Source organism: Barbus barbus, assembly GCF_936440315.1.
Source record: "Barbus barbus genome assembly, chromosome: 32".
Taxonomy (NCBI): domain Eukaryota; kingdom Metazoa; phylum Chordata; class Actinopteri; order Cypriniformes; family Cyprinidae; genus Barbus; species Barbus barbus.
Genome location: NC_136760.1, coordinates 4,235,512 through 4,307,230, shown reverse-complemented (window position 1 = coordinate 4,307,230; position 71,719 = coordinate 4,235,512). Strand labels below are relative to the sequence as shown.

General features: G+C 36.3%; 5 protein-coding genes and 1 pseudogene across 10 annotated transcripts in view; 3 read left to right on the top strand and 3 right to left on the bottom strand.

Annotated features, from left to right (window-relative positions):
- The window catches only part of LOC306852535 (histone acetyltransferase KAT7-like), a 15,452-nt gene extending 9,199 nt beyond the window's left edge, over positions 1-6,253 (bottom strand). Inside the window, exons 1-6 of the mRNA XM_079389440.1 lie at positions 6,053-6,253; positions 5,505-5,652; positions 3,993-4,238; positions 3,720-3,802; positions 1,966-2,049; positions 1,571-1,669 (exon numbers count right to left, since the gene is read on the bottom strand). Coding sequence (XP_079245566.1) covers positions 1,571-1,669; positions 1,966-2,049; positions 3,720-3,802; positions 3,993-4,238; positions 5,505-5,652; positions 6,053-6,067 — 675 coding nt within the window. The 5' untranslated portion in view covers positions 6,068-6,253. The remainder of the gene's footprint in view (positions 1-1,570; positions 1,670-1,965; positions 2,050-3,719; positions 3,803-3,992; positions 4,239-5,504; positions 5,653-6,052) is intronic.
- Positions 6,254-6,900: 647 nt separating this feature from the next.
- LOC306852533 (putative protein PTGES3L) lies at positions 6,901-8,908 on the top strand. Of its 2 annotated transcripts, XM_079389437.1 has the most exons (8): positions 6,901-7,030; positions 7,189-7,250; positions 7,425-7,538; positions 7,621-7,687; positions 7,959-8,057; positions 8,197-8,286; positions 8,420-8,479; positions 8,551-8,908. In XM_079389437.1, the coding sequence occupies exons 1-8, from the start codon at positions 7,007-7,009 to the stop codon at positions 8,557-8,559; spliced, it is 525 nt and encodes a 174-aa protein (XP_079245563.1). In that variant the 5' UTR covers positions 6,901-7,006; the 3' UTR covers positions 8,560-8,908. The 2 variants fall into 2 exon arrangements, with proteins under 2 accessions (XP_079245563.1, XP_079245564.1); XM_079389438.1 differs by lacking the exon at positions 6,901-7,030 and having other exon boundaries at positions 7,085-7,250; positions 8,536-8,908.
- A 7,898-nt stretch (positions 8,909-16,806) lies between these two features.
- LOC306852041 (glucose-6-phosphatase catalytic subunit 1-like) lies at positions 16,807-22,422 on the bottom strand. The gene is made up of 5 exons (XM_079388634.1): positions 22,044-22,422; positions 21,110-21,219; positions 20,242-20,347; positions 20,050-20,165; positions 16,807-18,795 (listed from the first exon to the last, which is right to left on the bottom strand). The coding sequence occupies exons 1-5, from the start codon at positions 22,259-22,261 to the stop codon at positions 18,284-18,286; spliced, it is 1,062 nt and encodes a 353-aa protein (XP_079244760.1). The 5' UTR covers positions 22,262-22,422; the 3' UTR covers positions 16,807-18,283.
- A 3,807-nt stretch (positions 22,423-26,229) lies between these two features.
- On the top strand, positions 26,230-28,902 carry LOC306852396 (glucose-6-phosphatase catalytic subunit 1-like). The gene is made up of 5 exons (XM_079389159.1): positions 26,230-26,494; positions 26,578-26,687; positions 26,790-26,898; positions 27,006-27,121; positions 27,953-28,902. Exons 1-5 carry the CDS (start codon positions 26,265-26,267, stop codon positions 28,453-28,455), a joined length of 1,068 nt encoding a protein of 355 aa, XP_079245285.1. The 5' UTR covers positions 26,230-26,264; the 3' UTR covers positions 28,456-28,902.
- A 1,396-nt stretch (positions 28,903-30,298) lies between these two features.
- LOC306852342 (alanyl-tRNA editing protein Aarsd1-like) lies at positions 30,299-35,647 on the bottom strand (annotated as a pseudogene). Its single transcript has 12 exons — positions 35,609-35,647; positions 35,213-35,341; positions 35,061-35,093; positions 35,011-35,017; positions 34,231-34,288; positions 33,984-34,140; positions 31,279-31,395; positions 31,029-31,159; positions 30,891-30,957; positions 30,719-30,797; positions 30,494-30,548; positions 30,299-30,397 (listed from the first exon to the last, which is right to left on the bottom strand). The product of its transcript is annotated as an alanyl-tRNA editing protein Aarsd1-like (transcript).
- An 827-nt stretch (positions 35,648-36,474) lies between these two features.
- LOC306852633 (phosphatidylcholine:ceramide cholinephosphotransferase 1-like) lies at positions 36,475-70,625 on the top strand. Of its 4 annotated transcripts, none has more exons than XM_079389627.1 (6): positions 36,475-36,766; positions 62,077-62,876; positions 64,317-64,434; positions 67,659-67,812; positions 68,558-68,724; positions 68,815-70,625. In XM_079389627.1, exons 2-6 carry the CDS (start codon positions 62,263-62,265, stop codon positions 68,986-68,988), a joined length of 1,227 nt encoding a protein of 408 aa, XP_079245753.1. In that variant the 5' UTR covers positions 36,475-36,766; positions 62,077-62,262; the 3' UTR covers positions 68,989-70,625. The 4 variants fall into 4 exon arrangements, with proteins under 4 accessions (XP_079245753.1, XP_079245754.1, XP_079245755.1 ...); XM_079389628.1 differs by lacking the exon at positions 36,475-36,766 and adding an exon at positions 60,589-61,105; XM_079389629.1 differs by lacking the exon at positions 36,475-36,766 and adding an exon at positions 60,753-61,101.
- Positions 70,626-71,719: the final 1,094 nt, after the last annotated feature.

Here is a 71,719-nt window from a genome sequence, read left to right as displayed (position 1 = left end):
ATGATGAAGCAATAATAATTGGCTGGAATAAAATATCAAAGTAACTGCATGGTTTTATTGAACAACGCTGTTAAAATACATAATGTAATACGCCTATACATAATAAGAAAATAAACCGACTGTACATTATTTATAACAACAAATACCTGCAGAGCGCCAACGACCTGGTGACATTTCACTTTCACAGCATGATCAAAAGATGTTTAAATCAATTTAATTTTAATATTTGGCCACATGCAAAATCAAATATTTATTTTGAAATCGTGATGTACAATAAATGGCATATTAAGAAATAGGCTGATGTATCCTCCTGTGTTGGCAAAGGTTTATATATCAATTACATTACAAATCTAGCGAGTAGGGGTGTAAAGGTACACGCGTGTATCGAACGGTTCACAGGCAAGTTCCAAATGGAAGTGATCATCCTTATCCCCTTGGAGTGGGGACTTTGGATTGAGCAGGGCACGTGCGTGCCGTTATTTAGTCGTTTGGAGTGCACTTGGTAAAGGGAGCGATGTTCCCGTGACAACGCAGAACTTGCTGACGGACACAGCATAAAAAAAATACACACTTTAAAAAGTTTTATATATATTATTTTTATAAATTATATAGCATATTTTAAAAATGTTTTTAAAATATAAAATGCATGTTTATTTGCAACAGTTATGCTAACAACAAAAATACATTTATGACATTAAAACAGCGACATCTGCTGACAGACACCATTCTGCGCTGTCACGGGAACATCCCAGCTGAAGAGAAGGAAATTATTTCTCTCCCTTTGCCAAGTGCATTCCAAACGACTAAATATTGGCACGCACGTGCCCTGCTCACTCCAAAGTCCCCACTCCAAGGGGATAGGGATGATCACTTCCATTTGGAACTTGCCCGTGAATCGTTCGATACACGTACAGTTACACCCCTAAAAGCGAGATAATGCACTGTCTCTGATGAACGTTAAGCAATTCAATTCACAGCATATGGAGAGGAAGAGTTTAGCCCCTTTCACACATACAGTCTTTACTGGTAAATTACCGATAAGTTACCATTAAGAGATCATGTGTAAACAGGACCTTTTCAAAAATCCCGGATCATTTTTTTCTGGCAATCATAGCCTTCTTAAGGAGATGACATGATTACTCTGAGCTGTTTACAAAGCTCTGATGCTTTTTAAGTAGTTTTTCTATGTAAATATGTGTGCCTCACTGCTTTCATTCAGTCGCGCTTCTCCGTTCATCAGGGCTGCGACTCTGATAATTATGCGCGTCTCATGTTTATAAGAGCAAAAAATTCTGATTGGCTAGTTATGTTAGTTTGATTGAGTGAAAGCTGTGCTCCTCTCATACCATTGCTAGACGAACTCACGGATTCGAAAGTGATAAACAAGTTTTTTTTTTTTTTTTTTTTTTAAATGTAGGATTACTTTTTTCCGCAGCCAAACGCTGCACGCCGGAGGTCCGGCATGGTGCCAGAGAACTTTAAGCCCTGCATTCATAAAAAGACAGATAACCATTTTTATAATTAAAATATAGATAGATATTTTAACATATTACTGAGAGGACACTATTACCATGTACTTTTCTTTGTGGTCTTTCGTCAGGCCAGAATCCCTCCTCTTCCTCATCTCCATGACCTTCTCTTTATATCGAACTTGTCTTTGAGTTGGTGCCTGTGAAAGACCAATGCAAATTAATATATCACCACACTTCTACTAAAAGGTACACTGCGTTTCTTCCAGATAAATCTCTTCATGGATGACATGAGTCATAATCTCACTGTGGTTACCACAGAATTTATGGCTCACAAACAATCACAACACATTTTAAAGATAGACACCACGCTGCTAACGTTAGGCCTTCACATAAGTGTGTCTTTTTGGGACAATATCATGCATGCACTTAAGAGGCATTAACACACTTGTGTAATGTTTGTTTAGTGTTGAGCGAACATCTGTTTGGCGAGCACCTGATGTCGAGTAGCATGTCTGTTCTCCTCATTTTGGCCCTGACTGCGCTCTTCCTCTTGTTTCTCACGCTCGATGGCTTTCACCTGATAGGAATGACAAGCACACAAAGATAAAAAACAGAGAATGTGCTAAACAATATTGAAAAGGGCAAACGACACGTCCATGCTAATTCATAACTGCAATTTAGTGGCTGACTAAAATGATGTTTTTAACTGTCAAAAGATCATACCACGCAAGAAACTTTCAAAACAAAAATAATAGAAAATAAAGTAGACAAGCAAAGTATACTTTAGGGCTGCAACTAACGATTATTTTGATAATCAATTAGTTGGCCGGTTATTCTTTCGATTAATCGGGTAAATTATTTTTTATTTTATTGACAAAAAAACACTATTCCACATTCTGTCCAATGTCCTTCAAACATGTGCCAACTGAATGCTATGAAAACAAACAGTGCTTAATTTATTAGACCACCTGTCATAATAAAGAGAAAACAAATTTTAGGAATCTGCCAAAAAATCTAAAAATGTTAGTCATTTACTGGGCAAATAACAAACTGAAACAACTAAATGGTATTAATTCACACAATAACAAAAATGTCCTCCTATGCCTTGCAACAGCTTGCATTCTTGCTGGCATTGTTTATGTACTTTTTGACAGTAATTGGGTATCTGAAAAAAAAAAACACTATAAAGTGCTCTGCCTTTCTTTCATAGATAACAGCAATAATGATATTATAGCATTAGAAATAGCCTACTACTGTTACTAAAGACCTTACGCATATTGGAGGACTAACCAATACAGAAAGCTAAAAAAATTACTTTGGTAATTTAGTTTAGAGCAGCAGTGGCACAAACCTTACATAATTTGTTAAAAACCTTACATAAATTTGTTAAGCATTGTATATAGTGAATCTATTTTAAATATTAAAATAATAATAAAGATAATAAAGACGAATAAAAACACAAACTCACTGTGTTAACCAACAGGTGAGGAATGTTCTGCAGGGAGACATGTTCACTTTGATCACAGTCACATCTTACTGTCATTTCTTTATCCGGTAGCCTAATAAGGCGGCTATGAAGCATCTGATATTTATATTCAGAATTACATGCAGTTATCACTTCAAAGTTCCTACTCTCATAAAATACTCGCACTGCATGTTCACTTTTAAACCTTAATTTAACTTTCAACAATAGATATTTCAGCACAATGGATATTTTTGAGCTGAATAGCTTATTAATTATCTCCCTCTCTCCGTTCCGTCTGTCTGACGCATGTGCTGGTGCTCATTCGGTATTTTAAGCTTAACACAGACCGTCAGGACGGACCTTTATGCAAAAATGGAAATGCTCGAATGAATTTGTGACATTTAAAGATAAGGATATGACCGTAAACTGAAAGTTTCTGCGCTGAGGACGCACACGCATCTGTCAAAGCGCCTGACAGGGCAAGCCATTACTCTTATGCATTAACTTAAAGTTTAAAATAAAGAATTCTCATGTTTTGGGTAGCTTGGATCACGTACTTCTCCTGCAGCATCTGTTTCCTCCACTATTTTTAAATGCATTTTGTCCATAGAAATGCGTTATTCAGTGCTGTAATTTGACACAACCGACTGAAGTTGGATAAGCACTGTGGGCAGACCTGACTAATCGATAATGAGAATCGTTGCCGATGATTTTCATTATCGATAATAATCGATTTTATCAATTAGTTGTTGCAGCCCTAGTATACTTTGGGCTTAAAGCACCTTGCACTCGTCTGCTGAAAGGTTATGGTAGAGCGGGCATCCTGATATGGAGAAATGCCGCTCGTGTTTCCCTGTTAAATGTCCTGTACAAAAGAAAGACAGAAAAGTATACAGATTTTAGCTTTAAACCTGACTATAAACGATCCATTCAAATTTGAAACATTTCATAAAACTGTGAATATTGTTTTTTCCAATTAAGCCCTTGTTAAACCATTAGCACTGAATTTTATTATTAAGCAGATGCAAAAGGAAATGAATCTGAAGAGCAATTACCTAGAGAATTGCACCCAGGTGTGGGGCACTTCATATTGAAGTTGTAGCTCTCGTGAAAGCGGCGGCGTTTTGGACGATGAGAGGGATCGCTGCTAGAGTCTTTCTGGTCTTTAGTCACGCTCTCATCGTGGGATGCATTGGGGCTGGATATGTCGATGTCAGATTCGGATGAGGGGGCATTTCCTGTGGGTGTCCTGGGGGGAGACTCGTCTCTCTCGGCTGCTTGTTTCACATCCTGTGGAGCATCTAGGTGAAGAACAGAAACAACACCTTATAAACCCGCGTAAAGGTTGGTGTCAAACAGAAAAGCATAAAAGCTTGGCAGTAGGGATTTTAATACAAACAGGCCACGTACACACTACAATTTTCAGGAGTGACAACCGCATTTAAATGTGGGAGTGAGTCCCGTAAATTATCGTTCCATGTGTGTGCAGAACAACATTCTGTCTCTTGCAGGAGTGACTAAAGTTTAGCCGTTTGTTATGTGCCATTTTTTGACTAAAGACTCTTTTTGTCCGTCGATTTTTACTAAACTACCGCTGATATTTTGTTGCATCTCACATACAGACGAAGACACATTTCTGATGCATGTTCAAATACGTCATTAACAACTAGTTGTTCAGTTCTGTACACACTGCGCAGAAATTCTGTAAATGTAGTTGTCACTACCTGTATTTTAGTGAATTATGTGTGTACAGAACGCGATTAAGGAGTAAAAGGTGAACTGACAACCGAATTTAGCTGCAGTGTGTACGTGGCCACAGTAACTTTCATGAATAATACAGCACAAATACATCACAGTAATATGTTAAAGAATATATGTGACCTTGAAGAATATAGTCTCAAGCCAGTTAACACTTAGTTTCTGCTTTTTTCTTCCTTTATTTTCATCTTTAATGATTTAAGTTTACTTGCTGCTCTCAAAATATGGTCCATTTTTTGAGGTTCATTTGATTTGTTTTACATTCTAAAAGAAAGCTTACTGCAATTTACATTGTGAAGTTCATATTTATTTTATATATAATTTGTTTTGAAAATGTACAGGATATATTCATGTTTATTTTTATAACCTCCAACTTTTTGAATAAATTACAGGAAATAAAATTAGGATTATTTTCTGAATAAGAGAAGTTTTCTTGATGCCTCCGATTTTGTTGTTGTTGTCTGTTTACAAAATATACAGAATACATTCATGTTTATTAGTTCAGCCTCCATTTTTTTGGAACGACTCACTAGAAATAAAATTTGAATTTAATTTCTGATTAAAGAATCAAAAATAATTGTTAGGCTGCAGTAACACTAGTAAACTTTTTCAGGCATAAAATGTCATATAGTAAACAATGTGATTTTTTAAGGTGTGTTACTTTAACACATACCTTTATCCAAAGCACATCGAAGTGAACAGTTCTGAAGTGTTTTGCACAACTGGCACTCTGAAGAAAATCATAAAGCCTCAAATCTATCTACTGACCAACTGTATGAGGTGCCAGTATATTAGCTGTGTGTTTCTACCTTGAGAGCTCTGGCTCAGGCGCAGTGATGCTCGGGTCATACGGGTGTTATTGCGCTGATTGGCTTCACTATGGGAGCTGTCGGTCTTCTCGTGATCTCCAGAGTCATCAGAATCAGCAGTCCCGTCTGAACTACTGCCTGCTGTTCTCTGCAAACAGGGTGTAAACAGTTCTATCACTAAACAAGTCAGACTAAATATAGCAATTAAAGATGCCAACAACATAAATATGGTCAAAAACATACATCTAGCGTAAAAAGCAAACAGAAACATTTCACTATTATACAATCTGGGTTTTGTTTGTATACATCCTCACCTAATGCCAAACCGCTAAGTTAACTAACGTTAGCTTATCAGCTTAAAACAAACCGTTTCAGAGCCACTTCGGTGGTTTTCGATTCTCATGTGATAATATGTTAGCTGATAATAAATAATTGTAATATTTTCAAAGAAATTAAACTATTTTTGTCCAAACATGTACATAAACACTGAGCTAGCAGTTAGCCCGCGCTGAGGCGACTGCTGACCTAATTCTCGCATTTTCTCTCACCTTCCTCCGCGGCATGTTCTCTTCGATGAATCCAACCGCTGTCCTTTTCACAAATTTGTCAAAGAGATTTGTTTGTTTTCTGCTATCTGATATAATACAGCAGCTGTGTGTTCATAAGTTTCTGTGTTTGTGTTTTCGCCGATTGTTCACTCTCTCGCGACTCGCGAGTCGCGCCACACCGAACCAAAGCGGAAGTGACGTAAGGACGAAAAATGTTGGGCTTGTTCTGAGTAATACTCATACAAACGATGACTTTCTGCTTTATAACATCCTTGTTTTGGGATTTTATGTACACAAAGTATTTCAGAGTATTTTTTCATTTGTTTGTTCAAAGATATATTGTAGTTGCCAATTTGTGAGGACAAAAACCTTTTGAATAGATATTATGCGAAAATGTGTTTTAAACATTTCAATGTTTTATATGATTAATTTATTATACTAGCTCGATAATTTTGCACAAGTTAAAATTACTGATGTTTGTTTTCAAATAATGTATTTTTTAAAGATTACTTCTCATGTTTACATATGTTCTCATGAAATAAATCCTTTATTTAAATGTTTGAAGATTATTATTATTAATGTCATGCATGAAGCTGGGTTCAGTAAAATCAGCTCTATGGGAAACACCAGAATCCTTCAAGATTACACATCCTCAAAAAAAAAAAAAAAAAGGTTAGTGTGTTAAGAATAAACTTATATGCAAAGAAATAAATGACTTTATGGTAATTTCAGATTTTCAGCTTCATCTGTAAGAGCTGTATAAATCTGTGAAATTTATCAAACTGAAATGTGTTTTTTTTAAGCTCAAGTAAACATTTCGTTGAGGTTTGCATCTGTTTCTCTGGCAGATTCTCACCCCTCCTCCTCAGGCAGGAGGCGTGAAAGGGAATATCATGGTCCGGGTGAGGGTAGAAACTACAGCGATTTTCCTGAATGTTCCACCACCGCCTTTAAATGGGAAGAGCAGCGGGTGAAGTGGTATGTTCCTCTCCAGCAGCTGATACCATCCATCCTAAAAATAGAGCCAACCTCTCAGACAGCCACAGACATACACTGAGCTCTCTCCAGCCAGTTCCGTCTTCTCTAAAAGTAAAGAAAACCACGTAATCTATTAACCATTTAAAACATTTACACAGGGAACTACAAGAACAACTCTACGAGAAATCAAAATGCCAAAGATTGTGAGACCAGAGAATTGGTAGGTGTGAGCATGAGGGCTTGTTTGAAATGGTAGATGCCTTTGAACAGCACATGTCAATTTTGCAATGAACAACTGCACTTAGACTAAAGATTAATTTTATTTACATTTGAGCAGACAGTTTGTAACGTAATGAGACATATGTTGTCTAAACTGGTTCTTTCATTTGTTTAGTCAACCAGCCAGAACACTGTGGTACGACCGGAAAAAGTATGTGACTATCAACTTTGTGGTTCAAAACCCAAAAGATGTTCAAGTAGATATTCAGGACGCAAAAATAATTTTAAGGTAAGAAGATTATTTCAAAAATGTATTATATCAAATATATTTCATTATTTTTGTGTAATCCCTTGTAATCCCTATTTTTCAGCTGTAAAGACATAGATGACAACAATATCTACAATGAGATTGAATTTTACGACCGAGTATTTAAATCTGTAAGTATTTAACCGTTCAGTGTGTGATTTGAACCCTGAAGCTTGTAGTGTGTGTGCATATGTAATTTTGATAGCACATACATACACTTTTAAACCTATTATTGTGTTTTATTGGAGGTAACCAACAGAAGAAATATTAAAGTCTTATTTTGTTGTGATGATATCATGATTCATGAAATATGTAAATGATGCTAAATGCCTAGACATTTCATTAATGTGACAAAGTTTTCCGTGGCTGTCTTAAACAAATTTGTGAATAATGCTCTATTAGGATTCAAGGGAGAAAGTCTTTGACCGAACAGTTAATGTCTTGATAAGGAAAGTGAAGGAACATGTGGCATGGCCTCGACTCCAGAAAGATCTTGCAAAGGTATCTATCCATCTATCCATCTATCCATCTATCTATCTATCTATCTATCTATCTATCTATCTATCTATCTATCTATCTATCTATCTATCTATCTATCTATCTATCTATCGTGCTCTGGTCATTTTTCTTGTCTTTTCAGCCCGCGTGGCTGTTAGTAGACTTTGATAACTGGAGGGACTGGGAACATGAAGAGGAAGAGGGCATGGCAGAATATGAACAGTATGTGGATGTAAGTCACTTCATCTGTTTGAAGTGGGTGATGCAACACCTGTTATCATTTCCTGCAGTGGCACAGGATGTCGTGGCATGTTGAGATCAGAAATATTTTTTCTGCAAAATGTAATAACTCTTTTGAAATGCAGATGCTTAACGAAATGAAGAACAAAGGAGAGCCTCCTGTCATGGATGACCTGGATGATCTTGTAAGTTCCTGAAACAGTATTACATGGTTATGCAGTCTTTAGTTATTTCATTTCAGTTTTCTTCTTTGCAGAGCGACTGAGTGAGCACCAAAGCCCAAGATGAGCCATTGCAGTTTTCTAAAATATTATATGTGTAGTAAAAGCCATGCCCTGATAAATGTGCAATAGACCGCCACTGATATTGTGGGCTAGACTTATATGTATGACATGGATGTAATATGTCTTTTTTAACCTTTATTTTTTCTTTATTTGATTTGAAATCTTTTTTAATTTATTTTGATTTTATTTCCTAAATCATCCTTGCTTTGTCAGAAACAAAATTAGATGTGTATTTTCTATTTGTGATTTTAAAAATGCAACTAAAGAAATAATGTTTTTCATATGCTGTATATGTATGTGTTTTCTACATAAAAGAGTTTGAAATCTGTGATACAATGGTTCAAATGTGTTTGTTTATTTAAGGTTCATACAATGCTTATCCAAAGAAGTAACTGGACCTGTAAGACACATTTAAAAATAGTTTTAAAAACAAAATTATAAAATGTTATATTTATCAAATTGTTATTATCATTATCTTGTAAAATATGTAAAAAGGAATAGTTCACCCCAAAATCAATTTTGTTTTAGAAAATTGCTCACCTTCAGGGTATCCAAGACGTAAAGTTGGTTTCTTGCATCAGAACAAATTTTGAGAGATTTTTTTAGGCTCTCATTTTGACGGCACCCATTCACTGCAGATAGGAAGTCTACACTTCTCCAAATCTGTTCTGATGAAGAAACAAACTCATCTACACCTTTGATCGCCTGAGGGTAAGAACCCCCCTCTTGCAAGCACAGCAGGTCTGTGAGCACAAGCGTTCATCACTGTTACGCATGGACAATTCTTGCTCAACTCTTTTTATGCAGCAGGCTTGTGCCATCTTCCTTCAACTACGTCAGCTGGCAAAGGTGACCCCCTTGACTTAGGCCAAGTGGACCTGTAAGGCTGTGTGTGTGTGTTTGTGTAAAAGCCTTTGCAATTTTATTACAGATCACTCATGGAACGGAGCGTAAAACAGGTCAAGCAGTCATTAACCTTACCTCTTTTTAACTGACTCTTGGTATCTTTGTACATGCAGAAGTCCATTGGCCAAATCTTGTTTATCAGTGTGTACAAAGAGTAAGAGACCCACTCAAGACTCTGTACTACAGTGATAAAAACCGATAAGGAGGGAATGATTGCTGAGGTGGAAGCAAAATATCATATGATTACAGTGCGAGTGTATAATGATTTCTTGCAGCATTTTTAAATTCTGCCATCATTTACTCATCTTCACATCATTCCAAACCTGAATGACTTTCTTTCTTCTATGGAAAACAAAAGAACATATTTGGAAGAATATGCTGGTTGTGCTTTTAAATATATTTACATTTACAGTACAACGAATGGGGAATGAAGCTTTTAAGGACGCAAACCCACCATAAAAGAATCATTAAAGCAGCAAATCCAACTTTTGCACTATATTCCAATTCGTCTGAAGTCAAACAAGATCTTTGTGTGAGGAATAGACACATTTTTCTAAAGTTATTATTCACTAAAATGTAGATGTCCACCATAGTTCTCCTCAGCACATTAATGAGTGTTGGTGAGGAAGAATCAGTTGATCAAGAAAAGAAAGAAATGTGCTTAATTGTTTTAAATGTGCACTTGTAGTGTACTTTAAATCTTAAAAGTATATTTTTAAATGTACTGTACTTGCAGATTATATAACAAAATGAAAGGCAACTTAAGTGTACTTCAAGCAAATACACTTGTTTCTTATGAAAAGACAATGCAGAAAAGCTGAGCGGATGTGGCGGAAGACGAAACTCGAAATTCACTATAGCATCTATAAAAACAGCCTTCATGCTTTCAATGCGGAACTAGCCATAGCTAGACAGACCTGCTTCTCAAACCTTATAAATAGTAACTTAAACAACACTCACACTCTTTTTGCTACTGTTGAGAGACTAACAAACCCCCCAAATCAGATTCCCAGTGAAATGCTTTCCAACAGCAAGAGTTTGCTTCCTTCTTTTCTGAAAAGATCAGTAATATCAGAAAGGCGATTGGCACATCTTCCAGTTATGCAGAGGTCACACAGGTTCGACCGCAATTTCAAAAAGAAGTAAATATGTCTGTTTTTGAAGCAATTGATAGCAAAATATTGGAAGGAATAGTACAGCACCTTAAATCGTCAACCTGCTAACGCCTCACTTCTTTCTGGGAAAAAAGAAACTTTTCCGTTGTTAAGCCCCTTCTGAAAAAGAGCAATCTTGATAACACCATATTGAGCAAGTATAGACCAATATTAAATCTTCCTTTCATAAGTAAGATTATTGAAAAGGTAGTTTTTAATCAGCTGAACAACTACTTAAAGTCAAATGGATACCTGGACAATTTTCAATCTGGTTTCCGAGCGCATCACAGCACAGAGACAGCACTCATTAAGATAATAAATGATATTCGCTTTCATTCTGATTCTGGCAAAATATCAGTGATGGTACTACTAGATCTTAGTGCTGCATTTGACAGTCGATCATAACATACTTCGAGAGAGACTGGAAAACTGGGTCAGGCTTTTTGGGATGGTACTCAAATGGTTCAGATCATACTTAGAAGGGAGAGGTTATTATGTGAGTATAGGAGAGCATAAGTCTAAGTGGACGGCCATGACATGTGGAGTCCCACAAGGCGCAATTCTTGCACCGCTCTTGTTTAGCTTGTATATGCTCCCACTAAGTCAGATAATGATGAAGAACCAAATTGCCTATCACAGCTATGCTGATGATACCCAGATTTACCTAGCCTTATCTCCAAATGACTACAGCCCCATTGACTCCCTCTGCCAATGCACTGATGAAATTAACAGTTGGATGTGCAAAACTTTCTTCAGTTAAACAAGGAGAAAACTGAAGTCATTGCATTTGGAAACAAAGATGAAGTTCTCAAGGTGAATGCATACCTTGACTCTAGGGGTCAAACAACTAAAAATCAAGTCAGAAATCTTGGGGTGATTCTGGAGACAGACCTTAGTTTCAGTAGTCATGTCAAAGCAGTAACTAAATCAGCATACTATCATCTCAAAAACATTGCAAGAATTAGATGTTTGTTTCCAGTGAAGATTTGGAGAAACTTGTTCATGCCTTTATCACCAGCAGGGTGGACTATTGTATTGATCTCCTCACAGGCCTTCCAAATAAGACCATTAGACAGCTGCAGCTCATCCAGAACGCTGCTGCCAGGATTCTGACTTGAACCAGAAAATCTGAGCATATCACACCAGTCCTCAGGTCCTTACACTGGCTTCCAGTTACATTTAGGATTGATTTTAAAGTTCTTTTACTCGTTTATAAATCACTAAATGGCCTGGAACCCAAATACATTGCAGATATGCACACTGAATATAAACAGACCAGTCAGATCATTAGGATCAATTCAGTTAGAAATACCAAGGGTTCACACAAAACAAGGGGAGTCCGCTTTTAGCTATCATGTTGGAACAGTTGGAACAATTATTATGCACAGTTGGATCCAGCTTTCAGAAGAGATCAGATGTGCTAAAACATTAGCCACATTTAAATCCAGACTCAAAACTCATCTGTTTAGCTGCACATTTGTTGAATGAGCACTGTGCTATGTCCGAACTGATTGCACTGTACTTTCATTTTATATCATTTTCCTTGTTTTTATTGCTGTGATAATCATTTTGTATTCTTAACTGTTTTAAATGAATTTTAATTCAATTTTATATGATTTTAAAAGTTTAAACTGAAGGCTAAAGTAAGTGCTGTGATGGTAAAGAGGATGTGGGCAAAGAAAGACAAGTGTGTTTGTTAATCAGTTCAAAGTAGGACCTCTGACTTCTATTTGTTTGGTCTCTGGTTAGGGACTGTCTGTAAGCGGAGGGAGTGCGGGAGGGGGAGAGCGATGGACTCACTCAGGCATGAGTGAGGGACACCAACAGAAGAAAACTGGTGTCATAATTTAGGTACACCTGTAAGTTTAAAGGTGTACAAGTGCACATCTATAGATTGAGAGCCCTAGAGGCAATTAGTGCATTTGAAGGTATAAATACAGAGAGAATGTGAGACACTAGAAGAGATGTTCTGGTCGTGAATCGCTCTACCAACTCTAAATTCCTAGCATTACAGACAGGGGCACACCCCGAATTTTAGCGAATAGGTCAGATATGATGGTCAAAGTAAGTAGGGGGTGAATTAGTGGAATAGTTAGGTGTTTTGGAAGGGTTTTTTCCGCTCGTGCGGAAGAGTTTGAACAAAGCTTGAGAATATTTGTTTTTAAGTTTCTTGTTTTTATTATTATTATTAAATTTTTTTACTCTTTTTTTCAACTCATTTTTATTGCTGTGATCAATATTATTATTATTTTTTTATTACTATTTTACTTTCTTTCATGTAAAGCACTTTGAATTACCATTGTGTATGAAATGTGGTATATAAATAAACTTGCCTTGCCTTGCCACAGATGCTTTAAAAATGTGTAATAATATAAAATCAAAAGAACAGTACTTATCAAAAATTTGGAAACATTATGATATTTAATGTTTTAATTAAGTTGCTCACCAAGGCTGCATTTATTTGATCAAAAATACAGTAAAAATAGTAATATTATGAAATATTATTAAAGTTTGAAAGAACTATTTTCTATTTGAATATATTTTAAAATGTAATTTATTCCTGTGATGCAAAGCTGAATTTCTGCATCATTACTCCAGTCTTCAGTGTCCCATGATCCTTCAGAAATCATTCTAATATGCTGATCTGCTGTTTGATTATTACTGATGCTCAGTTATTAATAACAGTTCTTATTATCAATGTTAAAAACAGGTTTTGCTCCTTAATATTTTGTAGAAATACTAAAGCTGTTATTTGCTATTTATTCAAAAATTCTAAACTGCAACGTGATCATTAGAAATGTGCAATTACAAATATATTAAAATACATGACTGACATTAAAGCATATAGTTTAACATAACATTGGGCAGTAGAATTTTACCATATTTCAAAAGCAATAGGTGTAATTATGAAATTAAATATAAAGAAGCAATTCAGAAAAGCACTTTAAAGTTTGACTAATTGCATTTAATATAAATTTTAACTTTCATTGAATTGTAAATACCACGAAACCATTACATTCAGTTCACACTTAAGCATATTTCTTTAAAGTATATTATTTTGTCTTAGTATGCTAATGTATACTTCTTTTTCACTATAGGGTGCATGGAAGTACCTCTCACCACCTGACAGCAGAAATAAAGTTTTACAGGTTTAGCATGACATGAGATTGAAAACAATGCAAGATTTTTTGCAATAACTACTACTACAAATCTTTTCTTTGCTTGAACACAGATAAACACAAAGTTATTGTCTTCAATTCCTCTGAACATATGGCAAGTAATCAACACAACCTCAAGACCCTAAATTCCTTGAATCTGGGTTTGGTGTTTGATTACTCCTTGAAATTTGATAAATTAGGTTCTAACTTCCTCCATCTTCATTCTCTTTCTAAAATCAAGTCATTTCTCTCTAAAAGCTCTCTAGAGGTTGCTATCCATGACTTTGTTACGTCTCGGCTGGATTACTGCAACTCCCTCTATTTTGGTATATCAAAGTCTCAAATCTCTCGGTTATGCAGCAGCTAGGTTCTTGAATGGGTGTAAAAATTTTGATCATGTTACTCCCCTCTTGAGATCATGCATTGGCTGCCAATTCACTATCGAATTGAGTTTATAATCTTGCTACTTGTCAACAATCAAGCTCCTCCCTATTTATCTAATTTACTCCACTCCTACAGTCCGGCGAGGGGACTAAGATCGGAGGGCAAATTTCTCCTCCAGATCCCTAGAACCCGCTTAAAGGGGACCTATAATGCCCCTTTTTCCTTTTTACAAGATGTAAAATAAGTCTCTGATGACCCCAGAAAGTATATGTGAACTTTTAGTTCAATATACCCCACAGATAAATTTTTATAGCTTGTTAAAATTGCCACTTTTAGGGAATAAGCCCAAACGTGCTGATTTGGAGTAGGTTGCATTAATGCAAATGAGCTGGTGCTCCCAGAGAAGGGGGCGGAGCTTCAAGAGCTCAAGCTCTGGCATTAGCAGTGCTAGCCTTTGCAAATAAACATTCCACTATTAATACTGTAACAGGGCAAACGAGACGTGAAGATCCATTTGCAAGCTTTAGTCCAAGACGTGGTCAAAAACACAGGCAGGGTCAAAACATCAGCAAACAGGTAATCAGTGCCTTCAGCTGTGTGTGTGCAATCAGTGCAATGGATCATGGGAACTGTAGTCCGGAGTGACATGCAAAAGTCTGTGTCGTGTGAGAGTCAACGAGAAGACGACATCTGGTGGTGAGCAGACGGATGGCTACAGACTGGATTCGTGACAAGCCTGTTATCTTTACAGAAAACATACTCGGTATCAAAGTCAGTCATCTGATTATACTGTGCATAATAAATTTGTGTTTATGAATTACACAGACGGGAGCATGGTGGAATAAAAATAACAACATAGCTGTCGTTATAACAACATAACGACAACTTCAAGCAATCAACTCACATTGCTTTCATATGCAACTTTTAACTACCACATTTCTATTCACGATCATTCTGGTAGCACTTGAAGGCAGCATCAGTGAAAACAGGCAGAGACAAATGGTAGCTTTAGCAATTAGCCTTACAGAGTGCCAAGAAGTTCTTTCAGAAAGGCAATTTGGAAAAATAACGCATGATACTTACTTTGTCTGGAGCTGACGTTCGCGCACAAAGCGTTGGTATTGATTCATAAACATTTAGAGGACGTTACCGATTTTTTTCGGGATATTTCCTTCGAAAATTTAATTTAACCACAGTGTCCTCGGCTCAGATGAGGGGATTATGGCGACTCCTATGTTCATTAGTGCATCCCAAAACACAAGACTTGTAAAGCCTCTTTGGCACTGACATTGTATATATCTCCAGTAATGGCGGACCGCAGCTTCTCACTCAGGGCTGTGCTAATAGGGCAGAGAGTGTCACAAATGGGTGGGACTTTTTCCCCTCGGTGACGTGAACAGAGGGAGAATCTAAAACAGCACGTTTAGAGAGACTGTTCATGATTTATTGGTTTTATAAAAAAATGAGTTGGTGGATTTTTAACATTATAGGCTGGTTGTTTTCACACACTGTGGCCACACAACTGTGTTCAAACACCTTATAAAAGTGATTTTTGCATAATAGGTCCCCTTTAAAGACCAGGAGATCCAGAGCCTTTGAAGTGGCTGGTCCCACCCTCTGGAACAATTTACCAGTTCAGATTAGAACGGCTTTATCTGACTTCAAGTCATATCTTAAAACCCATCTCTTCTCTTTGGCGTTTGGAGACGTGCGGCTCTTGCATGGTTTTAATTTGTGTACTGATTTTTCTCTTTTTGTTGTATTTTACTATTTGTTGTGCAGCACTTTGATCGGCCTAGTTCCATGTTTAAACGTGCTTTAGAAATAAAACTGAACGTGAACTTCAACTACTCTTTTTTACCAGCCAGTGGCCAATGGAATAGCAACCGATGCATTGTTTGGGACAGGCACAGAAGAGTGCTGTGTGGCACACGTCCAACCTGTAACCTTCAGTAAGGAGTGAACATTGATAAGGATGTTTGTGCAGTCTATGATATAACGGGCCTGACATATTCTCCAGGCCACAAACCGCATAAACAAAATGTTCTGAACTTTGGCCTACTACGCCCGTCACAAACCCTTACAGAAGAGCAAAATTCAAGCATGCGTAAAAGAGGTTAGAGAAAAGTAGGCAACGCAAGTTAATATTTAAAAGCATTCCTCAGAAGAGAGAATTAATCAATATGGATGTTTTTCAGAAAAAAAGTCTGTTCATGATAATTTTTTTTTATTATTATGAACGTAAACATTTTAATGCAAAGAAAACCTTTTGTGTTCTAAATAAACATAATTTTCTAAAACCCACTTTTTAAAACAATGCACTTGAATTTTTTTCACACACTGAGAAAAAAATAGTACTTTGAAACACTTTCATTCAAAAATTAAATTGCACAAATAATTACAAAGACACTGTAAGCAACAGTTTGACTTAAATATTAATTCTTTAAAGACTTAAATAGTACTTTCTTGTAAAATATAGTCTAGTAACCTTTTATTTATACATTTGATTTTACAGTGCACTAATGTAGGAAGCCACTGCACCTGGACTCACTGGAACTGGAAAAAATTAACAGAGGTATTTGCGATAAGTTGGAAATGTATGAGTGAAACAGAAACAAACACGGTCTCCACACTGTAAAAATTTATTATTTCATTATGCAAAATCATGTGCAGTTAAAGTAGTCAGTCAGTGAATCTGAAAGATATGCATGCATTCATTTAGATTGGTAACAGATAACACAAAAATATAGACACAATATTCCATAATTAAAGTCATAAAAAGATATCCTATGTTTAGTAATGCATGTAGGCACTTATAATCTAAATATATAAAGTAATACAATTGAAACATATTGGATATATATCCATCAAATGCAAATACATTTTCTAAGAAAAACTGAATGTTGCAATAATGAACCAAAATTGCCAGGATATATATTTTATGGGTAGTTTTTTAAAAAAATCGTTTGTGTTTCTGATTTTAAAATATCCATTTGTAAGAAATAGAGCTAATCTAATGTGAAAGTTTTTGGTAGGATGTTAATGTAGAGCTCCAAACAGATGAATGGTGCTATAAATTTTACATAAGCTATACGTTTTGAGCTGAATGATTCCTATAATAGCCGGCATATGAACAATGCACAGAAGACAGCCATATGTACAGAGCATGACTGAGGGACCTTTGAACAGAAGATGTGAATGAATGTTAGTTAGTGAATGGACCAGCCGCCTTTAAAACCATTCATAGATAACAAGATATGCTGGGAGGCGCCGTAATCTGAAGATTGCCAACAACGAGCTCAACTAATCTTGAAAAGATCTGTTAAAGAGATGCTTACAGCCACATAAATTCATCATAGTCAGGATATATAACATCTTGAAACTTTCACAATTGATTTGTGTCTCATAATGTAGACCAATGTTCAAATGTTTCTAAAAGACATACTGTGTGTGTGTGTGTGTGGGGGGGGGGGGGTAATAATAATAATAAGAAGAAGAAGAATAACAACAAGAACTCAGTAAAAGGATGACATTCTTAATGAAAGTCATTTTTTTCTCAAAATATTGTATTTAATTTTTTTTTTTTTTTTTATTATTTTAACAAAAGCTTTACTTCTTATCAATATTTGAAAATAATTTGTCTGCAATGACTGTGTCAAGGTCAATAGGCCTCATCAAATATTAGATAATTACCAGAAAAGTACCTTTTATGTAAAGGCAAACTAGAAATTACTTGATGGTTATACTACACAATTTTTTACAGTCATTAGAAAGTAAAAAAAAAAAAAAAAAAAAAAAACGTTTTCTTAAAGGTACCATTTTCTTGAAAATGTTATAAAAATAGTTTTTTCTAAACCAACATGAATACAAAGTACATTTTAAAGAACTGCATTTCTATTTTCTTTCTCTCTATCTCTTTTAAATGGTTTTCGCAATGCAGAGAATTTAAAAAAAAGGTATACAGCAAACTAAAAGTTCAAAACTGTTTAAACGATTTGAGTTTTGTAGCCACTCATCCTGTACATACCATCTGAGGTATTTTATAAAGAGTGCACTGCAAAAATGTTTGCTGAAGCACTGCATTTAACTTGAAAATCATTGCACTACATGCTCTTTTCATGCTTGTTTTTTGATGAAATCCAACATAGGACTGCAGGAACGAGTGCAGTGGGAAGCACCAAAGCCACAGCGCTCTTGCAGAATGACAGAGAGTAGAAAAATAGCTGGTTACTTGAGGAAAACGTCATTTTGTCCAGAAGCTGCAGCAACACCAGTGACACACCAATACATCCTGTCCTGAAAGAAACGCTGCTGTGTTTCCTGCCTGCTGTTTCGCTGTAGCCTGACAAGTGAAGGCCAAGTCCCAGACCAAAAAGTGTGCCCATGTTCCTCAGCAGGCTGGCGAAAGGGGTGCTATCTAAAAGGACCCAGTCTGGATTGATGCACCATTTCTGGGCCTTCGCCAATGTCCACAGCAGATCCACACCCACGGCTTTCAGAAGCACATAAAAACCCACCGCGAAGAAGAGCAGGAACAGAGTCACGCTGATGTATTTCCTCAGACCGGCGCTGTAGATCCACTGCACTCTGGAGAATATTTCTGCTACAATTATACCTGGAAATAAAAGACCACCAGCTATGAGAGCGTCTGGATGCAACATGAAGCAATAATGCACTATCAAGTGAACATTGTAATGCTTTTTTTTTTTTTTTTCCAGGATCTATTAATTCAGAAATACATCAAAACGCAAGTCATACATAAAATGGCTTGAATACACCTCTTATCCACTGTAAAATTATTTTTTTTGTAAGTTTATAGTACTGTTTAACAAGAAACAGTACTATTTCAGTCTTTCTACATCAATTTAATTAATGTTACTTGCTGTTTTGGTAATTATTTATAAAATTTTCTAGCAGTTTCTGAGTAAAAATTTTTAAGTAAATCATAAACCAAATCTTTATCTGATTAGCATGTTTTTCATTTTTTTATTAAAATTCAAAAATTACCCCCCCCCCCCCAAAAAAAAGCTAAAAATACTATATTATCATTATAGAAAATTAAAAAATGAAAATTATTTTAATAAACAAAATGCTTCATTCCATAATAATATTTAAGAAAATAAAATTTAAGACAGGTTCAGGGCAGAGTTATTGTTAAGTAAAAAAACACGAATAAACTATTAATAACTAATTATTTAATTTGAGCTAATAAACATGATCTAAAATAAACATTAAAAACTTCTTTTATTTCAGCTGGTTAACAAAGTAACATTTCTCATTTCAATTGAGTTTATCTTGATTTAATGAAATAACTACAATTTAAATGAAAAAATAAAAATAAAAACTAAATAAAAAAAATGAATTCAAACAAAATGAAAAAAAAAAAAAAAACAAGAAAGAACATTATTTGAAATATTTAGATACTAGAATAACACTGATACTGGTTGTAAAATGTCATGTGGTGCAACTCCCAAAAATATAACAATCCACATATTTTTATGAAGAGAACACATACAGTAACTTTTTATTTACTTTAAAAATGTACTTTATTTTAAAAAAGTGTTATAACCATTTTTGAAAATAATGATTGAGATGTGTACACTCGCATGTACTCAATTAGTTTTTTTCTTGATGGTTACACCACATGACATTTTTACATTAGAATTGTCTAAGAAACCTTTCTTGAGAATGGTATATTTGGTACAAGTTTTTCTAAGCCAATATGAATACAACGAGTAGCTACATTTCTAAGAATTAGATTCGATTTTTGATAGATTATTATTCCCTTTTCTATATGGTGGATATGCCACTGACCCACACACACCCACACACACACACACACACACACAAAGTAGATACCCTAACCCACCTGAAATAACTCCACTGATAACTTGGTGTGGGAAATGGGCTGCGAGATAGACTCTAGATATGCACACCAGTAACTCCACCAAACCCAAAAGCATCCAGAGCATCAGCTGCAAAAATCTGCAAGCAGAAATGACTGTCAGGTGTGTGATATTAAAGAATTAAGCCTATAAAGGCACAGATGTCTCAGACTGACCTATACTGTAAAGGAGGTAGTTTTCTTGCAGCAACAATGGAAAGCACTGCTGTAACCATCACATACCCAACACCCGCAGAACCCATGGCGTGACCCGACGGGCTTCCTGGAAGACGAAAACCAAGCAAGCAGTGTGGTGAAAACAGGGCAAAGTTTAACATTACATTACATTACAAAAAATATCAAATCATTGATTGTGTGGGAAAGCAAATGTTGTTTGATTAGAGATACATCTGTTCAGAAGCTTAAACTGGTCTGCTGGTTTCTCAGGTTGGTTTAGAGGAGTTTTGGACACCAGCTAAATCCAGCTTAAACAAGATAAGACCAACAAAACACCAGCAGCCATTAAGATAAAATATCAGTTCAGGACAGGTCATTTATGGGCCTTTTTAATTGATCCAGGGTGCTAATTCAGGTCAAGAATGAATGGATACTCGCCAGCATGTGTAATATTAATAGCAATACGTATGACATCATTCAGATACGGCCCTTGAACTGACACACTACGATAACCAGAAGCAGATCCGCTTCCACACGAAAGATTAGAACAGCAACCTTGCTTAAACTGCATAACCACCGGTTTACAGAGAAGCAGATTTTATTAGGAGATAATTCATACACAGCATAGTCAAAGTGATTAGACGGGGATGTGATGTACAGTCAGTTAGGAAGAGGAGGGGCCACTTATTGAGCAATAATGACCAGTTCAATGTATATAATTCTGATTATTAAATGACTACTTACCAAAATAAATAAATAACCACACAAGCATGAAATAAAGATTTAAGTTTAAATCATTTTATTATGTCAGACTGACCAATCAAAATCAAGTATTTCAGATAGCCTTGTAATAAATACTGTAATATACCTGGCCCAGTTTCACATGTGATGGAGAATTGCTGCAGTTCAGGACGTTTTACAGGGCCATAAAACGTAGTCTCAAGCACCCACCAGTACGGCCTCTCACCGAAGAGCACCCTATATATCATCAAATAATATGGAAATGCATTATTATGAAATGCATAATACATTTCAATTATTCATTTAATTGCAGCGAGAGAATAGCGACACAAAGAATTCATTTAAATAATATTTATTTGTAATAATAATAATTTTTTTACCTTGAAAGATCCATTTTACAGCGTAATAAATTGGTGCATTATTAGAAATGTTCTAAATTAAATTATTAAGATATTTCTATTCATTTTAAACATTAATATATAAATTATTATTAAATAAATATGATTTAATTCATTAGAAATCATTAAAGTGTGTTTTATGTTTGCCTTGTGGAATATTTAATTGATAATATTTCCGAAAACTCAGCAATTCATTACACTGTGAAACATCATTTTTCAAAAAAATTATTTTGATACACAGAAACAGATTACTTGATCTCAAAAATCATTTTTACAGTGTGATAAATTGGTGCACTATAGAAATTGGTTATTGAAAATAACCAATTACAAAATGAGTTGTTTCTATTCATATTAAACATATTAATATTTAAGTCATTTATTAAACAAATATTATTTAAAGAAAATATTAAATTGTGTTCTGTTTTCTTTGAGCTGCAATATTTAATTGATAACATTTCTGATAATGCACCAATTTACTACACTATAAAATGTTCTTTTGGAAGTTATTTCAGTCTTTCGAATCTCATGTTTTAATCCATGTGTTACTTAATATTAGTTGTGAAGTTCACTACAATTTCAAAGTCAGTGTATCGACCAGCATAATCTTGACATGTTTACTTCTAGCTCAGGGATTAACAATACACAAACCAATGAGCATCTCACCACTTCAGCACAAGGTTTAGCCAGTCTCCGACCACAGCCACCCAGATGAGTTTGACACCCACGTCTCTGCGCAGATGAAACCAAATGGGGAAAAACACAAAGAAGGTGGTGTGGAGATCCGCCACCGAGGAGACCCACTGAAACAGGTTCTCAGAGTCCCGGTACTCTGTCTGCAGAGAGACAGCTAGGTTCACCCCCCAGCTGTGGAGCAGGTCCATCTCTGCAGTCTGAGATCGGGACGGTCACCCTGGTAAAGCAGAGATCAGGCACAAGGCACAGGCATGGGGATCAAACTGCAGATACGCAGGCAGCTTGCCAGGCTTCGTCCAGCCGTCGGACCCGTTTTCTGTTCTAGTTGGACTTTATTCAAGGCTAGATGGATTGGTTTTGTTTGCATGCTGACTGGAAAACTCAGAGGCCCTTGATTTCAGGACCTTTCACCCGTGATGACGCTGATGGGACACATACTGATAAAATGCTGAGTGGACACACTGATTAGTTTTGTCTTTGGTTTCATGGAGTGTGATGTCACTGCGAGCACGTTTTGGAATGACGCATTTAATGTAAATGATCTAGTTTTAATGGTTCTGTGTGGCTGGTGATCATGGGAAAAAAGAATGAACCAGATTCATTGATCCATTCGTGTTCTGACTTGCGACAATTTGTTTTGGTGTACTTCATGGTATTCTGTCTTACAAAAAGATTTTTAAGTTCATTGGGTTTTTTTTTTCTGCATACTTTTAAAAATAGCACGTATTATTGAAATCATATACTTGTGCACAAATTGAATGCAATGTTATTTGGACGCTTTCTTGCAATGTATTTACAATTAAATGGAAATGTATTATAGTTTACATTTATTTCAGATGCAATTAGTTGAATTTAAGAGTGCTTTAGTAACTTGAAGCACCACAAAAAAAATGTATAGAAAAACTTTTAATTTGACATCATTACATAGAGCACTTTTTAAGTCTATTTAAGTTTGTTAAGAAATATTCTTTAAGTGGCTGTTAATATTATATTTCATTAATATTATATTATCTACAAGTATATTTTTTGGTAACACTTTAACTTAAGGTGTCCTTGTTACATGTACGTAATATTAAAATAACAATAAATGATTCATAATTACATGCAAGCAACCCTAAACCAAACCCTAATCCTAACCCTAACCATATAGTAAGTACGTGTAGTTAATGTGTACACTTGTGTATTTGTATAATTAAACTGTAACAAGGACACCTTAAAATAATGTGTAACCCATTTTTTTAAATAGACTTTTAATATTTTAGGTACACTATACGTTCTCATTCAGTACAATTAAGCACACTTCTTTTTCACAAGGGTTTAAATTTGGAGTAGTGTACTGAGGTTCTGGGGCCCCACAAGCCCTAGAGGGCCCCACTCTTGGACGAATAAACAAACACTACAAGTATCAGCTAGAACTGACTAACAAACCTGCATTGTTTACAGTTTAGCTTGTCATTTAAGCATCACTGATCAATGTAATGATTAATTCACTGATGTAACACACATGTAAACAAACCAATTCAATATAAATCAGCAAGTGCCTATGTAAGCAGTCAAAAGAATGCCTGTCTGAGAGCAACAGGTTCCCATACTGATACTATTATCTTCTGAATAGGATTTTTGCCCTAGTTTTTTAAAAAGTCAGAAATGACGTAGGTCTATAGATTAATTACAACACACGTTTGTTTTGGCAAAAAAGAGACACAAATACACAAAAAAATAAATCAATAAACAAAGAAATATATCAACAAAATACATAGGCAAGTAAACAAATAGCTTGTTTTCCAATGGGACAAATCGAAAAGTATTTAAATTTGTAATACTGTTTGTATGTTGATTAAAAAAATGACTTAAGTATAACATTACAGTAAAAAAAAAAAAATATATATAAAATAAAAAAAATATATATATATATATTGAATATGCAGGGAAATTATAGCATAATGCATATTTTAGGATTAATATTCTTTATGTAATAAATTGTTATTTTATTTATAAGAATCACTCATTTCCTAATATTTTACAATTCATGCACATTTAGATTTAGATGAAATATATTAACAGGTATACTTACATATCTTATTATTAGTAAAAAAATAATAATAATGATATTCAATAGTACACACACACATACACACACACACACACAATATTCTTTATGTAGCAAATGAATGTTACTTATTTGCAAGAATCACTCATAACAAAAAACTGAAAAAAATTATATTATTAGATATTTTTATATATTTTATTATTAGTAAATATATTTTATATATTTTTGTTTTAATGTTTAATAGCGCGCACACACACACACACACTCTATTTCTAAATATATCTTAAATACTTATATATATATATATATATATATAAACATACACACACACACAAATATATATATATATAGTGCCGTGAAAAGGTTTTTGCCCCCTTTTTTCAATTTTTGCATATTTGTCACACTTAGAAGATTCATAAAATCAAACAAACTTTAATATTACACAAAGATAATGCAAGTAAATACAAAATGCATCATTTAAATGATGATTTCTTTTATTAAGGGAAAAAAAGCTGTCCAAAACTACCTGGCCCTACATGAAATATTCATTGCCCGCTCCTGTTAAATTATGAAAGAACTGTGATTAACCAATAACCACATTATTTTAGAATGCTGAGTTAAATTTCACTAGCCAAACCCAAGCCTGATTACTGCCAGACCTGTTGAATCAAGAAATCACTTAAATAGAACCTGTCTGACACAGTAAAGCATGCTTAAAGAGCAACACAACATGTCATGATCTAAAGAAATTCAAGAACAGATGAGAAACAAAATAGTTGACATGTATCAGTCTGAAAAGGGTTATACAGCCATTTCTAAAGCTTTGGGACTCCAGCGATCCACGGTCAAAGCCATTATCCATTATATGGAGAAAACTTGGAACAGTGGTGAACCTTCCCAGGAGTGGCCGGCCGACCAAAATTACTCCAAGAGCGCAATGACGACTCATCCAGGAGGTCATAAAAGAACCCAGAACAACATCTAAAGAACTGCAGGCCTCACTTGCCTCAGTTAAGGTCAGTGTTCATGATTCAACAATAAGAAAGAGACTGGGCAAAAATGGCATCCATGGGAGAGTTCCAAGGCAAAAGCCACTGCTGACCAAAAAGAACACAAAGGCTCGTCTCATATTCGGCAAAAAATATCTTGATTATCGAATATTCTGTGGACTGATGAGACAAAAGTTTAACTTGTTGGAAGGTGCGTGTCCCGTTACATCTGGCGTAAAACCAACACAGCATTTCATAAAAAGAACATCATACCAACAGTCAAACATGGTGGTGGTAGTGTGATGGTCTGAGGCTGCTTTGCTGCTTCAGAACCTGGATGACTTGCCATAATTGATGGAACCATGAATACTGCACTCTATCAGACAATCCTGAAGGAGAATGTCCGGCAATCGGTTTGTGACCTTAAGCTTAAGCGCACTTGGGTTATGCAGCAAGACAATGATCCCAAACCTATCAGCAAGTCCACCTCTGAATGGCTCAAGTAAAACAAAATTAAGGTTTTGGAGTGGTCAAATCAAAGTCCAGACTTAAATCCGATTGAGATGCTGTGGCATAACCTTAAACAGTCCTTTCAAGCTTGAAAACCCTCCAATGTGGCTGAATTAAAACAATTATGCAAAGAAGAGTGGGCCAATATTCCTCCATAGCGATGTGAAAGACTAATTGCCAGTTATCGCAAACGCTTGATTGCAGTTGTTGCTGCAAAGGGTGGCCCAACCAGTTATTAGATTCACATAGGGCCAGGCAGGTTGACAACTTTTTTCCCTTAATAAATGAAATCATTATTTCAAAACTGCATTTTGTATTTACTTGGATGATCTGAATCATTGTCATGTGTTTCCGAGGTCACAGATGAGTTCAATGATTCACTGCTACATATTTTCTACGTCCGTTTTCTCCTGAACTTGTTTGTGCATTATCTCTTCTGAAAGGACAAACAAGCTCTTAACTCTGACGTTTTTTTTTTCCTGTTCCACTCTGTGTTTTATTACACATGTGCAAGGTTCAAAGATCGTGTTGTCCATGCGTTGTGGTGGTGGGCCTGCTAGTATAAAAACCACAGGCAGGCGCTGGAGGACTATCACTCTTGACAAGCTCTACAAAGCATAGTGCCTTAGACAAAGTCTAAACATGAATGCTGTGATGGATACATTGCACGGGTTTGGAGTGAGTAGTACCCAATACTTGCAGACCCATTACAAAGATGCCCAAGGATGGTTTCTTTTCATCTCCTTTGCAGCAGATCTGAGGAACACCTTCTTCATCTTCTTTCCCATCTGGTTCCATCTGAAAGAATCAGTCGGGATCAAGCTCATCTGGGTGGCTGTGATAGGAGACTGGCTCAATCTGGTCTTCAAATGGTAAGCAAACAGACCAATAAAGAGTTTACTGTCAAACTAAATCATGAATTGAATTTTAATGTTGTTCCATTAATCTATTTAAGGATCCTGTTTGGAGAACGTCCATACTGGTGGGTCCATGAGACTTCCTACTACATCAACAGCTCAACGCCGCATATTGAGCAGTATCCCATGACCTGTGAGACTGGTCCAGGTGCGTCTTTCTCCCCAAGAAGTACCACACTAGTCCACTTAAAACCTGTTTTTATCATACATCAAAAGAGCACTTTGCTCACTTAGCTGCTTCTTGATGCAGGAAGCCCGTCTGGTCACGCTATGGGCGCTGCTGGTGTTTACTACACATTGGTCACCTCAATCCTCGCCATAATGCTGAGCAAAGAGAAGAAATCCTCATCTAAGAGCCCGTAAGTCAATCTTTATCACTATTAGGTCATTTTTACATGGTGTTAGTTTTAAAATAGATAGTTGCTTCTGCAATATGTTTATGATCTACTATCTGTTTTTTAATTAGATACTTGCGTGGTTCACTTTGGACACTCTTCTGGACGGTCCAGGTCTGTGTTTGTCTCTCTCGGGTCTTCATCGCCGCTCATTTCCCCCATCAAGTTTTCGCAGGAGTTATTTCAGGTAAACAGCTCACTAAATCCTCATTACTATACATTTCTAAAGGGGTTTTTCATTTTGAAAGAAGTCTTTGCTTCTCACCAAAGATCTATTTACTTGACCAAAAATATACTAAAAACAGAAATATTTTGAAATATTACTGCAATTTAAAATAACAGTTTTCTCTTTGATCGTATTTTTAGATGTGATTTATTCTTGTGATGCAAAGCTGAATTTTCAGCATCATTACTCCAGTCTTCAGTGTCACATGATCTGTCAGAGATCATTCTAATATGCTGCTTTGCTGTGCAAGAAACATTTCTTATTATCAAAATTTTGCTGCTTCATTTAATATATCAACGTTTGGGGTAAATAAGATAAAAAAAAGAAAAATTGAAGTGACAGTATTTCTATTTAAGCAAAATTGTTGTTCATTGACCTATATATTAATCAAAGAATCCTAAAAAATAATACGTATCACAGTTTCTACAAAAATATTAAGTAGCAAAAACTTTTTTCAACATGGATAATAAAAACCATTATAATATAAATTGATAATAACTGAACAGCAAATCTGCATATTGGAATGATTTCTGAAGGATCAAGACTGGAAGAAGATGCTGAAAATCCAGCTTTGACATCACAGAAATAAATAGAATTTAAAATGTTTTAAAATAGTAACCACTTGTATCACAATATTAAAATCTTTATTTTGATCAAATATATGCAGCCTTGGTGAGAATAAGAAGCTTTTTTCAAAAATACAAAAAAATTGAACTATTCAAAATTTTTGACCTGTAGTGTACCCGTTAAACTGATGGAGCACAAAAAAACATTTATTCTTATTTTTCACAGGCATGATTGTTGCCGAGGCCTTCAACAGACAGAAATGGATCTACAGTGCCAGTCTAAAGAATTACTTCAACATCACGCTGTTCCTGCTCTCTTTTGCGGTGGGCTTGTACCTGCTCCTCAAAGCTCTGGGTGTGGATCTGCTGTGGACGCTTGAGAAAGCCCAGCGGTGGTGCGTCAATCCAGCCTGGGTCCATTTGGACACCACACCGTTCGCCAGTCTGTTGAGGAACATGGGCACCCTGTTCGGTCTGGGACTCGGTCTTCACTCCCCGCTGTACACGGAAAGCAAGAGGAACAGCAGCGCTCGAGCCAGGATGGCCTGTATTGTCGCCTCTTTGTCTCTGCTGCATCTCTTCGATTCCATCAAGCCTCCCACACACACGGCTGCCCTCTTCTACCTGCTGTCTTTCTGCAAGAGTGCCACCGTTCCCCTCGCCACGGTCAGTATCATCCCGTACTGCATGTCTGGAGCGCTCAGTTTACAAAGCAAAAAACAGCTTTAAGCTGAGAAAGAACTGCAAAAGACTGTGAGCAACTACACAACTACTTACAGTATTTAAAGCTAGCATGTTTTCCATAGTTCATCCCATCTGTCGAAGGAACACTGCCAATGAACAACTTGCCTGTTTAAATGTGTTTTCTAACTAAGGGATGCAGACACTTAGTGTTTAAATTAAGCACTGTTATATTACACATCACGCGTTATGCGTCGTGTGAGATAAAGAATTTTAGTGTTTTTATATTTTAGTGCCTTTGGATCTACATAAAAAGGTCTGGCATTTGACAAAATAAGTGATAAGTTCTTTTTTGAGAACTGAAATGATAAACTACTGCATATGTATATAGGAGGACAATTTTTGTCCTCCCTAAGATGTGTACTTTTTTGATGGATTTTCTGTATTTTATTTTAGGAAATTCTTTAGGTCATTTTTAATAAAACACTGAAAATATATCTCGTCTAGTACTGGTGTTTTTATTTGCATTTTTGGTTTCACTTTATTTTACCGGTCCCTTTAACACATTCTGTTGACTAGAAGTAATGTTGTACCTAAATGTCTACTAACTCTCATTAGCGCGTTAGTTGACTGGTAGAGTTAGGGGTAGAATATGTTGACATGTACTTGCAAAGTTACTTATAGTCCGTAGTATATCTCTTGGGAGACTATCATAAAGTGTTAGCAGATATGAAGCAGACACTCTACTAATTATCTAATGAGAGTTAGATGACATGTAGGTGCAATGCTACTTCGTGTCAACAATGTTACCGCATTTTTTTTCTACACTTTCTACCAAAAAACAAGGTTTGTTGGCACATATAATGTATCAAGATTCAATTTATAATGTACAAATTAATGTATTTTTAAAACTGCTAATATTTTATGAGGTCATTTTATGAGGTTTTTGAATAGTTTTAGATGGAGTACTGCATGTTACCCAAAAACACATCTGATTAACCAAATCGTCTCCAATAAAACAGGTGTGAGTCAAGCATGAACCTTATCTGAATTACATCTGAATTTGGAAGATTATTTATTTATTAGCACAAGCTGTGTGCTACAGTCATCATATGCTTCGAAACCCAACTGGAGACAAATACTTCAAATGCAATCATTTTTAGTACCCAATCAGTTTTATGTCTGGTGATCACTGGGCTAATAAAACAAACCTGAGACCAGAACAAATGAACTGCTCTAAATGTCACATTGATTTTCCAGCCCTACTGGAGCAACTTAGGTTTACTTGATTAGATGCTTAGAAAGATCATGTTGAAATGTGAGTATCAAATAAGATGCATCAGGGTTTTGAGGAGCGCTTATTTGTTCATCTCTCAGTTATCATTATATCACATTACATTGTATATTTTGACCCCACGACAAAAAATTACAGGGCTTTGATTATAAAACTATGCATGTAAAAATCATCTTAAGACATATATTGGTAGGGACAGAGTGACAACTGCTATTTATAGGCATTTTATGCAAGTAGTCTACTTTACAGTTATAAAGATCTCATTGATTTACATTAAAAGCTATTTCATTTAACTTTTTGGCATTGGACTATAAATCTCAGCAACTGTATAAAATTGCATATTTTGTTCAGTTTGGGCCTCTGAATAAAACTGAGATGTTTTTCTTTTTTGAGTATGAGCTCCATACTTTATGAGGTATAAAAACCTGATGTATCAAAAATGATGCTCAACAAAAAAACACATTTAATTGATGTTGGGTAAAGGTTTGACATACTATTCCATTTAGAAATTTTTGATTTTGCTTACTATTATTTGACATGTCAGGCTTTACAGGGTTAAAAATTTTCAGAATGAAAGGGAATAAATCAGCATCGGTCTTACCGAGGACCCACTTCAGTGATAACATTCCCAGGCCCTGCGAGCAGGAACAGTCCTGCACCCTTCTCCTCACCCACAGTCAGAAAGATCACTGTGTCCTACACAAACACAGCAATGAGAGTATAAACTACACACCAATCTCCAATCTAACAATGCACATATATTCTATTCAAAGAATAAAAAATGTGCTTCACCTGAAATCCAATTTCATTCGCGATGATGTTCATGAACTCATTATCACCGTCTTTACTGTGAAAAGAACAAGGCTTATTTTTAGACAACTTGTATTGAACTTTTGAATATCGGAAATGTATACAGAAACACATCCGGACATGGAAGTAGAATAAGTTGACAGCCTTTCTTGTCAATATGATTCACTCTTTGACTAAAGGCTTCAACAGGCAAAGTCAATCACACACTTGTGTAAGCTGAAGAAGTTTCTGCTTTGTTTTTGAAGTTCTGCAGAACAGCCATTTCCTTCAGGATAATTAGATTACTCTGTCAGAGGAACATAAAGGGTAATGATTAATAATTGCAAAAGTCAAAGATTAATCCTTGTTTACTGACACAGTAGGTTTTACAGTAGGTTACCTTCTGAAGACGTTTGACCGTTTTCTGTAGCTTGTCCACAGCATCAACGTGCTCATCTGCTCCTGTCCTAATAAACCACAGCGACAAACATCAGCTCATGCCAGAAGAAAGCAGACAGGTCACTTGACACAAACTGACTTGAGAAGGCCGGTCAGTGATTTTTCAATGTTGTAACTCTTTTCAGCATATCTCAGCACTCTGTTGCCAGCTATGAAAATCAGGTTGGTTTTATTCTTCTTCCCTTTTTCGGTCCCCAAAATCTTTATAACCTAAGGAGCACATTTTGATTGAGTGATTAACAGTAGCATAGCTCTGAATAATACACTAAAACTATGGTCCACAGTTAAGTTGGCCTAAAATGTGCTTTGACAGGGAGAGGAGGACTGACCTGAAGGTGACTGAGGTTGGACACATGAGTCCCACAGCACATGTTGGCATCTACGCCCTCGATGTCAATGATCCTGATGGGTCCGGCGTGGTCGTCAGGAAGACCTCGGCTTCTCATCTGTTTATGAAAATAGAGAAATTGTGGTTTGTTAGCGCTGCGCAAAGTAAAAGTGAATTTGGAGACAGGATTATTTTCAAATCATTAAAGATATATGAACACTCCCTTTCACCCTCACATCTTCCTTTGTAGTATCCTCCTCACTTCCCTCACCTATCCATTTCTCATCTCTGGATGTGAACGCAGCAACTGACACTTTATGCTCCACTTTAACTTCTTGTCTAGACGATATTTGTCCTCTCTCCTCCAGGCCAGCACGGGCTGCTCCTTCTAACCCCTGGTTATCCGATGTTCTCCGTAAGCATCAGCCCAAACTCAGGGCAGCAGAGAGAAAATGGCGCAAATCAAAAGACACATCAGACCTGAGTATGTATCAGTCTTTGCTTTCATCATTCTCTGCTGAAGTCCACACTGACAAATCTTCATATTTCCACAACAAGAACAACAGCGCTCCAGACACGTAATATCTTACATGTATAATAAGGAAAAACTGAAATAAAACGGAAGCCTTGCGGATTGCAAAAGCTGATTCTAAATCATCAGTTCTTATTCTGCTAGATCTATCTGCTGCTTTTGACACTGTCAATCATCAGATCCTCCTGTCCACCCTCTCATCACTGGGCATCACAGGGATTCCACTTTGCTGGTTTGAATTCTAACTCACTGGTAAGTCGTTCATGGTGGCCTGGGGAGGGGAGGTATCCAAAGCACATCAACTGGTCACTGGGGTTCCTCAGGGATCAGTTCTTGGACCCCTCCTCTTCTCCATATACACTACATCATTGGGTCCTATCATACAGGCACATGGCTTCTCCTACCATTGTTATGCTGATGACACACAGCTCTCTCTCTCTCTCATTTCAAACAGATGATGCAAAGGTAGCTGCACGGATCTCAGGCTACCTGGCGGACATCTAGGCATGGATGAAGGAGCATCACCACCAGCTCAACCTGGCAAAGACTGAGCTTCTTGTTTTCCATGTCACTCCAACTCTACAGCATGATTTCACCATCCAGCTAGGCTCTTCAACAATTACCCCATCAAGTTCGGTCGGAAATCTTGATGCAGGTTTGCATCGCACAACATCAGAACGATCAGGCCCTTTCTAACGGAACATGCTACACAACTTCTTGTCCAGGCCCTTGTCATTTCTAGGCTGGACTACTGCAATGCTCTTCTGGTTGGACTTCCATCATGCACAATCAAACCTCTACAAATGATTCAGAATGCAGCGGCACAACTGGTCTTCAACTAGCCCAAAAGAGCCCATGTTACACCTCTCTTTATCTCCTTGCACTGGCTACAGGTTGCGGCTCGCATCAAGTTCAAGTGATTGATGCTTGCATATAGAACAACCACAGTCTCTGCACCCGCCTACTTCCACTCACTATTACGAATCTACATTCCCTCCAGAAGTCTGAGATCCACTAGTGAGCGACGCCTTGTGGTACCATCACAGAAAGCCTCAAAATCACTTTCCAGAACATTTTCATTCACTGTTCCTGGCTGGTGGAATGATCTTCCCACCCCTAACCGCTTGAAAATGGCTGATTCCCTGACAAAATGTCATCTGCAAAATGACTAAATGTAAATATAAATAAGTCACTATAGGTCATCAAAAGATCTTAATAAATTCTATAAACTTAGGAAAAAGTAACAAAAACTTGATGAGATTTTGTTGAGGAAAAAGGGGGAAAGATTTGCTGCCAAACTTAAAAAATAAATAAATAAAAGCAGAATAGAAGCAAATAGAAATAAAAGATGTTTTCCTTTCTTATCTCAATATAAGATTATGGTACTTCTGGATTTTTAAATGTACTTTTACTTTCAGTTTTGTTGTAGTTTGCTCCATTCAGTTTTATTTTGTGGACACATTTCTATTGATTTTTATATATTTATTTTATTTTAGCTCCAAGGTTGCTGACTATAAAGACATTAATAATGTTACAAAAAATGTCTATTTTGAATAAGTGTTTTTTTTAACCTTCTATACATCAAAGAATCCTGTAATAAAAATCACAGTTCCGACAAAACATTAAGCAGGACAACCATTTTCAACATTGATAATAATGATAATTGTTTCTGGAGCAGTAAATCAGTATATTAGAATGATTTCTGAATGATCATTTGACACTGAAGACTGGAGTAATGATGCTGAAAATTCAGCTTTGCATCACAGGAATAAATTTCATTTTAACATATATTCAAACAGAAGAGAGTTATTTTAAACCATAATAAGATTTACAATATTACTGTGTTCGCTATATTTTTTATGAGATAAATGCACCCTTGGTGAACATTGCTAAGATTTATTTTATTTTTTTTAAATCTCAGCAATCCCAAACATTTGAACAACATTGCATATTATAATTTTTCGCTTTGAATATTATTTATGTTGTTTATTTATTGTTGATTTTGCTTTGTTTAATTTTTTATTTAATTTATGTTGTGGCACTCATTTTTTCCTTATTATTGCGCACATTGAATTACTGATTAATGATAACTCATTTGTTCTGTAGTTTGTAAATATTGTGAAAATTTGATTCTTAAAAAGACTGAAAGTAGATTTCTGAAGGTGCACACATGCCTTCTCCACAGCAGGATCATCAATGGACAGGAGATTGACAGTGACTGGAATGTGTGCACGAATCCTCTCACTCACAGCCGCCTCCAAAGCCTCCATCTCTCCAGGCTTCACCGTGGCCGTGTCCAGCTCTATGTTGCTGTGCTGACGTCCCAAATCCCTGGATCATTTCATAACCAGCCGGATGGTTTAACATTTAGAAATCAAATTTATTTCCAAGTCATTTAATAGATTCTGCCAAAGCTCTTACCAAGAGATAGTTTTGTATCCAAACATTGCATCAGCCAAAGCTGTGATCAAGTGTTGACCTTTAAAAATGATGAGAAGCATGGAATTAAATTAGTTTGTGCTTCATTTAACCCTATAAAGCCTGCTGTATCATATTTGCCATGCAAATTTCTGACTCTAAATTAGTGCTGGGGTGGTGATGGCGCAGTGGATAAGACATGCCTTTGGTGTGAGAGACCCGGGTTCGAATCCACTGTGAGACACCAATGTGTCCCTGAGCAAGACACTTAACCCCCTAGTTGCTCCAGAGGCGTGCGACCTCTGACATATATAGCAATTGTAAGTCGCTTTGGATAAAAGCGTCAGATAAATGAATAAATGTAAATGTGCTGTCAAATGATTAATCGCATCCAAAAATAAAAGTTTTGTTTACATAAAATATTTGTATTGTGTACAGTGTATATTTATTATGTACATATATGCATGTGCATATTCCAGAAAAATATGTTGTTTATATATAAATTATATCTTCATGCGATACACACACACACACACACACACACACACACATATATATATACACATGCATGATGTAAATACTTTTAAAATATATGGAGGTATGTGTGTGTGTTTCTATATACACTTTAGAAATATACAGAGTACACACACACACATATTATGTACACAAAAACTTTTATTTTGGATGCGATTAATCGCTTCTAAATGATTATTGTGATCGCAAGTCTAAAGGGTTAAAACCCTGATGCATCAAATATGATACTCAAGAAAAAAAAGTGCAAACTTTGTGTCTAATTAGATTTTTAATCTAATTAGACACAACACTCACAGGACAGGGACACCTCCAGCCGTCCCATGATCATCAGGCTGGAAATGAAATAAAAAGACATCTCAAATCAAGCTCATGCAATGAAAAATATATTCAGGGATTGTTCAAATATTGTATCTAGTTACCTGCATGGCAGGACATTAGAGGGGAAACTCACCTGTCCCCCGCCCTCTGGAAATAGAATTGTGTCTTTCAGTTTCAGATGAAAGCCCTTCAGCTTTTCTTTCTTTCCATTATTCTCGAGGGTTAATTCTGCAGGCACGCAAGACACGACACACGTGTCGAACTAGAAAAAGAAAAGTTGACAAACAACATGGGCATGGATTTTTTTCTTCTTAATTTATTTGTATTTGTCTTAAACTCATACAGTGACAAATGGATTTAAAAAAGGACCTTGTTAATGTTAATATCAGGATTTATCATGTCATTATTTTACAAGAATTATATGTAGAGAGAAGTGAGAGATGTTCATTCATTCAGATAATGCTTCACATGCAGTGGTCTGGCGATATGCATACAATAAAATATCATAACATTAGAAAAAGTCACATAACTCCTGCATATAACAGTCCCTCTGACACTGGAAAGCCATGTTTCAGCAAATGTAAAGCACAACCGAAAGTTAATACACGGCCGCTGTTTTCAAAATAAAAGTCTCAAAACGGTTTCTTTTGTAATTATTTGTGGAATTTACTAGCAATTACTGAGTGAAGATCGTTTCCTTGCTTTTTTCCCAAGCAAATTCTACTTCAGAATTTTGTTTATTCGTTTTTGTGATCAGTTTTGTTGTTATTTCCGTGTAGTTTATTTGTGTCTGAGTACATAAATGTATGTAACGTAATGTTTTATCAATGTTAGAATTTTTACCATACTTAAGTACTTTTCTTGTGATGTTAATTTAAATGTATAATTAATTAATTTACAGAACAATGTTTTTTCCAATGAGAAATCGTCCCTCAACTCAATTCCAAAGGCCCCTTAATTATTTTTCTCCTGATCAGTATGCTCAGCCTTCTCATAATTATCATCTTGCACTTAATTCGACAGATGGCAAGAAACTTGTATGCACAGTGTAGAAAATTGCCTTTTTTTTCTAGGAGCCACTTGACCAGAAGGTGGCGCAATTGACTACAAATGACATTTAGCCTAATAACGCATCTCATGGAAATAAGTATAAGTGTTTTAGATGCGGCGTACTGACGTCAAATTACTCAGCACTAATAAAGCGTTAATATGGGTGTTGCATATGCATGCTACGTGTATTTATTTGATACATTTATGTTATTATAATATGTTTAATAGAATATTAATGTATATGCAGTAAGAATAACGCAGTAAGTCACGGCCTATGGCAGTCAGTTATTTTCTCAACAATCAACAAAACAATCAATAACTGCTTTCAACTGCAGACAACAGCTCATTAACTGTGAAATGATATGCAACGAGTTTCCTTTTTGCCCCCTACACCCACCTAAAACCTGAGGTTTCGCCCCGCCTTCAGAGTAGTCACTAACAAACCCCAGAAACCTCCTTTGGTGACCTACTACGTGCTTCTGCTGCCAATAATCCATCAACTTCACCCGCTGAACACATGCGTGCTGAGCTGCCTAGAGACCCTTCAAGACGTCTGCAGGCTCTTTCAGAGCGAGTTTCTCCGAGATGAAGCTCAAGGCGCATGCATCCTGTGGGTTTGTGAAGACGAGCGCTCGTGGTAAGGTTTTTGACTGCACTGTTTTCGTCGCGCGCATTTCAGTGCAACAGCCTAAATTCGAACATTCGAATGTCGTCGCGATTACAGCGGATGCAATGGTTCATCTGTTGATCATCGCAACTTTCTGATGATCAGAATGCGTACAGTTGCTCTAATGCATACATGCATGCATGCTCGTGTATTGTTGTTGTCCCATCTGTTGCGATTCATCATCACGGTGTATGCATAAACGTGGAAATTTTTTATTTATGTTTTGTTATCGAGTGGTGGCTGGATGGTATTTAGAATTTAAATGTTGGAATGTTTCTTTAGATGCCAATGTTAGCCTACTAGCATCATCAGGGTACGACTTCTTTTATGTACTTAGGTGCAGAAGACTACATAGACGTTGATTCTCCCTTTATTTTAAACAAATTAGTTTGAAATCTCAGAAAAGGCCTGGCTATATGTTACTGTGTCATTGAAAAACCTGGAAATATCAGGGATTAGTCATTTTCCTGGATTGGAAAAGTCATCATCTTGGAGGAACCCTGTAATAATTGATATTTGTAATGTAAATGTAACTGTGTTTGCATTGGTTTCATTTGTTTTTGTACTTTAATAATATATATATTTTTTTAAATCATCCAAAAATATGATGTAATGACTATACTATTTTGTCCGAAAAAAAGGTCAAATCAAATGTTACAAGCAAGTTAATCTATGCTATTTTGTCTAATACAACAGGTTATTTAATTATTAGTGTTATAAAAAAATGAGTTTTAAGTAAGTGCAAAATTACAGCAAAAATAACTGGAAAGATATGGCATTTTAAGTTGTGTTAATGTATTATGAATAAACATGAATTACCTGAACAATAGTATATTCATAAAATAACATTAACCTAGATTAATACATTCTTTAAAAATGGTTAATTTATAAAATCATTTAGTTAAAAACATTAAAGTTAAACCTTATTGTAGTGTTCTAATGATGAAAATGTAAAAATCGAAGTGTACAATGAAATTAAATTGGCCGAAAAATAAAAGAAAGGTTTGTATTCAGTGCCATTTAATTGTGCCTTCTTTATTGAGGTTTACACTTAATTGCTTGGTGTTTTCTCAGAAATGTCCGTAAAATAAATGGATAGTTACCATTACATTTTCTGTTATTTATTTCTTTATTTACAGTGTAATTCTGGACTGAGCGTCATGTTATTTTCCTCTTGTAGCTTACATAATGTTGTGTTTTTAGCTGCACAGCTGGAATAGAAGCCGTAAGGGTGTTTCTGGTTTTGTAGGCTGAAATAATGCTGCATTTGTCTTGATGGTTTCAGTGCAGGCGTTGTCAGATGACTAATGACTAAATGTAATTAGGATTAAGCAGGAGACATTTATTAGCTGTTGGGAAGACTGGAGCCATGTGGTGATCTCTGGGTAATTGTGTGTGTGCGTGTGTGTGTGTGCGCGTGCGTGTGCGTGCACTCTGGAACTCACTGGAAACACAAGGCCAGCAGCTGGGCTCCAGTCCCAGGGGGCTCAACTAGAGGCTTACAGAAATGTGAAAATCTGCTATTTGCATGTCAAATGTCTTCTCTGTAGAAAGTTATTAAACTGCATAAAGCTGTTTCCTGTTGTATACAAAGTCAGTTCATGTAAAGAGTACAGAGTGGCATTCAAGACAAAATGATCTCAAGTTTACACTAAGTCTAAATGGTTACTACTAATCATCCTTATCAAAAATGGATCAGCAGTATTGATGAAGATGCACTTTGTGGCTCCTGACCTAGGCTCACATGCTTGTTTTTTTTTCTTGTGTGGTCTCTGTCTGTGGTTGTTGACACTCATATAACCAAGAGCTCCAGGCTGTTTATGGAAAATATGAGACATGCGCACTGTGTGGAGACACATGCTCCTAATATAGACTTTTACTGGGGAAAGTATAGTGCTGTTGAACGGCTGTGGATGGTTTGCCGCTGACACACTCAAGTTAAATCATGAGATGTATGTGTGGTGCGAAATCCCACTTATGCATAGTAAAAAATGATTTTTTCACAGTAAATGAAATGGATTATTGGAGTGCGTTTTACAAGAGAATTATTTTTTCAGTCATTCTACTTAAAAATGTCATGAATTCAGTGCTTCATTGTAATTGTTTGGGAAATTTACTAGCAATTTCTGAGTGAAATTTGTCTTTTAGCTTTTTTCAAGTAAATCCTACTTTGTGTGTGTGTATTATTGTTGTGATTTTGTAATAGTTTTTTAGTTTTTTTTTTCAATTTGCTACACTATCGTGTCAATATTTTTAATGTTGGCTATTGTGGTAATTATTATTTTTCACGATTAAAGTCCAAATTTATTCTCTTATTTTCTAGATTTTCTCCAAAAAGTATAATAGTGGCTTAACCAATGGTGTTGTGTAGCGGATATCCTTTTGACTGACCAATAGCAGACTGGATAAAAACCAAATTTACAATATATTTACAATATATGAAGAGTTCAGATGCAAAAGCCTCTAAGTGCCACCTGAAATGTTCTTCTAAAATGAGCATTTTTAATCACTCTCCTATATTTATGTTCAGTTATTTCACTTTAATTGCATAGAAAATGACCTATGCATTGCCATTAGAGTGAAATTACTGATCCTAAACATAGGAGCCTGATAAAAATGCTCATTTTAGATGAAAATTTCAAGGCTTTTGCATCTGAATTTCATTATTATTATTATATTCTAATTTGTTTGGCTTCCTATAAACACCAGTGTGACGTAACTGATGTTCAAGCACAAGAAGATGAGGAAAGAAGATATTAGGCTTGCGCGCTGCCTTAGGCAAGTCTCTGTACGTGGCCTGAATTAGTTGGTATTCGTGTCTTCACTTGAATGTTCAAGGTGCATTTGTCCATTAAAGCGCAGGAAGTCACCAAAGAGAATTGTGTTATTTTGCATGTCTTGCACTTGAATGCTTTAAAATTGAGTGAATGTTTAAATTTGAAAGGCATAAAAACGCATACAAATGATAAACGTTCGAGAGGACGCAACAGTGCCCGAACGGGCCAGTGACAAATCCATCAACTGTCCTGAGCATCTTTCATGCTGTCTCCAGGCCATCAGGCAGTCAGTATTTTCGAGCCCTGAATGCTATAATATTTACAACACCAAACACTCGACACGAAGAACAAAAGTATGCATCACAATCTATGAAATATTCAAACCACGGTCATGACTAATACCAAGTAGCGAAAAGCATCTCTCCCTCCCTCCAAAAACAGGTTTGGGTTTATGATTTCAGAACTGCCTGGTCAGGATTTGCCCTATTCAAATCATTTGGGACAGAATTTCTGTAGTTTTGAGTGTAATTGTGTTTTTGACACCATCGGAAGCTGCTGATAAACTTATAGACTCCAACCTCGCTGCCACAAATGGATGAGGTGGTAGCTGTGTCCTGATGGGCTAAAGTGTTTTATTTATTTTTTTATCCTTCCGGAAACAAGAAACCTGTACATATTTTGTGTATAAAAATCAGTAATAAAATTCACTTATAGTGGCCCTGGCCCCCCATGGATTCGGGCCTGGTTGTTTAATTATTGTGTGAAAGTGTTGTCTGTTGTGAAATGATTCCATCTTCCATGACGCTGTAGATTCAGTAGCAAAGTGGTACAGAAACAATATTGACAAAATGAAATGGAAACGCCATGAAAAAATGTCTTCAGTGTTTTTAAGTATAGTTCACCTAAAAATTTTGTCATTAATTACTCGCTCTCATGTCTTTTCAAACCCATAAGACCTTTGTTCATCTTCAAAACACACATTTTTGTGATATTGATATTTTGATATTTTTTATATATTTTTGATGAAATCTGAGAGCTCTCTGACCCAGACAGCAAGAGTACTACCATGGTAATGGTACAGAAACGCAGTAAGGGCATTGTTAAAATAGTCCATGCGACATCAGTGGTTCAACCCTAATTTTACAAAGCTACAAGAATACTTTTTGTGCACATGGAAAACAAAAAGAACAACTTTATTCAACAATTCTTCTCCCCCGAATAACCATTTACCGGCATTATGGAGAGTATCACGATGCATGCGCAAACAAGGCACAGCGCATGCGTGTTCTACGTCAGCAGCATCACACGCATGCACCGTAATACTCTTTATTATGGCTATATCCTGTATCTTGTGGTTGTATATGAGTGTTATTCTTGAGGCAGACATGACTGTCCCCAAAGACTCCTATCCAGTGAGTGAATGTGGTCCAGTCTTGAAACCTTACACCAGCACTAAAGGACCAGACAATAGAAAATCCCTCTTGTTCACATTAAGACTGGAATAGAAAACCATTAATAGACATTGCCGTTTCCTCAGTAATTCTCTTTTAAAGTTATTCAATTGTCAGCGCATAGTAGTTGCCAGAATCAAACCAGAGTAGGAACATAATAACAAAATCCAAACATTGCGTTTGCTTTTGAAAGCGGTTGCATGTAATGACGTGTGTGTAATACTTGTTTCAAGTGCAATTCTAATTGCTCTGTTTTACATTGCAAGCATGCATCTGTACAAAGCAGTGCCTCCTACTTTGATACCTGACTTTTTGAACTGCTCAAATCGAGGCGTTTCCCAGTTTGTGCTCTTGTTTGTTAATGTGAACTCAAGACGTGCTGGTAATGCTAATTTAGTTTCAGCTTATGGAATGTGTGTGTTGAGGAGTTTCTGAGAAGACAGAGAGTAATTCAGAGACTCAATGGGTGTATTGTGGCCTCTCCTTCCCCATCAGCAGTGCTGCTGGCCGTCTTATTCTGACTTGTAGTTTTAGAGTTGAACATTTAACTAACCTTTCACATCCCAGTTTTTGGGTTGGGTGATATAACAAAACAATGCAATACAGACTTTTCATATGTGTGTGTGTATGTATATATGCATCCATATAACAATGATAATCAGCTATATTTACTTACATGCCTACATATATTCTTTGATATTTTATTAATATTTTTAAAGTTTTGGTCAGTGTTGGATATTTATTTTGCAAGCTCATTTCCTATATCATGTTCCCTCATGAACCCCACTTTGGCAAACCCTGGTTTAAAGCAAAGAAATTATTATTTGTTTATTTTCCCCGCTTAAATCATTGTAGGGAACAGGAACACATCAGCCTAAATGCACACTACACACTTTTGATAAGCCCTCTGGGGTAACTAAGTGGAAATCTGATCTACAGGAATAGGATCGTGTGGCATAACTAGTAACTCTAGCATTGGGAATGGAGGGTTTTCCTGGATTTGGTTGTTTGGCATTTTAGCAGCTGTTGCAAAGGCATGGAACACGCCTGGCCCAGGAACCTGAAGAATGTTAATGCTACAGAATGAACAATGAACATTCATAGTGCAACTGGGAAACGGCATGTTTTATATCTTAGAAAAATGTGAAATTGTCAATTATGTGATCATTATATGTTTGAACGGGCCTGGCGATGATTCCAGTGGTTTATCGGTCTGCATTCCCGTGGGATCCGTGGGAAGGTACTGATATGTGTGCAGGAAGCAGGAGAAAGTATCTAAAAAATGTTGTTACTCAAATTGATTTTATGTTTTAAGGTATCGTTATGTCCTCTGTTGTGCAAAAAAATACACAGTTTACAGGTGCAGGGTTTGATATTCTTCAATTATTTTAATTGACAATTTTCACCATAGTTTTTTTTTTCAACAACATTTTTTGTCACAAATGTAAATGAGACAATAACTAAATGAAAACTTTTGAATGACAAAAACTTTGACAAAAATCTACCGACCTTTTCATCTACAATTATGCTAAAAATGTTTGGGAAGGATGATTTTTACACACAATGTCAGCTTTGGCAAGTATTTATGTAAACTTAAGTCAGTTTTGTCTTAAGTGAATATAAACAGTTGGAAGTATATCAGATGTGTTTCTGTTTAATAGGTCCGTGTATTAGGTCTTAAAGTGACAGCAGACTAATATACCTGCTTAAGAAACAAGATGAAAATAAACATTTTATGCAAAAATGATAATTGAAACAAGTTAGGGAAGTCGTGGCCTAATGGTTAGAGAGTCGGACTCGTAATCCAAAGGTTGCGGGTTCGAGTCTCCGGCCGGCAGGAATTGTAGGTGGGGGGAGTGAATGTCCAGCGCTCCCTCAATACCACGACTGAGGTGCCCTTGAGCAAGGCACCGAACCCCCAACTGCTCCCCGGGCGCCGCAGCATAAATGGCTGCCCACTGCTCCGGGTGTGTGTTCACGGTGTGTGTGTGTGTGTGTGTGTGTGCGCGCATTTGTTCACTACTCACTGTTGTGTGTGTGCACTTGGATGGGTTAAACGCAGAGCACCAATTTCGAGTATGGGTCACCATACTTGACAATACGTCACGACTTTACTTTTTATATCAGAGAACAATTTAAAATACTGTATCAATGCATTCTATGGCACCTTTAAGTGATTTCATAGTGAAATATGTTATGGCAGTACATGGTGTCACAAAAAAGAATTATAAGAAGATTTAATAAGAAGTTAAGAATAATAAGAAGAAGATTTTGTGCTTGTGTGAGCTCAGACTGTACCCTTGGAAAGTTAAATGTTGACTTGTGGTAATTTCCAGATTAATACAATTTGTGTACAATTAATCAGAGCACTTAAAGTTGCAAATATTTAAGCAAAATGCACTTTGTTATAATGCACTTTTGTCTTCATTAAATTGAAGAAAAATGCAGAGTTCTGTTTGTTGAGTAAATGTGTTCAGCATTAACTAATTGGCTCTGGCCCATGTATTTTTATTGAATCGTATCGAATCGTGTCACATTGTATCAAATCCTATCGAGACAGCTCTGTATCGAGGTACGTATCGAATCGTGACCTGTGTATCGAGGTATGTATCGTATCGCCAGGTTCTCCAAGGTATACAGCCCTAGTCTGCGCTGTTATATACAGGGAGCATTGAAGAGCCACGGCACATACAGTAAAGCAGAAGTTAGATTTCACTGATTACATGAAGAGAGTGTGCTTTCAGTGCAAGCGCTTCAGGTGTAGAGCCTGATTTATAGGCTACTTGCTCGCGGCAAAAATGACTCGAATATTGAGGACGTGGCTGATGGAGGATTTTGTTTTCACACTAAAGTAAAATAAAAGGCCGCTTCTTAAACCAGAGAAGATGAACATGTTGGTATTCTTGTGGGGAAAAAAAACATTGCGATGGACGATGACATCGGGGGGCGGGGGTGGAGTTAGGGGGTGTGCCCGAAGCGTAAATCTGTATTCAGAACGGCAAGTAAAACAAATAACGATTGCCAACGGTTGCCTGTTACAACACACAAAATTTCACTTACCACATAAACAGACAGAGTAAGGAGAGATGACTGCCGGCTCAACATCGTGATGTCTATTTGAAAAGCATGTTCGAAAATTAGTTTGTGCAGTGTCACCACAATTTATAAATTTTAAATTTATACCAAGTCTACTTTCAATAGAAGCTTCAAGAGTTTTTATTAATTCTTTGATCTTTTCTCATTTCTCTTATTGTATTACCTCATGGTCGCAAGCAGGAAAATGTACTCTTAGACCTTTATATACTTTGTATAAATGTGCTCTAAAAGTATTCGATAAGGAACCTTGCAGGTATCATCATTGTTTGATTATTAAGTACAATTTTTTTTTCTTTTGACAATTTTATTGTGTTTTATAATTGTTTAATGTACAAAATTATTAACAATCTTGCACCTTCACCCTTGAAGGAATTGGTTTTCTCTTGTACTGAAAATATAAGACAAACTAGGGCCTCATCAAGAGGTGTTTGTGCAGTGAATTTTAGAGCTACTGATTTTGGTCGTTCAGCTTTCCCTGTAAGGGCTGTTAATAGCTAGAATAATTTACCAATTACTATAAGACAGTGTTCTACCTTAGCACAATTTAAGCTACATTTGAAATCATGGTTAAAGACGGGTCAGATGTGTGACCATTGAGTACTTCTGTATTTTGAATGAAGCTTTGGTGAGTTGTAAAATTTTTATAATTGTAGGATGATGCTTTGTAGTATTTATAGGGGCTATTTTGTAGAAATTTGTATTGTAGTTTCTATACGGGGGATTATATATTTTTTTTTATCTGTTAAGTTTTACTGTAAATGGTATTATGCTGATGTTTTTGTCACATAATTTGTTTTGTATTTTCCTGTCCAGGGACAGCAGATGAAATGTAGCTCTGTAGCTAATTCTGGGGCAGTTTCCTGTCCCTGTCAAATAATGAATTAAATAAATAAATATCTGCCATATTTACCATATTAACCCTATTTGCTTGCATTCTGTAATTTATTAGTCTGCATCTAATACAGCATCTGGTGTATGCCATTCCTCGTCTTATTCGTTTTTGTTAATACAGGGCTCTAGAGTGCGACCTAATTTCTCAATGGTGCGACTAAAAAAAATCTGAGGTCGCACCGGTGCGACCAGCAACAGACACACATTAGGCCCATATCGTGGTCTAAACCAATCAGAGACAGACAGAGAGCGGTGAGCCTAGGCCCGTCAGATAAACAGAGTGGATGTAGCCGCGGATGATGAGAGAAGATGAAAAGAACGATTGATAACTTTTTCGTTAAGAATGTTAAGTTAAGGCCTGATTAGGCTTGCTGCGATAGACGGTGTCGGCGGTGATACCGACGTTAAACCGCAACACCGGTTACGTCACTTGCCCACCGCGGCACCTTCCCTCCCTCACTGGCATTTAAAAATTTTTAATAGTAATAAAAATCTTTTAGTTCAGTTAGAGAACAGACATTACAATTAAAACTGAACGCGGCTGCTCAATGAAGCACACCTTTATCTAAGGTGATATTGAAATTTCTCATTTATTTGGTTCCACAGTATTTGCTGATTTTTATTTATTTAAACTGATATTTTCCCCATTGTTTTACATCAAGGTGTATGCAGTCTGTGCCTCCAAACGTTCTTAATCGCTAATAAACGTTATAGGTTTTATAATTATTTGTTCCTCAGTTTTTACAGATTTTCAGTTTTGTATAGGCCTAAAATGTGTAAGTTATTTGTTATTTTATATTAGGCATATAGCAGTGTGCATTTTTATTTGTTTTGTTAAAAGTTATGTTCTACGTTGTATTTTGTTGTTGCTTAAATTGAATTCAAGCAATTGATGCCAAATTGCAGCTAATTTAAAAGTAAAATGGTGCTTTTTCAAGCTATTTAAGCAAAGGAAAGTGAGGGAAAGAGCGAAAACTCAAACAAACTATAAACAAACAACTGCTTGATGCCGAATTGCCGCTACATCCTGCACCTGGCACACATTATGCTGGTCCTCCCTGTCTCAGCTGCAGTTTGAGAGAGAGGGTTCTCTGCATAGAAGAGGATCAAATCAGACACTAGAGCATCCCTTCATTCAGACACAGTAGAAGATCTGATAAGAATCAGTGTAGAGGGGCCAAGTCTGGAAGATTTTGATGCTAGAGAGAGTGTGGCCAGCTGGTTTAGCCAAGGCCAAAGATCAAGAAGGCCAAACTACAGGAGTTGGCCATCTGAGGGGCATGTGACTGCAATGGAGGATAGTCCATAAGACATTGAGCCATGAGATGTTCAGTTTGAAGCCCTTAAAACACTTAATTTAGATTTTATTTTTATTGAGATGTTTTAAGTTTCAATTTCAGCACAGTGAAGCACTTTAAGCACCAACACTTTTTCAGTAAGTTACCTTTCTTGTAGAATTCTGCTTCAAATAAAGAACTTTATGTTGACCAGATTGTTAGTTAATCATTTACAAGTCAATATTGCCTATATGAAAATTTGGATGCACCTAACTTTTGTGCTGGTGCACCTAAGAAAGAAAAGTTAGTCTAGAGCCCTGTAATAAACATTATGTAAGCTAGTTTGTCATTATAGCCAAATGTTTTATTATTGTTGCGCTTTATAATTAAGAATAGCAATGAATCCATCTTTTGTTTTAGTCTTAAAAAGTGAAAGGTGTATTGATATAAGCAAAACAGACAGTTATCTTTTCTTGTAAAACGTGACACCAAGATGGCGAAGTGAAAGAACACAAAGCTCGGCTTATAACACAGCAAAAGAGGAATTCCTGTTCACAAAATTTAAATCACCAATAATTACACAGGCCTGTTCTACCCTGATACACAGGCGTCCGTGATGCCACGCATTGGATGGAACCCGTGGTTTCATTGGTTTGACTGGTAGGCTGCCTTGTGGGGACCCAACACTTGTGATAAGTGGAAGAGGAAATTTGTTCTCTTTTTGAGTGTTTTTGAACGGGGTGCCTGGAGGCAAAAGAGAGGCTGTAATGCTTTGCTGGACTCAATGCTCTTGCAGCGAGAGCAGTCCGCCCTCTTGGGCGCAGCCCCAGCGTGGGCGTGGCCTAGACGTATGCAACTCTGAAGCTGTCAGTTAAAGTAATCACTAGTGACCGCACCCTCTTTAAATCTGCCTAAAAGGATCAGACCACTCATTAGAGGAGGGGCACTGAATATCCTTCTGTGTAAACGTATCATAAGGATCTTTGGCAGCTCAAAGGTGCTGCATGCATTCTCTCAGTACCGCTCGTAGCAGACGAGGAGAGGGGTGGGGCCGCCTTCATTGGAGGCGTAATGAGAACTGTCTGTCTTAAGTGAGTGCAACCTCAGCGTGGGCATGGCCCGAGCGGCGCACTCAACTTCAAGGTGTCAGCGATATTGTAGATCACAGGTGACAGCATTCTGCTCCGATCCACTTTGAAGGATTAAGCCATTCGACAAACAAGAGGCCTTAATCCTCAGTGTAAACACACTGGCAGATCAAGCGCTGGGCGGAGAGTGAAACACGGGGCTGTGCCTGCGTGAAAATCACTCAAGCCTGATCGCTCAGCCCCGCGAGTTGAAAGTTTCTTTCTCTGAGGTGACTGGGAGAAGAGAAACTTGAGAGCGGGGAGGCAGGGCCACCTGAGCACGACATTCTACCCTGATGCGCCTAGGCCGATTGAGCCGCTCGATGAGGAGCACTAATCCTCACGTGTTAACGCATGCTGGCAGATCAAAGCGGACATGCGGGATGTGTGCTGGTGAGAAACCCACTCAAACCTAATCGCTCAGCGTCGAGAGTTCGTCGTTACTATCTCCAAGGTGACTGGGAGAAGAGAAGCACGAGAGCGGGGGAGGCAGGGCTGCCCTCATAGAAGGGGATCTGCGAGCGAATCAGGGACAGACTCTGGCTCTCGGTGAGAGCAGCCTGTCTGTGTGAGCACAGCTTGAGCGATGCACACACAAAGCTGTCAGCGATAAGAGGTGACAGTTTTCTACTCTGATCTGTCTAAGAGCATTTAGCTGCTCAAAGTTATGAAGGGCGCTAATTCTCACTTGTAAACACACCGGCGGATCAGAGCCCTGCGGGGAGAGTGAGCACACGGGCTTAGTGCCGGCGTGGGATCACTCAAACGTGGTTGCTCAGCTCCGTGGCTCTGTTGTTTCATTCTCCTAGTTTTGCTGAGGGAGGAGAAACGGGAGAGTGGAACGTGCCTTCATTGAAGGTGTTCCTCAAGCAGTGAAGAGCGAGACTCATCTTCTCAGTGAGATCATTCCATGTCAGCGAGTGCGCAGTCTCTGTGTGGGCATTTCCCAGACAGAAGACGCGCTCACTGCCCTTCTGCATCGTGCAGGATTCCCCGCACGAGCAGTGCGACATTTGCAACAACGTCACTAGAAATTAGCTATTTTAGAACTCACCGGATAGCAGCTGGGGACAGCTAAGGTCACTGAATCAGCTTTTTTTGTCCTGCAGCGAGGCACGTCAATGGCGAGCGGCTTCTCATAGATCAGCGAAGGGATGATCGTCGTCGCTGGAGAAGAATTAATCTAAAGATCCTGTGGCGAAGCGCCCGCATATATAGCCAGATGGCCCCACCCATCCTGGCTGGCTCTGGCGGGCTTCATCGCCATAGGCTCGTGCAGCTCTGCTGATGAGCCATTGGTTGGTTTTTAATACACTGCATGAACCAATGGCCGTGCAGTAACACTGCGTGATTTAAAAAAGGCTTCAGTTCAGGAGAAAAAAAGGCTTTTTCCCATAGCGTCTATAGCAAGACGCAGTACGAGTGAAGTATCGACAGGGAACTAAAAACTTGGACAGTTATTTAATTGCTGAAATGTCATTTTTTATGTCATGTTTTGCCCTTTGTGTGGCTACAGCTGCAGTTATCATAACAATATTTGTCATTTTTATCTTTTAAACTCAGTAGGCAATTCAAAACATTTCTGACCCCATTCTTGTATAAATCTAGATAAAGCAGGTGAAAAAGCTGATACACAATACCGGTGGGAGTTAGAGGGATGCAGTTTTGTTCAGTCTCACACCTTGTTTGCTTTGCACAGGAGAAACTGTTAAGTAACTTAAAACCACCTCAGTTAACAAAGGCTGTCTGAATTCAATAGATGGGTTAATGAAATCATCTGATCTGCAAGCTTGCATTATCAGGTTCCTTTTACACGCACACATACTTTTATACTTGCAGTCTCGCACCCGGTTCTGCTCCGCAAGTCTCTCACGAGCGCATCTGGCAATATGGACAAGGCCTGACCCTCGCGCGCAACCTGTGTCCACTCGCGCTTGGCTCCGCGTTTAAAACGAATGTAAATTGTCTAACTGCTTGCCAATTTCACTTGGATGAAATTAAACATTCAGCACATTTCCCACTTGTTCTTAAAATCCCAAATATTTAAAAATGAATAAATCAGCCTGTGTAACATGTAATACTTTAATAACTGACTAAAGAAATACAGTCCTTTATTTATAAAAAATAAACTAATATTTCCTGTGAAATTCGGTAAAAGTAGCAATACCATTATAATCTTCCCTGCAGGAAAAAAAAACAACAACTCTAGAACCCCTCCCAAAACACAATAGAACATGTAGTGGACTTGTAGGGGGCAGTCGTGGCCTAATGGATAGAGAGTTGGACTTGTAACCCGAAGGTCGTGGGTTCGAGTCTCAGGTCCGGCAACCACGACTGAGGTGAGACCCTTGAGCAAGGCACCGAACCCCTCAACTGCTCCCCGGGCGCCGCATTGATGGCTGCCCGCTGCTCCAGGTGTACCTGGATGGGTTAAATGCAGGGAACGTCCCTTTCCCCCTTCGTGGCCTAATGGTTAGAGAGTCAGACTCGTAATTGAAAGGTTGCGGGTTCGAGTCCCCAACCGGCAGGGATTGTAGGTGGGGGGAGTGAATGTCCAGCGCTCTCTCCACCCTCAATACCACGACTGAGGTGCCAGGCACCGAACCCCCAATTGCTCCCCGGGCGCTGCAGCATGGCTGCCCACTGCTCACGGTGTGTGTGTGTGCATTTGTTCACTACTCACTGCTGTGTGTGTGCACTTGGATGGGTTAAACGCAGAGCACCAATTTCGAGTATGGGTCACCATACTTGACAATACGTCACGACTTTACTTACTTTACTTAAGGGTTATAATGGGAATTGTATTGGTTTTAATGTAAACTATAATGGTGTCTACTGGTATTTGATGCATTTTGTTGGTGGGATGTAATCTTGCAGATGGCAACCAATAGAACACCATTTAGTAATTCCTTTTGGAATAATGCCCAAAACAAAAAGGAATTTTGTAATGGGTTTTATGGAAAGTATAAGAATTTCTATGATGGTTTCTATTGTTTTTTTTGTTTGTTTCTTCAGCAGGGTAACGATACTCATACTGTGCTGCACATTATTGACAATATTGAGCTGAAGCTTGACTTTGCAAATTTAAAATCCCAAATCAAATCGCAATATCTGTAAAAAAAATTGCAATTTTATATTTTCCCCCAAATCGCACAGCCCTAGTTCCTTTTTACAGAAAGTTCCAGTTTGAATGTTATCTTAAAGAAAGTGTGATGTGTTTGCCATACTCAAATGAGTACTAGCATCGTTTCTACAATAAAATAAGCAGTAGTTATAGCAGCTGCTTTGCAAACACTTGGTATGAGTAAGTTCTGTTGAAACGTAACTTATTCACTGCTGCTGTTAGTGAATGTTTTTTAAGTAACCAAGCAACTGGATTACAGAGTGAAGCAACTTCCTAAACTTGTGTGTGGTCTTTTCTTCTTTAATTATCTTCATTAAATGAATACATTGGAGGGTTTACTTATAGGGAAAGCAGTCAAAAAGTGTGTGAGCTCCTTCAATACTGTTTAAAAAGCATTCCAGAATGCACCTTGGTTGAGAGAATAATGTGGTGATGTCTGGTTAAATGATTCCCAATGATTCGCATATGTCAGCATGTTTTACATGATAGTTTTGGTGACTTTACAGTTATTCTATAACTTATGAGTTAAGGTTAAATTAAACTCAACTCATGTGTAGGTCATGACCTAGATGTGTACGTCCGAACTGACTGCACTGTATTTTATGTATAATCATTTTTATTTCTAACTGTTCTAAATTCATTTTAAATCAATTTTTAAATCATTTTAGACATTTTTACATTTCTGGTTTTATTATTGTGATTATTTTTTATGATTATTTTACTTCATTTTATGTAAAGCACTTTAAATTACCATTGTGTATGAAATGTGCTATATAAATAAACTTGCCTTGCCTTCATCAGTGTCTGTTTACAGCTTACCATTACTGAGAGTATTGTTTACTACCTACTATTTTCTTTAACAACAATTTATAACAGTAGATATTTTTGAAGATTTTGGTAGCCTGATTACAAAATGAGACAAAGATTTGCCAAAAAATCTTTTTTGACCCCCAGTCTATCTGTCACACTGGAAATGGAGGGTGAAGTTGGAGCACATTTTATTGTGAGTGACTATATTTGACACGGTGTGCTGTGTTGTCAGAATCAGAATCAGAATTAGCTTTATTGCCAGGTATGTTTGCACATACGAGGAATTTGGTTTAGTCACAGTAGCTCCACAGTGCGACAGAATGACAGCAATAGGACAGAACACAGATAGTAAAAAAAATATAATAATGTACAAATATACAAAAATGGACAATGTACCAAATAGCACAAACACAATATACAAAATAGACAATTCAGTATGTACTGGTATGTTAGGTGCAAATTTGAAATGTAATAAGTATGTGTGTAAAATAAAAATAAAAATAAAAAGTATGACAGTGTTGTGTGTCTCATGCTTATTGTTAAGAGTTCAAGTGTTCATGAGATGGATTGCCTGAGGGAAGAAACTGTTCCTGTGTCTGGTCGTTCTGGTGCTCAGAGCTCTGTAGCGTCGACCAGATGGTAACAGTTCAAAGAGGGAGTGTGCTGGATGTGAGGGGTCCAGAGTGATTTTACCAGCCCTTTTGCTCACTCTGGATAAGTACAGTCCTTGGAGAGTAGAAAGGGTTGTACCAATGATTCGCTCAGCAGTCCGGACTACTCTCCGTAGTCTTCTGAGGTCAGATTTGGTAGCTGAGTTGAACCAGATTCAATGATGGCAGAGTAGAACTGTTTCAGCAAGTCCTGTGGCAGGTTGAACTTCCTCAGCTGGCGAAGGAAGTACAACCTCTGCCGGGCCTTTTTCACAATAGTCCCAGGGAAAGCAAGAGCTGATAAAATGTAAAAAAAAAAAACCGCATTCGAAATCCACGCTGTCTGAGCTTCACAAGCGCGCCATTGTATGGGGTAAAATGAGGCTAAAGCTGCATGATTTTTTTTTTTTTGTAAAACCACTGAATGACACAGAAACTCACTACAGCACTTTTGTAAACATCTTTTTTGTATTAACGTTGGTTTTATATGATTTTGACAAAATAAAATTTTTTTTAAGAAAGGTTTAAAGGGATAGATCACCCAAAAATGAAAATTCTGACATTACTCACCCTAATGTTGTTCCAAACTCATAAGACCTTTGTTCATCTTCGGAAAACAAATTTAAATATTTGGATGAAATCCCAGAGCTTTCTGACTCTCCATCGACAGAAAGAATCCTACCATGTTCAAGGACCAAGAACATTGACAAAGTAGTGCATGTGACATCAGTGGTTCAACGGTAATTTTATGAAGTTTTAAAAAAATAACCGCAAATTTAACTGTGAAAGACTGTAAAAATGCAACAGTAAAAACCTGTTAAATGGTTAACGGTAAGTTCCCCTACTACATACGGTGAAAAACTGTATTGGACATTACATGTATTTTTACGGTAGCATGCCGTAGCATTAGCCGTAGGAAGTGGAAAAAGAACATATTTACAGTGAATAACCGTAAATTGACATTCCCAGAATTCCCTGCGTTACATATCAAATTTGACTTTTTTTTTTTTTTTGTAGAAATAACTGTTTCTTCTTAGTTTTTTTCTTATCAGTTATGTACACTAGGGTTGTATGTTACATCTAATGTTGTTAAATTAATGTTTATTGCATTATTCCAGTTTCATGTGTATTACCACGATGGTGTTTAGTGTTTGTGTGAATGACACTGTGCACCTTCTAGGCTATACATGTTAATATTTAAAAGCTGCTTGTGATGGGCTTTGATACATTGTGACTTTCTCATCACAACCTGCTTTTGGTGGTTATCAATGTATTACAAAGGTACAAAACAGATTTCAGTACTTCAATAGGTTGGTGTATTAACATTATATCAGTTAATGAAATTACTGTATTTAAATGTAAATTTAAGTTAAAACTGTAAAACCTTTTACGGTAAAATTCCAGCAACCACAGCTGCTGGCATTTTACCATATTTTTTTTTTTTTTTTTTTACGAGCATGCACCACAATGCATGCTCGTGGTGCTGCAGAGGTGGAACACGCATGCGCTTTGCCTTGTTTGCGTTCAGATAAAAGCACGCGAATGCATCGAGGTACTCTCCAAAATAATGCTAGGTGGAGAAGAATTGAAAATATCAAAATAATAACTGAAAATATCAGAAACTCTCTGGTCGACTTCACATTGCTTTCATAGGCAATTGTTTACTACCACATTCCAATTTACGATCGTTCTTGTAGCACGTGAAGGCAGCATCAGTGAAAACAGTCAGAGACAATGGTAGCTTTAGCAACATTAGCCTTGAAGAGTGCCAAGAACCTCTTTATAGGAAGGCAATTTGGAAAACAAAATATGACGCGCTTACTTTGTCTGGAGCTGACGTTCGCGCACGAAGCGTTGGTATTGATTAGGGATGTTAAAGACTGGGGCCTGGGTCTTGACGTCACACAGTCAAGAAGCTGTGAATGGCTTGATTTAAGAAAGGGGATAAAAAAAAAAACACTAGGTGGATTTTTATCATTATAGGGTAGATAATGTACACAGACTGCCAACACACATTTATGTTCAAACAACGTAAAATTGAATTTTGCATCCAGTGACCCCTTTAACCATAGTGTCCTCAACGACTCAGATGAAGGAAGTCTATGGAGACTCCTGTGTTCGTTTGAGCATCCCAAAATGCAACACTTGTTATGCCTCTTTGGTGATGATAAGCAGCTACGGCAAGAAAACAGTAATGGTGGACTGCTGCTTCTCACTCAGGGCTGTGTCTATGCTAATAGGGCAGAGAGCGTCACAAATGGGTGGATTTTCTTTCTATGATGACGTCAAGGTAGGGAGAAATCTGGAATCACTTGTTCTGAGAGACTGTTTATGATTTATTGGGATTAAAGGCAAAACGTAATTTTAAATATGTTTTAAGGTTAAAAGTCATACTTGTATCAGAAAGACTTATGAAAATGAATACTATTATTCATAAATATAAACATGCTCATCATAGATGCTGTTTTCAAATAATTGTATGTATTTGATTCAACTAAAAATTCTAAGTTCATCATACATGAACTTTTTTGTTGTTGTTTGAACACTGTATATGGTTACCTAGATTATTGTTTTGCATATAGTTAGATCACAGTTATAGTCATTGAGCAACTGAGCAGTTCTGTTCTGCAAAAAGCAATGCATACGGTTAATGTACAGCTTTACTCATAACAAGTTAATGTTCCAAAGAAGCACATGAGATTACATGACTTTGAGCAGGTGACTGGCTCTAATGATGATGGTTGTTATGGACTTAGTTTGTGCTGTTAGAACGACAATGCAATTCTTTCTAATAAAACTATAAATTCAAACCTAAAAACTTTTCTTTGATGTTATCATTTGTATTGGCAACTGAAATTTGGTTTGTGGTTTGGTTTGTACTCATAGTTTGTTTTCATCCTTGGGTTTGACCACAGATTGTTTGCTTGTTTAAATGGGTTACTCATTAGGAGTTTTAGAAATAATATCTGAAGGCCCTAGAAACTCCTCCCACAGTCCTAGACTATAGTTGGTTTCTTAGAGGTTGCAAAGCACTTAATGTAACTCGCGTGACATCTGCAGATACGTCTATTGACATGACTATAAAGACCGACTAAATCAGTCTTGTGCACTTTATTAAGTCATTTAGTTAGTGGTTGCATCTGTTGTTTGGCGTTAACTGTCACATTCTCAGCCTGGTTATCTTCACTTGTTTTTTTGTTATTTTATACCCCTCTGTGTGTGGAGGAGAGGCTTCTATATACGTGTCATTCAAAACAACATGTATGGAGCGATTTTTGTGCCAATATTTATCAAACAAATCCAGTGTTTTGCAAATAAACACAATCTGCTTTGCAAAGAAAAACTCGACTTTCAAACAAACGCAAAGTGATTTTCAAATACCAAACTCTTTGAGAGAAAATGCAGAGGTATGGACAAATATATGTATTGTGTGTTACAACTGTGAGACTCATTTGCCTTTTTATGAGGAAACTTAGCTTGATTTTCTCACAAATGCGACAGGCTGATTTTCTCACAAATGCGACAGGCTGATTTTCTCACAAATGCGACAGGCTGATTTTCTCACAAATGCGACAGGCTGATTTTCTCACATGTGCAATTGAGCAACTTTCTTTTCCAAAAACAGCAGATGGCGCTGTTGGTCAATTTACGCTCGTCTCCCGAGACCTGAAACACCTCTTTACCTTTTCAGACCAATATGAGTGGGGAACAGGTGAGTTTCTGTCTTACTAGATCTATAATTAACTATTTAGATGTTTTCACAAAGTGACCCAACTACAGTGTCAGTGAAATTCACAACAAGTGCTGTAAAGTTGTTAAAGTTGTTAAGATTTCCAACCATTAGGCCACTTGGGGGAAGTCGTGGCCTAATGGTTGGAGAGTTGGACTCGTAATCGAAAGGTTGCGGGTTCGAGTCTCGGGCCGGCAGGGATTGTAGGTGGGGGGAGTGAATGTCCAGTGCTCTCTCCACCCTCAATACCACGACTGAGGTGCCCTTGAGCAAGGCACCGAACCCCCAACTGCTCCCCGGGCGCTGCAGCATGGCTGCCCACTGCTCCGGGTGTGTGTTCACGGTGTGTGTGTGTGTGTGTGTGTGTGTGCATTTGTTCACTACTCACTGCTGTGTGTGTGCACTTGGATGGGTTAAACGCAGAGCACCAATTTCGAGTATGGGTCACCATACTTGACAATACGTCACGACTTTTTTTAACATGATGGATTAGTTCAAAAATCAGGAGTGACATGGCTAAACATTTAACTAGGCTGTCTTTCCCTATAAAATCTGATCCAATCTCCGTACCTCTTATCCTCTGTTGGATCGCGGGATATAGAATATACATATATATTGATATATATTGATACAATTGTTTAACATTCAAAACGATGCAAATGTATAATAGATAACAACAATATTGTGTACGAAAAATGAAAGCTTAGACAATTTAATTTAGTATCAAATATAGTAATATCACCCAAGAGGTCATTAATTATTAATAAAAAAAATGAAAACAAATCACATTATTTAGTGCAATATCTAAAACTTTTTTTTTTTTTTTTAAATGATGTGTGCAATCATTTGTTTAAAATAATTACGTATTTTTTAGCTTAGCAAAATGATGAATATTTATTTTCTGGTGTCACTCTTGTCCTGTCAATTGGGGAGAAGGATCAAGTGATAGGATCACGCTGATATAATACTAAATTCATCATTTTAATAACCAGTGGTTTAATAAACAGCGTGCTACGCGGGTGAAGACACACTCTGGACAGCGAGGACTCTTCTAGGAGTGACTCAGATGACCAACGTTTGCATTTTAAAGGCGGTAGCCTTTTATTCTTAAATTCAGGAGTTAAAATGTTGCTCGGCCATATATAAAAAGCTACATAATTTTAGTTGAATTTTTCCAAACAGGCTATTGTCAGAATAAAATCTGCTGGTATATTGGTTGAAATATGAAATATCTCCTTACAGGCCACTTTTAGTTTTAAATGTTGTACAAGGCATGTATATTACTATATAATAAACTATGTTGTCCCTTATGAAAATTCAAATTGTTTTTACTATTGTAAAAGTGTGGTAACCATGTTTTTTTTGCAGGTTACCATTTCAATATAGGCAGCTTTACTACAAATACCATGGTATTTATTTAGTAAAACCATGGCTAATTTTCGTAAGGGATATTAATGTTTAGATTATATTTTGGTACATTTATATAGCTGAATCACAATAAAGCTCACCTGAACTTAAACTAGTTTGATTATAGTAGCCTATTTGTATAATTAGATTAGCCTACTCCTTTCAGTAGGTTGTCTATGTGTAGTTTTATACTTGTTTAAACTTTTACCGCAGAGGTAGCTACAGCATTTCTCTCCACTGTAGGCCATGTTTCAACATATATACTGTAGAAGAAAGACAATAAATCTTACTTGACCTAACGTAAAAATAAAATTCAAAATGCTTTCATTTTTGGTACACAATATTGTCGCTATCCACTATAGATTTGCATTTTACATTTACATTTATGCATTTAGCAGACGCTTTTATCCAAAGCGACTTACATTGCATTCAAGTTACAGTTTTTACATTTTTTTTTTTTTTACCATCTCTTGTTTGGTATATTGTGTCACGATATATTGTTATACCCTTGCATTGTTTTGAATGTTGAACAATTGTATCAATATATATGTATATTCTATATCCCGCGATCCAACAGAGGACAAGAGGTACGGAGAATGGATCAGTTTTTATAGGGAAAGACAGCCTAGTTAAATGTTTAGCCAGGTCACCTCTGATTTTTGAACTAATCAATCATGTTAACAACTTTACAGCACTTATTGTGGATTTCACTGACACTGTAGTAGGGTCGCTTTGTGAAAACATCTAAATGCTTAATTATAGATCTAGTAAGACAGAAACTCACCTGTTAAAATTGAAACAATGTTACATCCTTGAACATGGAAAGCAATATAACTTACAAAGAAATTAACTGAGCCAAGTTTAATTAGATTTCCCAAGAAAGATAAATATACCCGCTCTGCACTTTGCTCTTTTTTTGACCAGTAAAATGAGCCAATAAGTGCTTGTAAAGCCTAGGGCTGAAACAATTAGTTTAAATATTATTGACAATGCCAACAATAGACAAAATTGTTGAAAAATATTTCTGTTGTCAAATAGTTGCACTTATGAGGCGTGCACACGAAACTGAATCAGTAAATGTATATTGCAAAACAAACACACAATAAAAATGACAACAAGAGAAAACAGAAGTTAAGAAAGAATCTGATAGTATCGATGTTTGCATAAGCTCTGCAGTTGGCACTCCATTAAAGTCATGTCACGATTACACTGTATGCAATAGATTGCTTTAACCCTTGTGCACCCTTATGGACATTTTTGTCCATTTTTTTTTTTTTTGATAATTTTGTCTGTGTTAATGCTAATTGCATAAATTTTGGCTCAGGTGTGTATTTTTATTGGAATTTTAATATTCCATTTCCTTTAATAAATCTATTTTACACTAAGTACACAAAATTGTTACACTCAGCACCTTTTGGACAAAAATGTCCCCATTGAAACCCATTAAAACTGCTGTTTTTAATCGCAGTGCCGTTTAACTGTAAAATGATGCAATTGTTGTTAATAGGCTTTCATTCTGTTGGCAAGGCTTGGTGGTGCCATTTTTTCAGGTTTGGTCTATAAAGGGTCTATAAAGCAAATACTCGCTTTATTCCTGTTTTCTGCTTCTGCGTATTATAGAGCCAATTGGATAAATAATGCAGCTATAATTGTGTGGGTGTGTTGGTATAGATGTCAGAGTGTGGTTTGTATGTGTGTCATAAAAAAAATTGAGTGTGTTCTTGTAAAAATTGAGAGAGAGAAACTCTACTGCAAATCACAAATCCAAGTACTGTGTGTGCACCAGCAGAGTTTTGCTGGCATCTAATGGGAAAAATGTGGTACTGCGCCCAAACAAAATTTTACTGAAAGCTCATTTTTTGAGATATCAACCACAAATTTGGAACACAACTTGCTTTGATTTTCTAGCAGGTTTAGAGTTCAACATGTTTCATATATAAAATATTCATAAAATAACATATAAAATATTCTTCATAAATCATTTTCATAAACTTAAACCTGTATAACTTTTTTTTTTGGTTTCACTTTTTAAACTTTTGTTTACTTCAACAATAATCTGCCATGGGTCTTCTTTAAAAAAAAAATTTGACATGGACATTTGTCCACTATGGACCTAAGTGTAACTTTTATTTTATTGATGCACAGGGTTAAAACGCACTTGTTTTTAAGCTTTACAGTATTAAACATGAAAAAAACAGTATCAGTGTCACAAGTTATTATAACTTGTTTTTCTGCTCTATTTGTATATGAATATGTATAGAACATAACTCAGTATTTTAATGAATTGCAAAAGCTAAATAATAAGCCTAATGATCAATCTGCCAAAATTATCAACAGTTTGTCAATTAATCATTCAAATAATTATTAGATTAACTCATCAAAATAATTATAATCCCCTATAGCAGCTCTAATAAATCCCCTGCGAAAAAAAGGCTGAGGGTGAGATGTGAGTAATGAATTGGGAAAGAGAAATTAATGATTCAGTGATCAAATTGTAAGACAGAATACAAAGACAATTTTTACTTAATCCAATTTTATGGGCTGACATACCCCTCATGTTTCCATATTTAGTTGCTAAGTTGTTATTTATTTTGTAAAAAAAAAAGGTTTGTACTCAATTCTTGTCCCTCTATCCACACTTTTTTGTTTTTTTCAGCCACCACCAGTAGTATCCTGTAACTGCGGTGTGTGGTTGTCACGCTCACCAGTGCAGCTTTAATATCTCTTAACATTTTCATGTTCTTTCAAACAACGTTCTTTGCTACAACTTGTTTTAAAGTTATCAGTATTGCATAACTCAAATGTTTTATGCTCAACATATACATTAACACAAATGTATAGATTAATACCCCCCCCCCCCCCAGGCCATATTTTACTACAGTCAGTAGTAAACCATAGTGAAACAAGATAATGTATGACAAAAAGATTGCTACAGTCTAATATAGAGTTTAACAAAAAATATGCTCTATATGCTATGACCAATCAGAATGAAAAATTCTGAGTAGCGGAGTAATAAAAGAGGTGATAAAGCTATAATTGTCTTAATGTGTTGATCTTACTCGGCTTGATTAGTGATTTCATATTCGGTTGCTTGTAGGCGTGAAAAATGACACGGGAAACCACAGTTACACTCTGATATAATTTTTGCATATGAGCTTTATTCATTTTATTTTAATTTGATTTGAATTGCATAATCATTTGCACTTCTCTTTACCCCTAATCTTATCATATGTTTATACTGCTGTTTTCTCCAAAATGGGGAAGGGTTTTTCATGGCTGTAACAACTTCTGTGTAGTATAGCTCGCAGTCAGCAACAAGTTGTTACAGGAAGCGAGGCTCTTGCAAGTGTATGCCGTTGTAGAAATAAAGACCCCTCCCATTATTTCTTGTGTACATTTCAAACAGACTGTTGTTATTTTTAAACTAATGAAAAAGCTTGAAGACCCTTTTCATAGAAACTTAGGGTAGGTTTTTTTGACTCAACTTGAACACTTTGGCAACTGCATAGCAACATGCCCTGGAGTTTTACTTGGGCAAGCACTAGATAGAGTTTTGGTAAAGTTTTTCACAGGCTCAAAACGATCTTTATGTAGGGGTAACCAGTGAACTCCTGGCAGACATCCTCACTAATGCAAACCAGATGTTGTACGTGATAGATAGTTCCTTTCTCCCTACTGCTGTAATGTAAACAGTCCTGCCACACCCATGGAAACTCTCAAGAGCTCCTGGAATTCTTGCAGTCAGACGATGCATGTGGTCCTGATCAGTGTGTTTCTGCTCCAGCTCGCAGACGTTCGGAGAACTAAATGTGCTTCTTTCTGTAAATACACCAAGATTAAATATAGCAGGCGGTTCTAGCGGTTCACTGTTGACTCTATGGCTCCGATGTTGTGTAGTTTGGAAAAGTTTCTTTTAAGGAGTTTCTGCTGTGACTGGAAATTATGCTAAACTCTGAAGGAAACTCGTGAGTACGTTACACGTGCTTTTTAACCATTGTGTGTTTTTGTCATATCGCGTATACCTCTGTTTGAACTGTTTTCATGCATTTGCTATCATATACCTGTAAAAACTAGTCAAAACATTTATTTCTCATCTTCAAGATATTTAAGGTCTAAAGCTTTATTCTCAAATGCTTTAAATTAAGTTTTGCAGATTTAAAAAAAAAATGTATTTAGCAGATATTCATTGAAAACTGTATACTAGTTCATTTCTAATGCTAGATTCTAAAGATTTATTTTTAAATGCTTGAAATTAGTTTTGTAGATTTAATAAAGTATGGCTAAATATGAATTTCTTTACAAAATGAATATGGTCACACTTTGCTTTAAAGTCCAATTCTCGCTATTAACAAACCATTAACTATTTTGCCTCAATAAACTAGTTTGCTGCTTATTAATAGGTAGTTGTCAAGTTTGAAATGTAGAATACAGTTATGCAGAATGTGTGTTTTATTAGTGCCTATCAGCCAATATGTTAATAATAAGCAACTAGTTTACAGTGCGAATTGGTCCCTATACTAAAGTGTATTTTTAAGAAAATAAAATGCACACATTTTTAATAAATATAATTGTAAAGCACGGTGAACTAAAGCTAAAATCCTGTTACTTGAATTAAATGTTACATAAAATAAGAGATAAAAAAGGTAAACTTATTTTATTTCATGTAGTTAACAAACTAATTAAAATTATTAAAAACTATACAGATATTTAAAAATAATAACAACTAATAGAAGTTGCAACAACTTTAATTAAAATGAACATGAAAGCATAAAATATAAACAAAATCAAATTTAAAACATTAACACAATCTATTATAGTGTCTCAACCATAAATTAAATTAATCTTAAATTGTGTGCGTACATGCTTTGTATGCCTTTGAAAACAGAATGTAGAGTGCTTTCTGAGTAATGCACTTTTGTCTTTTGTGTTACGGGTTACAGGATAGACATCTATGAAGAGGCTGTAGTTGTGCGTCATATTTGAATTAAACGTCTGGAAATTGTGAGCCGTTCCTCCCCAACGCCCTTCACATGTCATGATCATGGTCAGATAAGGACTTCGTGTTTCATAGCAGTGTGTGCCTATGTCGGATTCTCCATTACATTTCTACAAGCTCAAGGGCTGATATGAATAAAGTAGCATCGTGGTCAGAAGAGGAGGTCTCGCTCTGGCTGACTGATCAGGGCCTGCAGGAATACTTAGAACCATTACGAAACTACGATGGACCGGCTTTGTTAAGTCTTACGACGGATGACTTCAAGAGGTCACCCCTCTCCAGGGTCACGTCAGACGGTGGTCGTCTGCTCCTGGAAAAGATTGAGACTCTTAAGATCGAGCATCATATTGATGTCCACAAGAACGGACATGCCAATGGGCACATGGAGTTGAATCATAATGGGAATGCTGAGAGTGCCGGAAAGGCTCACCGGAATGGCATAGTGAATGGCTTCCACAAGGAACTGGTGCAGATTCCCATTCCAGAGCTATCTTCTCCGCAGTTCCCTCCTGAGTGGGGAAAGACCGCCGTGGCTCTTATCTATGCCTTATGCTGCTTCGTCTTGACCACCGTCATTATTTCTGTGGTCCATGAACGTGTGCCTCCTAAGGAGGCATCTCCACCGCTCCCTGACAAGTTCTTTGACTTTTTTGATCGAGTGGAGTGGGCTTTCACTATATGCGAGATCAACGGAATGATTCTGATGGTCTTGTGGATTATACAGCTGAGTCTCTTAAAACATAAGTGAGTTTTCTAAGTAGCACACACTGTGTATGTGAATCATTTGAGAGTCTTGCATGAATCCTGTTTGTAGGTGATTCTCATAAATCCTATAATGTCCCAGGCATATTTTGCCACAAATTCAAAAGAAATACATAAGTTAATGTGCTTAAAGACAGCAAGGAGAATTTTTAGACTTTGACATTATTTTCATGACAGTTAAGCATTTTAACTTAAATGAGAATAATATTTTATTGCATTACAGTAATAAGTTGTGCTTAATTGTCACAGAATATTATTAAAATAATATATTATTCATGAAATTCAATAGTAATCAGAAGAAAATATCATTATTTTTTTGCATTGTAGTAATGACAATAGTTTATTGTATTACAGTAATAAGTTGTGCTTCTGTCAAAGAAAATGATTAAAATAATATATTATTCATGAAATTCAATCAGAAGAAAATATAATTTATTTTTTGCATTATAGTAATGAGAATAATATTTATTGCATTACAGTAAAGCAAAAAATGTAAACTATGTTCTTCTGATTACTGTTATAGGAATAATGTATTATTTAAATTATATTTTTGTTACAGTTAAGTACAATTTTCACTAAAATATTATGGTAATGCAAAAAAAGATTTTCTTCTGATTACTGTTTCATGAATAACATTAAATATTTTTATTACAGTAAAGTACAATTTTCACTAAAATGATTATTAATCCAAGGAAATATCATTACTGTAATTAAAAAAATAATAGTTTTTTATAATGTTTTGTAAATAAAATATTGTTTAAATTATATTTTCATAATTAACTACAATTTTCACTTAAATGATCATTACCGCAATGAAAGGAAATATTGTATTTGTTACTGTAATGCAAAAAAATTCAATTAAATTTAAAATTAATTTAAAAATGTAATTATATTTACTATATTTAATTATATTAAATAATATTTTAATGTTAATTAAGCACAATTTTACTTTTTACCGTAATGCAAGACAGTATTATTCTCATTACTGTAATGCAGGAAAAATGTTGATCTCATTGCTTTAATATGAAATAAATATGAATAAAATATTATTTAAATGACGCTTGAGCATAATTTTACCTAATTTTTCATTACCATAATGCAAAAACGTATTCTCATTATTATAATACAATTTTTTTTTTTTTTTTTATAAATATCGATAAAGAATTTTTGTATTTCCCTGTATGAATCATCGTTGAGAATCATCATGTAAAATGCCTGGATGTCACATTATGGTAATGAGAATTTGGCAGGAAAATGTGCGTAACTGTCGTGACTGTACCTTCAAAATTCAAAACCTTAAAGAATAGACCAAGTCTAATTACTTACGTCTGTTAATTTTAGGGTGAAATGTAAAATGTGACTGGCTTGGACATGCGCTCTGGTAGTACTGTGGTTAAAATATTTAACATCTTCCTTTCACAGATCAATTGTAGGTCGACGCTTCTTTTTCATAGTTGGGACGCTCTACCTCTACAGGTGCATCACCATGTACATTACTACTCTTCCAGTGCCTGGCATGCACTTCAAATGCTCTCCTAAGGTAAAAACAACAAAATCTCACTTTCTTTTCCCATTTCCATATTGTTTTATAGCATTGTTAAAACTCATAATCAGCACAACTAATTTTGCAATGTTCGACATATAGGCTTGTTGGCCGGTTTAAAGCAATAGTTCACCCAAAATATTTAGAATATTAGAATATAAGGAGATAGCGACTCCCTTTAAAGCTGTAAAAATAGAAGTGTCATTAAAAACTTGTTCGTGATTCGCATGTTCAGGCATAGACTATGTAATTGTCCTGGCTCCTTTTAATGATCGTTACTGTACTTGTATAATGTTTAATTTTTGGGAAAGATTACAGAATGTTATTTGTTCATATGTGATGAGTTGTTGGAAGTGTAGTGTAACAGGATAGTTGAGGTGACCATGTATGTTTTGAGCAGTTGATGTGAAGTATTTGTGAATGTTCTATAAATGTCCTCAGTGCAGAGGTCACAAAGGGACATATTTCACATTGCACGGAGAAGCTGTTCATGGAAAATGTGCTATTTTCATTTGTTTTTCCTTCTATATGCTCTGGCAAAGCATTTATATTGAGGAAGACACGGGGGGGATAGAGTGTCAGAAAGACTGTATTTAATTTTAAATTTTTTTTTTACTCAATTTTTAATTTGCATTACTTTTATGGGATCTGCCAACTCCATCTCATGAGAAAAAGTAACTCTAAAATTTTATAAAATGGTAATTTCATATGAATTTGTGTGGTGGGATTCATATGGAAATGTATGTTTGTTTGGTTTTTTGTTTTTTTTTTGGGGGGGGGGGGGGTGTTAAGGAAAAAACATAAGCATGGAGGTCCACCCCTAAACCTAACTCTAAACCCAAATATTATTTTTCTAATTACTGTTATATGAATAATATGTTCATTTTTATGATCATTTCACTAGGACAATTTCAGCACGATTTCACCAAAATTATTGTTAATCCAACAAAATATTATTCTCATTACTCTAATGGAAAAATGTTAATGATATTTTCTTATATTTACTGATTTTATGAATAAAATATTGTTCAAATAATATTTTCATAACAATTAAGCACAAGTTTTGCTTATGATCATTACCGTCTTGCAAGACCATATTATTCTCATTACTGTAAAAAATTTGAATTAATCGAATGATATTATGTTCTCTTTGCTTTAACGTGAACCAAATATTGTTTAAATAATATTTTTAGGGTTGTGAACATGTCTGCAAAGTTGCTTATGAAATTTCTATTAAGATCGTGATGCTAGCAAGTCCGTTTGATCTGCAAATTTCATGGTTTAAGACAGAAAAAAAAAATGAGATCAGTTTCTTTTTACATTTTAGATTTACGCTTTTAGATTAAATGTACACTGTGTTGACAGCATACGTTTTTAGAATTCCGTACATGTGATATTTGCTGGTAATCAAAACCCTACCTTTAAGTCCAAATCAATCAATCAACAAACAATTAAATGCATAAAACATTTATTCCCATTAAATGAAAAAAAAGTTTAAAAATCAGACTAGTAATTTTTGACATGTACTGTGTTAAAAGTATTATTAGTTTTTACCTGATTAGTTTACTTATTTTATTATTTTTATTTATTTATTTTTGAACATTATAATTGTACCCAGAATTAACATCATGCAAGGGTTGATTAAAATATGCAAAGTATTTACGTCTTTTTTTAAAGTCTCGCCACACAAATAGAGATTGGGTCTATTTTCCTGTTTTTAACCTTGAAATTTGCTGTTCAGATTGTTTATGATCCTAAATGATATAATCCTATGATCCTAAATGATATGATCCTCATAAATCCGCAGTGGGCTCAGATTGGTTAGCTGGCCCAGTGTGTTGTGATTCGCTCAGAAACATCACGCCCCTCACATCAGTGGCATGTGCCCTGGTTGTATTCTAAACAATGGTGTTGTCAATATTGCTTATCAATTTGAGCCCGTATGAGACCCAGCGAATATTAGTGAAGAGGATGTTTATTGCTAGTATTGCTCGCTACAACAACAACCACGTACACATGTTTAACGCTTCTCATAGCTATGTGAAAAATATCTGTCTATACACATAAATTGTATAATTGGAACACAGTTCATTGAAGGAGCTGATGAGCTGATGATCTGAATCAGATGAGAGCGAGAGATGCAGAGCAGGGGGACGCAAGGAACAGGATTAAGAACTGCTTCTTTAAAACATTGATTTTGAAACTTGTGAATTAATTAGAATCTTTAGAAGACAAAATCGTGATTCATATAAATAGATTTTTTTCGTGCACCCCTAGTTTTGACGCCATGGCAACAACTCTTCCTCTTCTCTAAAGCTCCCTTTGTTGCATGTTCCTGCGGGTGGGGTTTGTGTAAATTTCAGGGTTTGTGATGTCACCAACCCGGAAAGTATCTCGTTGTAGTCCCTACCAGCCATAACTGTAGGCATTAAATTGCCATAATTTTGAAAGACAATATCTCCGAACTTTCAGCGTCATAACTTTGCAAATATTGTTTATGCTCAAACAGTAACATTACACACTAACTAACCTTAAAACAGTGACATCAAAATCAACTACCCATTTAACTGAAAATTGTGTTGCGTAATTTAAGGTTTAAATAAGAAAATAAAGGAAGTAAATGTCAAATAGTGGAATCTTTTGAAAATGTGTAATTTTCTTCATAGAAAAAAAATAAGGAACTATTTTCCCCATCAGTGGCCCTCTTTCTGGACAAAATCTGCACGTACCGGAAAAATGAGTAAAATTATTGTGAAATTAAATGATTGTTTAGAGAGTAACTTCTCTAGTGTTACCATGCCGACAGTCCACTGTTGATCATTTCACAACTCTCTGTGTGTGTGTGTGTGTGTTCGCGTGTGTGTGTGAGAGAGAGAGAGAGAGACTCAATATGGTCGATGAGATGCAAGGCAGGAAATCCACACCACGGGACCTGCAGGAAACACTTATTATCAAGCCCAGCAACTCTTTCACTCTTGTTAGAACCTGTTTTCCTGTTGAACGCAGTTGCTGTAAGAAAGCCCAGACAAAAACACCAAGAACTTTGTTTTCTGGGAGCCATTTTTTGCTTTTATGTTGAGTCTCAAAGGGCTTATTTGCTGTCAACATGAACACATGCTGAGTTTGTAGAAACAAAATGGAACAAGCAGAGTATGAAAACAGGTTTCAAGGAATTCTAGGAGAATGTCATGATGCTAATGCTTGTTCGTTGTTTCTGGCAGCTGTATGGTGACTGGGAATCTCAGATGCGGCGGGTGATGAAAATGATTGCAGGAGGAGGTCTGAGCATCACGGGTTCTCATAACATGTGTGGAGACTACTTGTACAGCGGCCACACGGTCATGCTCACCCTCACTTATCTCTTCATGAAGGAATGTGAGTAACTCACACTGACTTGAGACAACACCGTCTCCTAGTGGACAGTTGAAGCACAAGTGTTGGTTTATTATATTTCCTCACAGATGAGTGATTATACAAATATAGTGTAGTTTTTATTGTTACTGCATTATTACGAGAAACAGGAAACACGCTGTGATGCAAGAAAAAAATTAAGTCTGCACCAATAGCCTTGTGGTTAGTGTGCCGACATATAGCGCAACTGTGCTCGTGGCGACCCGAGTTTGAATCCCGTCTTGAGGTCCTTTGCCCATCCCCTCTCTCCACCCAATGCTTTCCTGTCTACTCTCTACTGTACTGTCCATTAAAGGCATAAAAGCCCATAAATATAACGTAAAAAAAGACTCAAAGGAAATTTTAATATATCATGTGAAATTTATAAGAACATATAATTTGAGAATTATGTGTATGTGTATTAATTCCATTGAGATTTTAATGTCTTTGAACTTGTATACTGTAGAAATCATGAAACCTACATATTCCTTTTCTAACAAAACAACATAAATATTACTCTAGAATGTTTTCAGACAAAATATATTCATTTTATTTGCGTCAAGTTACAGGCTTATTGGCACAGTGGTTAACCATAAAAATTAAAAATGGCACTTCATGCCCAAAAGGTTGCCAACCCTTGCCTTATTTCTTGCCTCATTTCACTGGTTGTGTATTTAGGTAGACTCACAATTCTACGTTATAAGACCCCTGATTTTCTTGCTCCTCACAGATTCTCCTAGAAGGTTCTGGTGGTACCACTGGGGCTGCTGGGCTCTTTGTGCAATAGGAGTGTTTTGCATCCTTCTTGCTCATGACCACTACACGATTGATGTTGTTGTGGCCTACTTCATCACCACACGTCTCTTCTGGTGGTATCACACAATGGCCAACCAACAAGTACGCCACACATGCTAAAATTTCCATTCAGATTTCCGCGTCAACCCATTTATGGTTTCTTTTAACTTTCTACATCTGTATCTTTTCTAGGCTCTCAAAGTGACATCCCAGACCAACTTTATCACCCATGTATGGTGGTACCGATTTTTCCGGTACCTGGAAAACAATGTTCCCGCCGTCGTCCCCCGCAGCTACCAGAAGCCCTTCTCATGGCGATCGCTGCATTGGGGCCACATGAAGTACACACGGATAGACTCCGATTGACTAATGTGCAAGTGCTATATTTGGAAGTCGGTCTCAAATATGTGCCCAAAATGCCGAAACAAGCCTGACGTTGTAGTGGATCCCTTTAATTAACAAAACCAGTCATCCAAAGTATCTCATTCCTCTGTGACGTCCTCACAGGATTGGTTTTGGATGTAAAACTTAGCACATATAGGGCTGAGAACAATCATGGCTTTAGGAGAAACCAATGTTGGTGATTTTCTGTTATTGGGCTTGCATTGGCCCGTAGCATAATCCTGCATTGCAGCAACAAAAAGAAACTAAATGCCAAGTTATTTATTTGTATCTTCAGTATCTTTGCCCCTGTTTACAAGCACAAAGCCATCTTTTCAAGCTGTTTTTTGTTAACTCAAGTAAGCAATTTGACAAAATATAAATAGTGCATTTTTCTGTTTGGAAGGAACAAGAATCAGTTTTGTACAGCCTTACATTTTTCTAGTCGCCTGTTAAACACCACATGCTGTCAGAGTAGGTTTATGAATATATTTTTAATTTTTTGAACTAATTCTTTACTTTGAGAGCTACAGAAGATGTTTATCGTTTGGATAATCTAATGTTCCTCAGTGCCTTAATCTTTCATTGCGATCAGTGGTCTTGACAGTCAACTGTCGCAATGTTTTTATGTTTGTTCAAAGACCATTTCAGTTTTGAACCACGTATGCTTGAAACAGAACTCACCTCGTCGCTCGAATGTAACAATACTGTTCGTTTTGAAAGTGTACTTCCATGACCGTGTCAGCAAAGCTAATTCCGTTGTCCATAACCATTTCTCCGATGTTGTTTTGGGATTGTATTTATTTATGTATTTGTCTCTGGAATCTTTTTTTTTTTTTTTTTGCCACGTTGTTTGTCTGTCAGACAGCTGGTGCTTTATGGCTCTGACTGAAATCCAGGTCTCTGGAGTATTCAGTTCTGGGTTTGACTGACAAGATGATGTGAACCAATCCATCCTTTCCATGAGCCAGAACAGATGATCTCCGTTGACCATCTAATACAACAAGCTGCTATATTGTGATGTAATATTAGGAGGTGTTCGTCCATTGACAAACAAATAAATTACAAAAAATCAGCACAAATCAGCTTTGCTTCATTATCTGATTCTTTTTAGTGACAGTCCGAATTATCAGTATTTGTCATGATATAAACATACGTTTTAAAAATTTAAAGGCAATAATTTAAATTATTTTGGTAGACCAATACCGTATATCAATTGTTTTATTTATACTTTATTTTAACGTGTCTTTGTTACAGTGTAATTATACATTTACGTACAGTGTATTATACATATTTTAGGGTTTGGTTTAGAGGTAGTTGCATGTAATTATGCATAATTTATTGCTTTAGTAAGCAGTGTTGCAGGTAACGCATTACATGTAGCACAAGTTACGTAATCAGATTACTTTTTCCAAGTAACTAGGAATGTAACATGCTACTTTTTAATTTACAAGAAAATATCAGAGTTATTTTTCAAGTAAGTAACGCCAGTTACTTTGTTGTCCCATTTATTAAGTGCAGAGATGTTGTGTGCCCTGTGTGATCATGATGTTACTGTAGTTCTAGACTAAATGTCAACATTTACTCATCTCACTTGCACAAAAACGGATTCAGTATTCCACAAAATGAATAATAAAATAAAAAATAATTAAATGTCAATGCAAAAATCCTTTATGTATCGTGTGTGTCTGTGTGTGTGTGTGTGTGTGTGTGTGTGTGCATGTTTAGGTGGTTTATGATGACACATATTTGTATAATGACATGGGTATAACAGAGGTATTACAATATGAAGGTGGTTTATGAGGACACTGCCTATGTCCCCGTAATTCAAAAGGCTTTAAAAACATACTAAATGGCGTTTTTTTGAAAATCTAAAAATGCAAACAGTCTCCTGTGAGGGCTAAGTTTAGGTGTAGGGTTGGTTTAGGGCAATAGCACACACAGTTTGTTCAGTATAAAAACCATTACGCCTATGGAGAGTCCCCATAAACCACAAAAACCAACATGTGTGCGTGTGTGTGTGTGTGTGTGTGTGTTGAACTCTCTTGAATTTTTTTTTTTTTTGGTGCAAAAGGCTTTTACATTTGACAAAAATATTTTTTTATATATTAAAAGCAAGCAACCCCAATGCCACATAAGTAAAAAAATAAAAATAAATTAACAATGCATTACTTTCCATAGAAAGTAACTACGTACTGAAATTAGTTACATTTTTAGGGGGTATACACATGATGGAAAAAAGCCTAGCTTAACACAGGACAAGAAAAATCTATTATTGATATTTATTCATAACTACACCATTTTACCCACAGCAATAATACATTTTATTTGCTGCCTGCCTGCATCCCACTTTGAACCTTCTAGATTTAAGTATTTCATAACTTGGAAAAAATCAAAGCATTCAGCCTCTTTTTGTACTGCATACATGTATCACAATAGTTTTTTTGTTTGTTTTTTTAAATACATTTACTCTTAACATTTGCATTTATTTTGTTACATTTATTATTAACTGAAAATTCTCTCTGTGGTTAAAATTACCATCTTGATATGGTCTGCTGTATCTCAAATGTTATGCAACTAATCTAATCTAATCTGAGTTTGGTTTCAAACGGTCAACATGAAATATGGCTATAAACAGTGCAGAGAATATTACCTTTGTCCTTGTGCAGTATACACTATAATTGTTCACTTGTTCCACACTTGATTTGCTTGTTTC

Bases quoted from the DNA above. Each gene is read 5' to 3' on its own strand.
- LOC306852533 (XM_079389437.1), top strand. From the start codon at position 7,007: ATGGGAAGAGCAGCGGGTGAAGTG. The intron at 7,539-7,620 runs GTAAGAAGATTA...CCTATTTTTCAG, and splicing joins GACGCAAAAATAATTTTAAG to CTGTAAAGACATAGATGACA. The intron at 7,688-7,958 runs GTAAGTATTTAA...ATGCTCTATTAG, and splicing joins ACGACCGAGTATTTAAATCT to GATTCAAGGGAGAAAGTCTT.
- LOC306852041 (XM_079388634.1), bottom strand. From the start codon at position 22,261: ATGGACCTGCTCCACAGCTGGGGGGTGAACCTAGCTGTCTCTCTGCAG. The intron at 21,220-22,043 runs GTGAGATGCTCA...GATGATATATAG, and splicing joins CTAAACCTTGTGCTGAAGTG to GGTGCTCTTCGGTGAGAGGC. The intron at 20,348-21,109 runs GTATATTACAGT...TTCGTCTTCCAG, and splicing joins CACATGTGAAACTGGGCCAG to GAAGCCCGTCGGGTCACGCC.
- LOC306852396 (XM_079389159.1), top strand. From the start codon at position 26,265: ATGAATGCTGTGATGGATACATTGCACGGGTTTGGAGTGAGTAGTACC. The intron at 26,688-26,789 runs GTGCGTCTTTCT...TTCTTGATGCAG, and splicing joins GACCTGTGAGACTGGTCCAG to GAAGCCCGTCTGGTCACGCT. The intron at 27,122-27,952 runs GTAAACAGCTCA...TATTTTTCACAG, and splicing joins TTTCGCAGGAGTTATTTCAG to GCATGATTGTTGCCGAGGCC.
- LOC306852633 (XM_079389627.1), top strand. From the start codon at position 62,263: ATGAATAAAGTAGCATCGTGGTCAGAAGAGGAGGTCTCGCTCTGGCTG. The intron at 62,877-64,316 runs GTGAGTTTTCTA...TTCCTTTCACAG, and splicing joins CTGAGTCTCTTAAAACATAA to ATCAATTGTAGGTCGACGCT. The intron at 67,813-68,557 runs GTGAGTAACTCA...TGCTCCTCACAG, and splicing joins TTATCTCTTCATGAAGGAAT to ATTCTCCTAGAAGGTTCTGG.